Source organism: Polyergus mexicanus, unplaced genomic scaffold (assembly GCF_030449975.1).
Source record: "Polyergus mexicanus isolate NDT 795.1 unplaced genomic scaffold, iyPolMexi1.0 SCAF_14, whole genome shotgun sequence".
Taxonomy (NCBI): domain Eukaryota; kingdom Metazoa; phylum Arthropoda; class Insecta; order Hymenoptera; family Formicidae; genus Polyergus; species Polyergus mexicanus.
Window position 1 is genome coordinate 4,370,960 of NW_027223334.1, and position 72,089 is coordinate 4,443,048.

General features: G+C 41.4%; 4 protein-coding genes across 4 annotated transcripts; 3 read left to right on the forward strand and 1 right to left on the reverse strand.

The window, feature by feature from the left end:
• Positions 1–16,427: 16,427 nt before the first annotated feature.
• On the forward strand, positions 16,428–17,396 carry LOC138939566 (myosin heavy chain, clone 203-like). The gene has a single exon (XM_070307441.1). The coding sequence runs from the start codon at positions 16,428–16,430 to the stop codon at positions 17,394–17,396; it is 969 nt and encodes a 322-aa protein (XP_070163542.1).
• Positions 17,397–17,805: 409 nt separating this feature from the next.
• LOC138939567 (uncharacterized) lies at positions 17,806–18,306 on the forward strand. The gene has a single exon (XM_070307442.1). It carries the CDS (start codon positions 17,806–17,808, stop codon positions 18,304–18,306), a length of 501 nt encoding a protein of 166 aa, XP_070163543.1.
• A 1,329-nt stretch (positions 18,307–19,635) lies between these two features.
• LOC138939569 (uncharacterized) lies at positions 19,636–22,999 on the reverse strand. The gene is made up of 4 exons (XM_070307443.1): positions 22,278–22,999; positions 21,301–22,204; positions 20,590–20,892; positions 19,636–20,160 (listed from the first exon to the last, which is right to left on the reverse strand). The coding sequence occupies exons 1-4, from the start codon at positions 22,997–22,999 to the stop codon at positions 19,636–19,638; spliced, it is 2,454 nt and encodes an 817-aa protein (XP_070163544.1).
• A 1,843-nt stretch (positions 23,000–24,842) lies between these two features.
• Positions 24,843–26,042, forward strand: LOC138939570 (uncharacterized). The gene is made up of 2 exons (XM_070307444.1): positions 24,843–24,904; positions 25,439–26,042. The coding sequence occupies exons 1-2, from the start codon at positions 24,843–24,845 to the stop codon at positions 26,040–26,042; spliced, it is 666 nt and encodes a 221-aa protein (XP_070163545.1).
• The last annotated feature ends 46,047 nt before the right edge of the window (positions 26,043–72,089 follow it).

Here is a 72,089-nt window from a genome sequence, read left to right on the forward strand (position 1 = left end):
ATTTTAGCATACGATTGGCACAGATAGAAGCAATCGACGTTCGAGTGTCGACCCATAGCGAAATATTCCCTGATAGTATTTTGTTTGTCGCACGCTACATCGTCGAACACGAATATCGAATTCGGGAGAGCTTCGCTGGGTGAAATAACGTCAAAGTTATTAGAAAATGTGAAATAACCTATATCTTCCATCGGTGTTAATAAATTTTCTAAATATTGATATTTAGGCTGCTGTAACGACTTCGAGTAAACATAAACGTTCTCGAAGCGTACGCCATGCGGACTCTCCAACAAACTTATTAATGCGTTTGTTTTGCCGCAACTAGAAGGCCCGCAAATGACGCAGCGAATAGCGCTCGGTAATAGACGACCGTGTCTACGCGTTTTTTTCGATGGTCGCGTTTTATTATCGAGGTTCGTCACCTTTATCGCGATCGGTTGCCGCACGAAGCGCATTCCTCTTGCTGTGCGCGTGCGCGGTACACTCGCGTAAGGCAGGGCGAGACCTTTTTATTTATATACGAATAGATCGCCATCAATCGCGCAGTAGCAAATTGCGCGCGGTGAATCGAGATGTTTATTTTACTAATAGATGGCGACGATATTCTCGATTTCACCACCGATCAATTGCGGTATATTCCGAAAATAATTTTATTAAAGCATTTCGGTCGCTACGTAGAACGATTGTGGGAGAAACTGCCTGAGTATATAAAAGTGGATCCCGAGGTGCGGCGCTACCGTCGATGCCTAGAGCATTATAATCGCCCTTGGCAACGAACACACATCGACGGTCCGGCGCCGCTTGTTAAAGATTGCGGCGAATGCAATTCGCGAAACAGCAGTACGGTGTGAGTCATGGCGCTGGCTTGTTGAATAGAGCGATAAACGCGCTCCCTTTTGAACTACATATACCTGGATATCAATTTTGCGGGACGGTTACTCGTCTTGCGAAACGACTCGCGCGAGGCGATCGAGGTGTCAATCCTCTGGATGCAGCCTGCCGCGAGCACGATATTGCGTACTCGCGGAGCGGCGAGCTCGCTGATCGACACGTCGCTGACCACGCGCTCGCCAAAAGAGCGCGCGAACGCGTCGCGGCTAAAGATTCGACTCTCGGCGAGAAAGCCGCCGCGGCGGCTGTATGGATGGCTATGAAATCGAAGACAAAACTTGGAATGGGTACAACGAAAATCAAGAGAAAAAAGAACAAAAGGAGAATAATCGCTACGAGAAAAAGAACGCTTCCGATAGCAAAACGCGGCGGCTTTTACCCCTGCTACCGTTATTGGGAGCTCTAGTCTTTGGCCGGGGGAGCGGCAGGAATCGCGAAAGCGGTGAACGATCGCAAAGCAGCGCGACGACAACTGGAAGAGTTGCAGCGCCATGATCGCGCGATGGAAGGTCGCGGTTTATATCTCGCGCCGTACAAACGTGGGAGTGGCGTGTCCTTAACGAGAAGAAGAGCTAAAAAAAAACTTCGCGTAAACAGACACTAGAGATCCTCCCTTCCGTCGGAGCAACGACAAACGAACAATTAAATCGCGCGGCGATACTCTCGCGCGTACCTCACTTTAGAGGTGTGTTTATGCGCAACGCGCTTCCGTCGCAAGCGCGCCGCGATGAGAGCGGCATTGTGAATTTAGACAACGCATCCGGACCTGGTACTCATTGGGTGGCGTACGCAAAAAAGGGGGACGACGCAATTTACTACGACGGTTTCGGCGATATTCGTCCTCCGCGCGAACTCGCGCGTTATCTCGGGCGCGACGCGAACATTCGATACAATCGTCGCTCCGAGCAGACGCGCGATCAAAATATTTGCGGACAATTGAGTCTTCGATTTCTCCGAGAAGTCGATTGGAGGAAGCGTCGACTATAATATCAACCGTTATTCGTCAATCGAACGCAGTTTGATCGCTCTCGCCAATCATGTCGCTGACTCTCACTCTTTCCGGACGAAGCAGTATTCTCGCGGCGAGTTATTTTCCGCCTCTCGATTTAAACGACGACGATTACGAATTAGGTTTAACCAATTTTGAAACTTATAATACGATACCGAATATAAATTCCACGAATAATAAATTTTACTTCGATAATAATGACGAGATTATCGCGATTCCAGTAGGTTCTTACGAATTAAGCGCTATAAACGCGTATCTAAGAGCGGCGATTCGTCATAAACGACGAGCGAGAGAGGAGGAACGAGAACGCAAGAATGAAAAACCGGAAACGAACGATGACGATTACATATACGATGTTGATGACGATTATTTCGAAGACAATGAGAATGGCGATAAAAGTGAAAATTCTATAACGCTTCGCGGTAACGATAACACTATGAGAAGCGAAATTAAATGCGCATATCGAGTAAATTTCACAAAACCCGATAATATCGGTTCGCTCCTAGGTTTCTCGTCTCGTGTATTACAACCGAATAAATGGTATGCATCCGATAAACCAATAAATATTATGGCCATTAACCTTATTCGAATAGAGTGCAACGTTACAACAGGAGCGTATCATAACGACAAATCCGCGTATACTATACACGAATTCGCGCCTAACGTTCCACCCGGATATAAAGTGTCGGAGATTCCAACGCAGATCATTTACCTTCCGATCATCGCACGGACCATTACCGATATAAACGTGCGTGTTGTGGACCAAAACGGAAAATTGATCGATTTTCGCGGCGAAGAAATTACGATTCGTCTACACGTGCGACGAAAACGGTAGAGAAGCGCGCAATGCTCGTAGTGAACGGATCGAACACGAGAAACGCACCTATTATCACTGTCGCGTCACCTCTAAACGCGGAAAAGAGAAGAAAAAAGGGAGGAAGACTAACCGCCGCCAACGAGACTTTTCTGCGCTCTTTGGGTTTTGTCGTGCCGAGGACCGCTTCTTCGTAAAAAGCGGAATGTGCGACATTCTAAGTATCAGTGGGGAGCCGATCTTCGACGATCGCATCGTCAAGATCGAAACTCACACGTACAACCCTTACGCCAACACTACGTTCGGAAATAGTGATGAGATACGAATTCCTATACAACAGCAAGATTTGTATACGTTACCTTGCGACAGTTTTCTCTACGTTGAGGGCAGACTCGAGTCGGAGAAAGCATCGAGCGCGCAAGGGGAAATCGCATCGGTAACGAGATTAGTAAACAATTGCGCGGCGTTTATGTTCGAGGAAATTCGCTACGAGCTCGATGGCGTGGAGATCGATCGAAACAGAAACGTGGGAATAACGAGCACGATTAAGAATTACGCGTCGCTGACGGTCGAGAGAAACAAAATATTAAAAAACGCTGGATGGGACTTATTAGCGACAACTCATTCGTCGATCGGTGATTTTAATTTTTGCGTACCTCTTAACGTGCTATTAGGTTTTTGCGAAGATTACAAGCGCCTTGTGATCAACGCGCGACACGAGCTTATTTTAATACGAGCGCGCAACGATAACAATTGCGTTATATCGCGCGAAACGCAAGAACCTAAAATCGTTTTGTTAAAAATACAATGGCAAATGCCTCATATAGTATTGAATGATGTTAATAAATTAAGATTGCGCACGTTAGATAGTGGACGATACTTGAGCGTCGCTTTTCGCTCATGGGATCTCTACGAGTTTCCGCTTCTACAGAGCACGACCAAACACTCGTGGGCCGTCAAAGCGGCGACACAACTCGAGAAACCGCGATACGTTATCTTCGCGCTACAATCTGGAAAGAAGAACGTTCTGTCCGAGGAGCCTTCTTTATTCGACGATTGCAAACTAACTAATGTCAAACTGTATCTTAATTCCGATTTTTATCCTTACGATGACATGAATCTAGATTTCGATAAACATAAAGTCGCCGTGTTATATGATATGTATTCGAAATTTCGAAAAACGTACTACGGATGCGAAAACGACGAAACGTTCTTAAATCTAAATAAATTTTTAACTCACGGCCCGCTCGTAGTCATCGACTGTTCTCGACAGAACGTGTCGATTAAAAGCGCCACTGTGGACGTTCGCATAGAGTTCGACTGCAAGAAAAACATCCCTTCTAACACCACAGCTTACTGTCTTATTATTCACGATCGAGTGGTAGAATACAATCCGCTCACTAACGTCGTGCGCAGAATCGTGTAAGCGCAACGATACTCGAAAAAATATGGAGAAAAAATAAAACGCTTAGAAAAATCTAGAAAGAAACACTTCGAGTATCGCTAACAACGACGATGGACGCACCGATCTTTGTCGATCTTCAAGTTTCATAGTTAACGAAAAATTCGTCGCGAAAGAAGTAGCCGTGTTAAGAAATGGTGTAGAATTGACGCATCACATCTTTCGCTCGCCGATGTCATGGGATCTGCTCACGAGAGCGGAAAAATCGCGAGCGTGTTGGCTGATATCGAATCATCACCAGCTAAAGTGGAACGATGGACACACGAATTACGGGTCGATGAAAAAACTCGTTCGAGATGCCATATGTCGAGGATCTAGCCCCGATTCGGCGGTGCAGATCTATGTCAAAGGTCACGAGAAGAAGAAGTGGTTGATCGAGATCTTAGGAAACGTCGCCGACGATCGCGACATAGCCGTTTCCGTCGAGACTATCGACGCCGATTACGAAGACATCGAACGTCTGGAGACTCTGAACGCTTCGCTGGCCTTTCGTTGCGGATATCACGCGAAAAATTGCGCGTTAGAAAACGCGTGCAAACTGCACGATTGGTGGTTCGAGCGGCGCAATCGTTTGCGCAATATGCGCGATTGATTTTATATTATATAAATTTAAGTTATATATAATGTATCAAATTAATTATATATTTTAAATTTTATATATAATTATAATGTATTGAGTCAATTATATAATCTATAAGTTTAATCATGAATATATTATACTGTTGCAAAATACACGAACGAACCGCGTTTTTTCTTTATCGCGGTCGCATCCTTTATCGCGGTCGCGTAACAAACTTAATTATAGAGATATTAAATCTATTTAATACATAAGTGTTTCATTCCACATTTAAACTACATTTTTTATATATCAAATCTCAAAAATTAAATCTAACAAAACCTTAATTTATAATTGTCCATAGATATTACTTTATCGCGGTCGCGTAACAAACTTAATTATAGAGATTTTAAATCTATTTAAATATACTATTTAAATATACTATACTTAATACGGACACAGATGGTTATTATGAGAAGCGCGAGAACGAGAAGATGCGAAAGAAGGAAAGAAAAGCGTAAAAAATCAACATTTCGCTTAACGTATAGCATTTATTCATAAAATCATATCTTACAAATGCGTTTTATTAACGCGTAAAATTACTGCGTGTCGAACGGTTGTGATTCGGGCTCATAATTCGCCAATCGTACATTCGCCTGCGATTTACCCTCGTCGACCGTCGCCGGTTCGGCCTCGTCCTCCATCGATCGCAATTCGAGCTCGCCGATCGGTCGCGATTCGGGCTCCTCGTCGATTGGTGATGCGACGACTCGCCTAACCTCAGGAACGGCGAAATCGCGCTCGCCGCGTCGACGAGCGTCGCGCAATGCGCTATGAACGCTTTGCGCTTGTGCGAGCATAGTCCTCGTTCTAGTTATTAAATCATAGAGTGATTCTCGCGCTGTTCTTATACAGCTTTCTATTTCTTGTCTAAAATACAAAAGTAAAAATTAATAAAAGTAAAAATTAATAAAAGTAAAAATTAATAAAAGTGAAAATTAGTAAAAATTAGTAAAATTTATTATAATTTATTATAATTTCAATTAGATACTTACATTAAACGCGCGATATCTACGTCTTCGTTTAACTGAAAGGCGAGTCTAAACGAATCCGGACTATTTTCAATAACACCTTGCGCTTCCACACGCAAATCCGTCGCGAGATCTCCCAGAACATAGGACTTTATCGCGATTAAGTCCCCGTTTACATTAATATAATCGGCCACGTTAATTATCTGTTCGATTCGTTCCATATCGAACAGTTCACGACCGATTTTAATTCTCGTCACTTCACGTTCCGTCGTTTCGCGCTTCGTTATCTCGCGAGCGAGAATACTTTAACGCTTCTCAAAACGATCTCGCGTTTTATAAAGTACGACGCGCGGGATGTTGCGGTACAATTTATGGATCGCGCCGCATCTTCCTTCCGCGACCGTTCCGTTGCCGGAAGGGAGATATCTCTACTCGCTCATCGAGTGTCTTTTTTAGAGGACAAATGAATAATAAAAATAGAAATAACAAAAAACATCCGTTAGATAATGCGCATTCCGAATACTCTGCGAACAATGAGATCATCATCGCCGGAAAGAAGTATCTAGGGGGTATCTAAAAGGTATCTCTAATTTATCGTTACCGGAAGGAGATATCTCTAATTTATCATTACCGGAAGGAGATATCTCTAATAGCTCATCGAGTGTCCTTCTTAGGAGACAAACGAATAATAAAAATAACAGAAAACATCCGTTAGATAATGCGCATCGTTGAAAGGGATATCTTTAATCGCTCATCGAATGTCCTTCTTAGAGGACAAACGAATAATAAAATAGAAATAACAAAAAACATCCGTTAGATAACGCGTATCGTTCGAAGGGATATCTTTAATCGCTCATCGAATGTCCTTCTTAGAGGACAAATGAACAATAAAATAGAAAAAACAAAAGAGGAACTCGAGCGCGTCCGCTAAATAACGCGCATTCCAAACGCTCGACGTCGAAAGAAACGCATTTCCCTCTCCCTCTTCCCACCCACCCACATTATTCGTCGCCGATAAAAATAGGCGTCTCGCGGAACGCGCGAATCAATCGCGCTCGGCATCTCTCAACAGTTTACCGCGTCTTCCCCGTTTCGCGCGATGACTAATACGAGGACGGTTCTCACTCTAGCGACGATGCTCGTCGCTACGACGGTCGCCGCGCCCTTCGACTCGGAAAGAATCTAGGCGCTTCGTTTTCTGCGCGTATACGGTTTTCTAAAAGACGATGGAGAATCACTGTCGTCCGATAACGCGACATCTCTGCGTCGCGCACTATCGCTGTTTCAAGAATATTATCAATTATCGGGAAACGGCGCGTTAAACGCCGTTACGCTTCACCTTATGCGTAAACCGCGATGCGGTCTCGCAGATATTCCCGATCGCGCGTATAGCCCGATCGCGCGAAAATGGCCGAAGACGCGTCTCGCATGGAATTTTTAGATGGCTAGCGAGGAAATCTCGCGAACGGCCGAAACGGCGTTCGCGTTATGGGCGGCGAACTCATCGCTAACTTTCACACGCGACCCGTTACACCCCTAAATATTAATATCATATTGAACGGGCGCGCACACTTACGCGAATCGTCGAAACGTCGGTATTTGCCCGGCAGCCTTCGACGGTCCGGGAGGAGCCTTACTGCTACAAACGCTAACGCACGAGATCGGCCAAGCATTGGGTCTACAGCATAGTATGCGCAATGACTCTATAATGTTCCCATATATACCCGACATCGAGAATCAATTTCCAGTTAAGCTGAGCATAGAAAACATTCTCGCTATACAGAATCTGTACGGATCTCACGACGACGGAAACTATCCAACGGCGACTCCCGCGACCACCGCGGCGCTCGCGACGACGAGCGTCGCGCCGACCGACCCAGCGCGCGCGGATCTCTGCGCATTACGACGCGTGGACGCCGCGCTAATAATGAATCATCGATTATATATAGCTAATCGCCGCAACATATGGTCGGTCGACATAACCGAGAAACGTTACGGTAGACCCATGACGCTCACGGATTACGCGACGTTTCTACCGGCGAATTTTACGCGTCTATCCGCCGCGTATAGAAGACCCTCGGGCGATCTCGCGCTATTCGCGAACGATTCGATCTACCTCGCGGAATATCCCAGTCTTAAACTAAAATCGGGCTGGCCGAGATATCTCCACGATATCGGACCGTCGATTTTTTCCGAGTCGAAGGGCGCGGCGACCGTCGTAGCGACGAGTATTGTCGCTAGAGTGAGAACCGTCCTCGTATTAGTCATCGCGCGAAGCGGGGAAGACGCGATAAACTGTTGAGAGACACCGAGCGCGATTGATTCGCGCGTTCCGAGAGACGCCTATTTTTATCGGCGACGAATAATGCGGGTGGGTGGGGAGAGGGAGAGGGAAACGCGTTTCTTTCGACGTCGAACGTTTGGAATACGCGTTATCTAGCGGACGCGCTCGAGTTCCTCTTTTGTTTTTTCTATTTTATTGTTCATTTGTCCTCTAAGAAGGACATTCGATGAGCGATTAAAGATATCCCTTCCAACGATACGCGTTATCTAACGGATGTTTTCTGTTATTTCCATTTTATTATTCGTTTGTCCTCTAAGAAGGACATTCGATGAGCGATTAAAAATATCTCTTTCAACGATGCGCGTTATCTAACGGATGTTTTTTGCGTTTGTCTCCTAAAAAGGACACTCGATGAGCGATTAGAGATATCTCTTTCCGGTAATGATAAATTAGAGATATCTCTTTCCGGTAACGATAAATTAGAGATACCTTTTTAGATATCCCTAGATACTTTTTTCCGGCGATGATGATCTTATTGTTCGCAGAGTATTCGGAATGCGCATTATCTAACGGATGTTTTTTGTTATTTCTATTTTTATTATTCATTTGTCCTCTAAAAAGGACACTCGATGAGCGAGTAGAGATATCTCCTTTCCGGCAACGAAACGGTCGCGGAAGGAAGACGCGGCGCGATCGATAAATTGTACCGCAACATCCCGCGCGTCGATCTTTATAAAACGCGAGATCGTTTCGAGAAGCGTTAAAGTATTCTCGTTCGCGAGATAACGAAGCTCGAAACGACGGAACGTGAAGTGACGAGAATTAAAATCGGTCGTGATCTGTTCGATATGGAACGAATCGAACAGATCATTAACGCGGCTGATTATATTAACGTAAACGGGGACTTAATCGCGATAAAATCCTATGTTCTGGGAGATCTCGCTACGGATTTGCGTGTGGAAGCGCAAGGTGTTATCGATAATGGTCCAGATTCGTTTAGACTCGCTTTCCAGTTAAACGAAGACGTAGATATCGCACGTTTAATGTAAGTATCTAATTGAAATTATAATAAATTATAATAAATTATAATAAATTATAATAAATTATAAAAAGTATAATAAATTTTATTAATTTTTACTTTTATTAATTTTTACTTTTATTAATTTTTACTTTTATTAATTTTTACTTTTATTAATTTTTACTTTTGTATTTTAGACAAGAAATAGAGAGCTGTGTAAAAACAGCGCGAGAATCGCTCTATGATTTAATAAATAAAACGAGAACTATGCTCGCACAAGCGCAAAGCGTTCACAGCGCATTGCGCGACGCTCGTCGACGCGGCGAGAGCGATTTCGCCGTTCCCGAAATTAGGCGAGTCGTCGCATCACAGATCGATGAGGAGCCCGAATCGCGACCGATCGGCGAACTCGAATTACGATCAATGGAGAACGAGGCCGAACCGGCGACGGTTAACGAGAGTAAATCGCAGACGAATGTACGATGGGCGAACTATGAGCCCGAATCGCAACCGTTCGACGCGGAATAATTTTACGCGTTAATAAAGCGCATTTGTAAGATATAATTTTTATGAATAAATGTTATATATTAAGCGAAACATTGATTTTTTACGCTTTTCTTTTCTTCTTCCGTATCCTCTCGTAATCATCTGTGTCCGCATTAAGTATATTTAAATAGATTTAAATAGATTTAAATAGATTTAAAATCTCTTTACTTTAAGTTTATTATGCAACCGCGATAATCTATGGATAATTATAAATTAAGGTTTTATTAGATTTAATTTTTGAGATTTGATATATAAAAATGTAGTTTAAATATAGAATGAAATACTTAATAATTAATTCAATACATTATAATTATATATAAAATTTAAAATATTCTATAATTAAGTTTATTATACGATCGCGATAAAATAATATCTATGGACAGTTATAATTAAATTTGTTACGCGACCGCGATAAAGGATGCGACCGCGATAAAGAAAAAACGCGGTTCGTTCGTATAACGTATATTTTGCAACAATATATAACATATTCGTGATTAAATTTATAGATTATAATTTAAAATATATAATTAATTTGATACATTATAACTTAAATTTATATAACTTAAATTTATATAACTTAAATTTATATAATATAAAATCAATCGCTCATATTGCGCAAACGATCGCGTCGCTCAAACCACCAATCGTGCAATTTACACGCGTTTTCTAACGCGCAATTTTTCGCGTGGTATCCGCAATGAAAGGCCCGCGAAGCGTTCAGAGTCTCCAGACGTTCGATGTCTTCGTAATCGGCGTCGATAGTCTCGACAGAAACGGCTATATCGCGATCGTCAGCGACGTTTCCTAAGATCTCGATTAACCACTTCTTCTTCTCGTGACCTTTGACATAGATCTGCACCGTCGAATCAGGGTTAGATTCTCGACATATGGCATCTCGAACGAGTTTTTTCATCGACCCATAATTTGTGTGTCCATCATTCCACTTTAGCTGATGATGATTCGATATCAACCAACACGCTCGCGATTTTTCCGCTCTCGTGAGCAAATCCCACGACATCGGCGAGCGAAAGATGTGATGCGTCAATTCTACACCATTTCTTAATACGGCTACTTCTTTCACGACGAATTTTTCGTTAACTACGAAACCTTGAAGATCGACAAAAATCGGTGTGTCCATCGTCGTTGTTAGCGATACTCGAAGTGTTTCTTTCTAGATTTTTCTAAGCGTTTTATTCTGTCTCCATATTTTTTCGAGTATCGTTGCGCTTACACGATTCTGCGCACGACGTTAGTGAGCGGATTGTATTCTACCACTCGATCGTGAATAATAAGACAGTAAGCTGTGGTATTAGAGGGGATGTTTTCCTTGCAGTCGAACTCTATGCGAACGTCCACAGTGGCGCTTTTAATCGACACGTTCTGTCGAGAACAGTCGATGACTACGAGCGGGCCGTGAGTTAAAAATTTATTTAGATTTAAGAACGTTTCGTCGTTTTCGCATCCGTAGTACGTTTTTCGAAATTTCGAATACATATCATATAACACGGCGACTTTATGTTTATCGAAATCTAGATTCATGTCATCGTAAGGATAAAAATCGGAATTAAGATACAGTTTGACATTAGTTAGTTTACAATTATCGAATAAAGAAGGCTCCTCGGACAGAACGTTCTTCTTTCCAGATTGTAGCGCGAAGATAACGTATCGCGGTTTCTCGAGTTGTGTTGCCGCTTTGACGGCCCACGAGTGTTTGGTCGTGTTCTGTAGAAGCGGAAACTCGTAAAGATCCCATGAGCGAAAAGCGACGCTCAAATATCGTCCACTATCTAACGTGCGCAATAATCTTAATTTATTAACATCATTCAATACTATATGAGGCATTCGCCATTGTATTTTTAACAAAACGATTTTAGGTTCTTGCGTTTCGCGCGATATAACGCAATTGTTATCGTTGCGCGCTCGTATTAAAATAAGCTCGTGTCGCGCGTTGATCACAACGCGCTTGTAATCTTCGCAAAAACCTAATAGTACGTTAAGAGGTACGCAAAAATTAAAATCACCGATTGACGAATGGTTGTTGCTAATAAGTCCCATCCAGCGTTTTTTAATATTTTACTTCTTTCGACTGTCAGCGACGCGTAATTTTTAATCGTACTCGTTATTCCAACGTTTCTGTTTCGATCGATCTCTACGCCATCGAGCTCGTAGCGGATTTCCTCGAACATAAACGCCGCGCAATTGTTTACTAATCTCGTTATCGATGCGATTTCCTCTTGCGCGCTCGATGTTTCCTTCGACTCGAGTCTGCCCTCAATGTAGATAAAACTGTCGCAAGGTAACGTATACAAATCTTGCTGTTGTATAGGAATTCGTATCTCATCGCTATTTCCGAACGTAGTATTGGCGTAAGGGTTGTACGTGTGAGTTTCGATCTTGACGATGCGATCGTCGAAGATTGGCTCCCCACTGATACTTAGAATGTCGCACATTCCGCTTTTTACGAAGAAGCGGTTCTCGGCACGACAAAACCCAAAGAGCGCAGAAAAGTCTCGTTGGCAGCGGTTAGTCTTCCTCCCTTTTTTCTTCTCTTTTCTGCGTTTAGAGGTGACGCGACAGCGATAAAAGGTGCGTTTCTCGCATTCGATCCATTCACTACGAGCATCGCGCGCTTCTCTACCGTTTTCGTCGCACGTGTAGACGAATCGTAATTTCTTCGCCGCGAAAATCGATCAATTTTCCGTTTTGGTCCACAACACGCACGTTTATATCGGTAATGGTCCGTGCGATGATCGGAAGGTAAATGATCTGCGTTGGAATTTCCGACACTTTATATCCGGGTGGAACGTTAGGCGCGAATTCGTGTATAGTATGCGCGAATTTGTCGTTATGATACGCTCCTGTTGTAACGTTGCACTCTATTCGAATAAGGTTAATGGCCATAATATTTATTGGCTTATCGGATGCATACCATTTATTCGGTTGTAATACACGAGACGAGAAACCCAGGAGCGAACCGATATTATCGGGTTTTGTAAAATTTACTCGATATGCGCATTTAATTTCGCTTCTCATAGTGTTATCGTTACCGCGAAGCGTTATAGAATTTTCACTTTTATCGCCATTCTCATCGTCTTCGAAATAATCGTCATCAACATCATATATGTAATCATCATCGTTCGTTTCCGGTTTTTCATTTTCGCGTTCTCGTTCCTCCTCTCTCGCTCGTCGTTTATGACGAATCGCCGCTCTTAGATACGCGTTTATAGCGCTTAATGCGTAAGATCCTATTGGAATTGCGATAATCTCGTCATTATTATCGAAGTAAAATTTATTATTCGTAGAATTTATATTCGGTATCGTATTATAAGTTTCAAAATTGGTTAAACCTAATTCGTAATCGTCGTCGTTTAAATCGAGAAGCGGAAAATAACTCGCCGCGAGAATACTGCTTCGTCCGGAAAGAGTGAGAGTTAGCGACATGATCGGCGAGAGCGATCGAACTGCGTTCGATTGACGAATAACGGTTGATATTATAGTCGACGATTCCTCCAATCGACTTCTCGGAGAAATCGAAGACTCAATTGTCCGCAAATATTCTGATCGCGCGTCTGCTCGGAGCGACGATTGTATCGAATGTTCGCGTCGCGCCCGAGATAACGCGCGAGTTCGCGTGGAGGACGAAGATCGCCGAAACCGTCGTAGTAAATTGCGTCGTCCCCTTTTTTCGCGTACGCTACCCAATGAGTACCCGGTCCGGATGCGTCGTCTAAATTCACAATGCCGCTCTCATCGCGGCGCGCTTGCGACGGAAGCGCGTTGCGCATAAACACACCTCTAAAATGAGGTACGCGCGAGAGTATCGCCGCGCGATTTAATTGTTCGTTCGTTGTTGCTCCGACGGATGGGAGAATCTTTAGCGTCTGTTTACGCGAAGTTTTTTTTTAGCCCTTCTTCTTGTTGAGGACACGCCACTTCCACGTTTGTACGGCGCGAGATATAAACCGCGACCTTCCATCGCGCGATCATGACGCTGCAACTCTTCCAGTTGTCGTCGCGCTGCTTTGCGATTGTTCACCGCTTTCGCGATTCCCGCCGCTCCCCCGGCCAAAGAATCGAGAGCTTCTAATAACGGTAGCAGGGGTAAAAAGCCGCCGCGTTTCGCTATCGGAAGCGTTCTTTTTCTCGTAGCGATTATTTTTCTTTTGGTCTTTTTTCTCTTGATTTTCGTTGTACCCATTCCAAGTTTTGTCTTCGATTTCATAGCCATCCATACAGCCGCCGCGGCGGCTCTCTCGCCGAGAGTCGAGTCTTTAGCCGCGACACGTTCGCGCGCTCTTTTGGCAAGCGCGTGGTCAGCGACGTGTCGATCAGCGAGCTCGCCGCTCCGCGAGTACGCGATATCGTGCTCGCGGCAGGCCGCGTCCAGAGGATTGACACCTCGATAGCCTCGCGCGAGTCGTTTCGCAAGACGAGTACCCGGCCCGCAAAATTGATATCCAGGTATATGTAGTTCGAAAGGGAGTGCGTTTGTGGCTCTATTCAACAAGCCAGCGCCATGACTCACACCGTACTGCTGTTTCGCGAATTGCATTCGCCGCAATCTTTAACAAGCGGCGCCGGACCGTCGATGTGTGTTCGTTGCCAAGGGCGATTATAATGCTCTAGACATCGACGGTAGCGCCGCACCTCCGGATCCACTTTTATATATTCAGGCAGTTTCTCCCACAATCGTTCTACGTAGCGACCGAAATGCTTTAGTAAAATTATTTTCGGAATATACCGCAATTGATCGGTGGTGAAATCGAGAATATCGTCGCCATCTATTAGTAAGATAAACATTTCGATTCACCGCGCGCAATTCGCTACTGCGCGATTGATGGCAATCTATTCGTATATAAATTAAAAAGTCTCGCCCTGCCTTACGCGAGTGTACCGCGCACGCGCGCAGCAAGAGGAATGCGTTTCGTGCGGCAACCGATCGCGATAAAGGTGACGAACCTCGATAATAAAACGCGACCGTCGAAAGAAACGCGTAGACACGGTCGTCTATTACCGAGCGCTATTCGTTGCGTTATTTGCGGGCCTTCTAGTTGCGGCAAAACAAACGCATTAATAAGTTTGTTGGAGAGTCCGCATGGTGTACGCTTCGAGAACGTTTATGTTTACTCAAAGTCATTGCAGCAGCCTAAATATCAATATTTAGAAAATTTATTAACACCGATGGAAGATATAGGTTATTTCACATTTTCTAATAACTTTGACGTTATTTCACCCAGCGAAGCTCTCCCGAATTCGATATTCGTGTTCGACGATGTAGCGTGCGACAAACAAAATACTATCAGAGAATATTTCGCTATAGGTCAACACTCGAACGTCGATTGCTTCTATCTGTGCCAAACGTATGCTAAAATACCGAAGCATTTGATTCGAGATAACGCTAATTTGTTAATTCTTTTTAAACAAGATGGTACTAATTTACGTCACGCATACAACGATCACGTGAACACGGATATGTCGTATGAGAATTTTCACGCGCTATGTCGCGCGTGTTGGCGATATAAATATGGTTTCTTAGTAATCGACAAAGATAGCGCGCTCCGCGCTGGTAGATACAGACGAGGATTTAATGATTTCATTGTACCGTAGAACGATCAGTTGTCGCGAATACGTCGAACGCGTCAATCGCTCTCTCGCGAGTTAGAAGAAGTTGCAATGGCCTCGACAGATATCGGCGAACGCGAAAAAACAGCAAAAGAGATAGCTAAAACGCGCGCATCGATTCGTAAAAAACACAGAGCATTAAAAACTGGAAAAATGGAAAGCGAGATCGCGATAGAGAGTCGTTTCAAACCAATCGTCGAACCGCTGCGACGCATCGCTGATCGCGCTGAGCGAGACGAGATAGAGCGAAATGAAATTAAGCGCGAAATGATAAAACAAGACGCAACCGACATTTCACCCTCGACGAGCGTCGAGGAAAAATGGAAAGATGAAGCACTAACTCCCGTTTGGAAAAAACCTAAAGCGAAACGAATACGCGCTCGACGACGATTGAACGCCGTTTCTACTCCATTAAACGAATCTTTCGTCGAAAGAGACCCATTCGCGCGAAACGAAACCGAAGAATATGAAACGTTCGAATCCGAGAGTCTCGAATCGCCCTCGATATCCGAAATACCCGTTAAACAAATTTCGCGAATTGCTCAAGATCGCGAAATATCGCACGGTCGACTAGGACCGTTAGGGCGAAAATATATGATGACTCTTCTCGGCGGAGAAGCGCCGAACGAGATTGATCACGTTTACGGAGTTTACATCGGCGAGAAAGGTGCGATGCTCGGCGATAAGCGATTTGACGTAGACGCGAATGATTCCATATTTATAGATGAGATTAAATATGTCGGTACTCCCGGTTTGTATGAATTAATTTTTATGAAAATTCCTAATAGTCTCATATATACAGAAAAAGATAAATTAACATACAGAAGTATATTGTTAACAACAAACGCTCATAGACGTGATCATGACGCTAAAAAATCTGTCTTAGGAAATAAAGGATATAAATACAAATTTATTATCGCTCCGCTTATTCACAACAGCGGCGCGAAAAAAACAGGCGCGGGTCGCGTATCGTCGACTATGCGTGTCACGGACAATAAAATCGATTACGTCCATTGGGACGATCCAAACGAATTAGTGGATCGTCTGCGATTATTAGACGCTTCGCGTCGAGCCGGCAACAACGCTCACGAAAACGAGATTCTATCGATAATCGAGGAGCTTCGCGAAACAGGAGCGATCGTATAAATCGAACTGTCGCGTGGATGACTGTCGCAGTCGTACGCGGAATTCGCGATGTCCGTGAGCAAATTTGGCTCACCTTTAAAAAATCGAGGCTACGATGCGAGAACCGGAAGACTACGTCCGGCTATCGAGTCTCTGCGAAGTTACGTGTGCGATAACGCGCTGTGTCTAAGCTCTTCCATTGAATACGACGCGAGAGAGCGTAAAATAAAACGCTTGGCTCAACCTGAGGAGGACGCCGATGCGACAAGCAAAAGCTACGTCGAGGGAATCACATCGCAATTAAGAAAAGACGCGAACGCAGCGGGGCAGAGCGTCATTTTACTATTCACGAGACTCGCTCAGCTCGATAGCGCTTTAGGTAAACGAATAGACGTCGCGGAGAGTTTCGTTTCCGAGATAAAAACACGCGATGACGTTCTGAGTAAACGAATAGACGCTGTGGAAAATTCCATTTCGAGAATAGAAACGAGCGCTAACGCTCTAGATAAACGAATCGATGTTTTAGATAAACGAATCAAAGGTTTAAGCAATCAAATCGAAGTCGCGAAAAAAACTATATCGCTCAACGCGACGGAGTTCTCGACGAGAAACGCGAACGATCGTAAAATAATGTTCAATCAAGGTAAAACAATACAAGAACTAAGTCAAAAATCGCGTATCGCGGCGAATTCCGCGGTGAAATCCGAGACGAAGATACGAGAATTGGAAAATTCAACGTCACGATTGAAGAGAGACGCAGACGAGCTATCGGGAAGAGTGAGAGAACTGGCAAAGATTAGCGGGAGCGGCGAACCGCTCGAAAGAAAGATTAGCGAGAGCGGCGAACCGCTCGAAAGAAAGATTAGCGGGAGCGGCGAACCGCTCGAAAAAGAGATTAGCGGGAGCGGCGATCCGCTCGAAAAAGAGATTAGCGGTAACGACGATCCGCTCGAAAGAGAGATTAGCGGGAGCGGCGAACCGCTCGAAAAAGAGATCCAATTCAACGTTATTCTCGAGAGAAAGAAAAAAGAATTATGAGCGTTAAAAAACGAAGATTAGTCGAGGAATTGCACGCGCCCGCGAGAAGAAACTTCTCGCGTCGTCGCGTTGCGGTGCGCGGGTACGACGACCTATGGCAAGCGGATGTGGTCGAGATGCGTCCTTACGCGAGACTCAACAAAGGCCACAACTACATACTCACCGTTATCGACGTATTAAGCAAATACGCATGGGCTGTACCGCTTAAGAGCAAAAGCGCGAACGAGGTTACTCGAGCGTTATCTAAAATAATACGAGACTCCAAGAGGTGTCCGAAAAATCTACAGACCGATAAAGGAAAAGTATTTTACAATGCCGATATGCGAAATTTTACGAAGAAGCACGAAGTAAATCATTATTCGACATATTCGGTGATGAAAGCGTCGATAGTCGTACGCTCAAAAATTTTATGTGGAAGTATTTCACGCTAAACGGAACGTACAAGTGGATCGACGAGTTACCACGACTCGTCGAGGAATATAACACGCGAAAACATCGCACTATAAATATGAGACCTGTCGACGTAACTCCAAAAATTGTCGATAAACTTTTAAATACTGTATACAGCAATATAAAAATCGCGGCTCCGGCGAAATTTAAAGTAGCCGATCCGGTACGCATCAGTAAATTTAAAACGATTTTCGAAAAAGGCTTCACACCCAACTGGACTACAGAGATTTTTCGAATAACTAAGATACAACGGACTAATCCCGTAACGTATCTATTAAAGGATTCGCGCGGCGAGCCGATCGCAGGAGGATTCTACGAGCACGAATTGTTGCGCGTTGGCGATCCCGACGTGTATCTCGTAGAAAAGGTGCTGCGTCGAAAGGATGACAAGATTTACGTGAAATGGTTAGGAATGGACGAATCGCACAATTCTTGGATAAATAAAACAGCTGTATTATGATAAAAATGTATTTTTATTAAATAAAACTACATATTATACATATTATACATATTATATATTATACAAAATTGTAGACATGTTAAAACTAAAATAATCGTATAATTATAAAACAAGGAAAATCTTAGAAAAAATTGTAGACATGTTAAAACTAAAATAATCGTATAATTATAAAACAAAGAAAAAAATAATAACACAATACAATTAAAATTAAAACTTGTGAAAATCGATTAACCGTTTAAATAATCGATTATAGAATAATTATTATTAATCTTTAAATCGTATGATTATAAAACAATCGTAATTTGTACGAGTTCTCTCTTGCGCTCCATATAAACTCTTTCTCGCGCCGCTACGCGGCCGCCATATCCTGCGTTCTCTCTTTTGCGCTTTATGCGGACTCTTTTTTATATTCTATATATATATTCTTCATCGCATTGTTAAGCGAACATCGTATCTCGCGGTAACTTTATTCTCGCGGTAGCTTTATTCTCGCGTTACTCTATATATAACACTTTCAAGAATATAATAAAGAGTCATGGAAATCATCGATCTGTCCAATTCGCGGCTAATCTCGACTCGATTTATGGCAAATTCTCGCATTCTATCTCGTTTGCATGTAGCATGTAGCATAATATATGTTCGATGCTAATGAAGTAGAATGCGAATTTGCCAAATCGAGTCGAGATTTGCCAAGACTTGGACAGAATGGTGGTTTCCACGACTTTTATATCGCAAAAACACAAAAAGTTCATTTTTTCGCGTTCTATACGAGTTCTCTCTCGCACCGCTACGCGGCCGCCGTATCCTGCGTTCTCTCTTTCAAACTTTATACGTACTCTTTCTCGCGCTTTGTATACATTCTTTATTACGTCACTATGATAACACTAAAACTCGCATTAACATCTTTTTCACATTATTCTATATAAAACACTTCCGAGAGCATAATAGAAAGATCGTGAAAATGTACGATCAGTCTTATTTATAATAGATTTTATATCTAATACCTATTATATATAAGACTGATCGAACATTTTCACGATTTTTTATTAAAATCTAATAAATAAAACCGATTAATTTTTATTATTTTATTAAAAATCTATTATAATAAATTATATTCAAATTATATTCAAATTATATTCAAATTATATTATTCGCGCAAATTTGTTCTTCGAAACGATTCGTAGAACGTCCATCGATGTTTTTTCGACGCAATCGTGAATTATATCGAAAATACAATGGTAATATATTATTTATAAAATATGTTTATACTAAATAAACTACTAACTAAAGTTTAAATGTTTTAAGAAACGTATAGTATTTTTTCGCTCCCTACAACGGTATTTTATAATGTCCCCACGGTAACGTATCCGTAGTTCCCGATATCGTGTATCGTTTGTCATCGTGCGGACTGAGCGCGATTTTCAATTCCGATACTGTATACATCTCGTGTAACTCGGATCTTATACAAAACTGCTCGCGCTTCATCTCGATCCCCTGTCGAAGACAGCGCGCGTAATCGTCAAACGTTATCGTTCTCGCGACAACGCCGCTCTTAACACCCTTGATTCTTTTTGTATCGCTTTTACCGGCGACTCGCAGCGCGTACATTTTCGCTCTAAGTCCAATAAATTCGGTCATAATCGCGCCAGCGTTCTCATCCTTCATCGCACCGGGTATTTTTTTATTAGCGAGAGGCATTCCATACGCATTGTCCATTGCGTAATCGCTCGTATCGAACTTGTCGATATCGCGCTTCATATTCTCGTATATGTCCTCGCACTCGACGCGATAAATGAGACTATCCGTATCGGTGTACATTATTTTACACTTATCTCGATACAATGGTAGCATGTACTCGTAGTGAAATTCGTATAAACGAATTTTAGATATATCGAGAATACACATACCTACATAAATTGGTTTATTGAACTTAATCTCAAGTTTACGCAATTCTACAGCTACGAGATCCTCCGCGAAAACGCTTCTACTGTGAAAATTCGGCTTCGCGATCATCGCCTCCGCGCCGTATCGCCCGTCCCATCGAGTCACGAGTCGAACATTCGAATGATTGCGCACGTTTTCCATAGTTTTGCCAAACACGGCATTATTCATTAATTTGTATAGATTTTTCTCAAACTCGTTTTTCGCGTTAATTCGTAATCGTGTATTCAGTTCGATGTATTCGCGCAACCATGAAGATTGCGCGAATCGCAATATTCTGTGTATTTTCGTAATGCGTAATCCGTGTCGAACGCATTGCTGCAAATTGCGATAATATATTACGTAACGGTTCTTATCGTACAGCGTGGCGAGAAGCTTCTCGTCTCGTTTTCCGGGCGGCTTATCGCGCGTCGGGCAGAATGGCAAGTCAGCGTGAGAATCGTGAAGGTCGGACGGATATGCAAGGTCGACCTCTAGAATATAACCGATAGGCGAGTCCGATGTCACGGACATTAAGTCAACGCTCGTAACGTTATCGACCCATCGAAAATTTTCGTAAGGCAACGATTGACACATCGCCCATCCGTACAAATTATTTATATCGAAGTACATGAGATACGACGATGGTTCCGAAGAATCGTATGACTGTAAATATTTGTTATTAGCGCGTGCGTATCTGTTGGAACATTGACTTAGCCCGCCGCGTATTCCACGCTTCACGAACATTACCATATCAATGTCGGTTAATAATTCGAATCGCACACTCGTATACTTCAACATAGCGTCCCATGTGTATCCCGGTAACGTGTAATAATACGCGGGATCTAAATTATAACTTCTCATACACGCGTCACGAAAATTTTCGAAAACATCGACCAATAGAAGAACGTCGGTCTTTAAATACAAATCACTATAATCGCCTAACGTTTCGACGCGAAATCGCTCCCAGACTCTTATCGCGCGCGCGTAATCGTTCTCAGATATCGCGTCACCGGTTAGCGAACTGTGAAAAGCCTCGCGCGGCGGTAGACGAGTCTCTAACAATTTATCTACGTCGTCGACATACTCGTACGGAAATACACCCTTTCGCGCGAGAAGCTCGAAATCGGCGTCGCTAAGATCGGAAAATTCCGAACGCGCGATCCTCAACTCGCTTTTGTCTAGATACGACGCCAATTTCTCGAGACTCGCGCTTAAAAATTTGAAAGAATCCACGAAATGCAACTTCAAGCGTTTTCCGAACCATCCCTCGTCCCACGCATCTTCGACGTTCTTCGTGAAAGAGATATACGTTTCTTTCGTTATCGGCAATATTTCCACGCTACCGGGAAAAGCGTTAGCTACATCTTTAATGATAAAATGCGCGTCGTAACCCGATAAATTGTGAAAGAATACGGGAATTACGTAAGTATCCTTATAATTTAAATTACAATTAATCGGACCTCTGTACCGTCCAGTCAAATGACAGTGATCGCGCACGCGAGCGTCTCCCAATTCGAACGGTATCTCGCATATGCTGCAGCGCATCGCGTTTACGAATCTCTCCCATTTATCCGATGTAAGATTTGTCATAGGAGCATCGATATCGAGAACAATTTTCGCGCGAAGCGCTAGATCGTGCAGTTCTCTAACGAACCACATTACGCAATTTTCACCGCGATAAGCTCTGTAAGTAGAGCTAACGCCATCGAGCGCGCATCGCGCGTAATATCCGGCGCTATAAACTTCGTGATGCTGAACGATAGATGTATTCGACGTTCTCCTCTCCTCTTTCTTCTTCAGTACGCATTCGAGATCAGCGTACACCACGAATGGAAGTCGCTCCTTTCTACTATAGTTACGAAACTCTAACCATTTGTCGTCTTTGGTAGGAAGGACTATAGCGCACTCGTTCATCCTTCCGCATTCCACGCTGTGAGCCGATAACTTATCGCTCGTTCGAAAATAGTGCATGCATCTGCGACATAACGCACATTTTAAATCTCACGCATTATCAACATCGCGCGACGATTTTTTTAATTAGTACTCACCGATCGCATATATGCGATTTATGTCGTCTACCGCTGAGTTGCGAGCCGACGAGTCGCGACAAATTCTTAATCCACGCGAAATGCGTCGCGTCATCTCGTCGCGTCATATCGTCAAAATACAACAGATTAACGTGTCTGTTCTTTTTATCGTCAGTGAGACGCAAAGGAACAACGCGACAACCGTCTTTTCCCTCCTTTTTATCTCGAACGGTATACACATTAATAGATATGTCGTTAATACGCTCGAATCTAGTAATTTTGTTCAAACTCATAGGAAATTTAACGCCCTTCAGATTCACCACCGTCGTGTAATGCGGGTACGAAGATTCCCGACCCACATTTTTTTCAGCTGGATACAGAGCGGCGACCACCGCCCATGCGAAACACGCATTGTCATTAGATTGCACGTTTATCACCGCTTTCTTCAACGCGATCTCTCGCGGCAATTTAACGCGACATCCCGCGTGCATAGGATTGTATCTGTTCACGTTCACAGTTAAATTGAATATTCGCGATAACGCCCATCCACTATCGCGCTCCTGAAATTCTTCCAACGAGGTTAGAGTAGCGTCGACCACTCGCTTCTCGTACCACTCTCGCAAGTCGGAAAGAGGTAGAAGCGGATAATTCTTCGTGACAATAGTCTTAATATCGATCTTGTCGCCCGAAACGAACTCGCCAATAAATACGGTATTGACCTTAACACCGTTATATTCATTCATAACATCGCTTATTCGATCGAGCACGGTATCTCTAGCGTCCTCGAGAAATCGTCGAGGTTCGATATAATCGAAATTAATAACCGCGCCGGTTAAAACGCGTCTAGAGAAAGCCGTCTCGATCTCGGACCACGAGAATCCCTCGCGTTCCTCTACGCCGCCTCCCACGCGTTCGAAACGTCGACGCAGATCGTCTCTCGCGCCCGTTAATCGAACGATTCGAGCGATAAGATAATTGATCGCTCCGGTCGATCTCCCTCGGCGCTCTCCTCGACATCTCTCCCGCAGAGACTCGAGACACTCGTCGCACCGTCGCGCCCACGCGCGATACGCGTTCCCCGTCGCGACGTCCCGCGCGCTATCGAGAAGATCGCGCGCCTCCATCTTGTCACTCGTCGTCTAACGAACGCCAAGATTTTTTACAAATAAACCACGTCTCCTCCTCGTCGTAATTCTCGATGTAGAACAAAGCTCTCGTCTCGCAGCCGGCGCACCAATTATTCGACACGTCGAAAACCTCGTCGACGAGATCGCAAGCGGGCACCATCTCGCTATACACCGTTTTCGTCACGTGCGTCGATACGCTCTTCGCGAAACTCGAGCTACGCGCGCAATACGCGCAATATCTCTCGTTCTCCTCGAAATACTCTCCGTTCTCGAATCGGCAACCGAACTTAAAGAAACAATGCACGACGTGATTCACCTCCCACGAAAATTTCGGAATTCCGTATCGCTGTCTCCAATTGCGATAGAGCAAATAGCCATCGGCTCCGACATTCGCGAAAGGTTCGTCGAATCGCGTCTCGCTCGCCTCTCGCACGAACTCTTCCGCGAAATCGATCTCTTCTATACAGTACAAACGATCCTCTATATAACGTTCGCGTAGTTCTTTCTTCAAACAATTCGGTATCTCCAAATTCCATATATCCTCGATACTTCCGATTCGAACATTCACCGCTCTTCCGGCTAATCTCGTTAAAGCGCTCGGCGCGCGCTTCATCGCGCCGCGAAATATCCTCGAACGTACTAACACCTCGAGATCATCGCGGCGTCCTTTTATAACGAGGAAAATAGCGAGGACGCGCCCCCGATTAACCGAACCGGATACTCGCTCTCGGACGCGCGACGTCGCCGGAAAATGAAAAAAAACTCGCCCCGAAACGCGACGAGCGCGCTCGCGCTAACGCGCGCCTCGAGAGGAGGAGAGCGACGAGGGACGCCCCTCCGTCCGCTCGACCGCCCACCGACGATCCCCCGCCCCCTCGACGCCGGGCGCCCGCCGCCCGCTCGCGGATCGCGCGCTAGAAGCGCCCCCCTAAAGAATCGCGACGGCGGATCGCGCGCTAGAAGCGGCGCGCCCCCCTAAAGAATCGCGACGGCGGATCGCGCGCTAGAAGCGGCGCGCCCCCCTAAAGAATCGCGACGGCGGATCGCGCGCTAGAAGCGGCGGATCGCGCGCTAGAAGCGCCCCCCTAAAGAATCGCGACGGCGGACCGCGCGCTAGGGGCGCGAGTCGCGTCGAGGTCGCGAATCGGGAGGAACCGCCACCCCCGAACGCCATCTCTCGAGCGCTCTCGGCGACTCGTACCCACCGCTTCCCCCCGACCGCGCTTCCCCTCTCACCCTACTTACCCCCCCATGCACCCGCCCAGCCCGCTCTCCATCCCTCGGGCGCCCACAAACTGCTCCGAAACTATCTCTCTCTCTTATTCCCCAACGATACCCTCTCTCTCACACTCACGTAAAACTGAGCCAAAACCGGCCTTACTATCCTACTGACACGCTCCATTAAAAGATATATTTCCCGGAATTCCGTCCGCGATAACGTCGGCCTTCCGATACATCGATGGTAATCTATATTTCTTCGCCAAACGTCAGTTCTACGCCTTCAACGAATTTACAAATACCGTAATCTCGGCGGGTCCTTTCGATCTACGCGCGCTCGGCATCGAGTGTCCTACGGATGGACTGCTAAGGCAATTGCGCGATCTCCTTAGTCGCGTCTATCGTCTCAGCGACACGATCGAGAAAGAGAGAATCGACGATGAGAACGACTAGAGCGACTCTACCGTTATTTTTTAAAAATAGAATATATAAGAGAAAACGCGCGAAAGGGGAAGAAGCGATCTCTACGCGAGTATATAAAGACCGTCCATCCATTAAGCGCTTCATTATTGACGGAGAACACCGAAGCTAACGCGCAAAAAGGAACAAACGAGAAAGAACGAGAAAAAACGAGCGACGATGTACGCGACAATGGGGGGACAACCGCAGCAGCAACACTCATTCGACGATCGATCGAGACTAACCGAACGAGACCGCGAAGATAGCGCGGAATACGTTAAAAAAGCTAAAATGGACAATGGGTAAGACTATCGAACATTTATTCGAACTAATAATTCGCTAACACCGTTTCTCTCATCGCTCATATCTATTTTTTAGACGAGATCGCGATCGAACGCCAAGACACGACGCGGACGTCTCGGTCGCGCGACCGCTCAGAATCTTAGGAAGACGCTATCCATTGACCAAAACCGCATATAAACATCTGGAAATTAGCGTTAACGTCAGCCGACCCTCTTTCGTAGAAATCGTCCTCGGAGATTGTCACGGCAAAGAAATCTCGCTAACGCCGGATACGTGGAAGGAACTGCTCGATCTACGACCCGCGCTTCTGTCGCACTTTCGCTCCGACGAGCGCGACGAGGCGCGCCCGACGCCAATACAATTCGGACAGTTGACGCTACGATTCGGCAAACTCAACAATCTCCAAATACTTCGTCTCGAAACGCCTAAAATTCGCCTAGTCGTATCGAAGAGCACCGTCGTAAATATATTAAATCTGGAACTTTGCGTCAACCGCATCGTTGCATCTTTAAGCGGTTTAACCGCGCGCGTGGACAACAAGCTAACTCGTTTCCTCGACATCGCGGCAGGCGCTCGCGATAAGGCGCTTATTCCCGCGATGATACGCGAGAGCGATAACTTCGACCGCAACGATATAATCGATTGCGAACTGCAGGCTCTGCTCTTCGGAGAATCGTGATACGCTCACTCGCGTACTCGTATCATCGTATTATTAATATATTAAAAAATTTGTAAAAGAAAACAATAAAAACACCTCACCTCTTTCGCTAGAACGACGATATCTCTTTATTTCACGACCTTTCGAAGATTCGCCATCTCGCTAAAGCGACAAGCGCGCTCGCGCTAACGCGCGCCTCGAGAAGAGGAGAGCGACGAGGGACGCCCCTCCGTCCGCTCGACCGCCCACCGACGATCCCCCGCCCCCTCGACGCCGGGCGCCCGCCGCCCGCTCGCGGATCGCGCGCTAGAAGCGGCGCGCCCCCCTAAAGAATCGCGACGGCGGATCGCGCGCTAGAAGCGCGAGTCGCGTCAAGGTCGCGAATCGGGAGGAACCGCCACCCCCCGAGCGCCATCTCTTGAGCGCTCTCGGCGACTCGTACCCACCGCTTCCCCCCGGCCGCGCTTCCCCTCTCACTCTACTTACCCCCCCATGCACCCGCCCAGCCCGCTCTCCATCCCTCGGGCGCCTACAAACTGCTCCGAAACTATCTCTCTCTCTTCCTCCCCAACGATACCCTCTCTCTCACACTCACACAAAACTGAGCCAAAACCGGCCATACTATCCTACTCTAACTAATCTCTTAAAACGTGACTATATCAATTGAAATAATAGTAGTAGTGAGTCTGTGTTTAATCCAGAGTTTAAGTATTTAAAATCGGATAAAATGATTATTTCTTAAGATGTTTTGTTTCTTTTTCGGTCACCCTGCATTCACCGGGTCTACCGGGGACCAGAAGACTTATAACTTGTCGTTGTGAAATCGGTATTACCTTGACTCACCAGATTTTTGTATCTAAATACTGTATGATGTTCTCTAAACACACTGGATTTCCTCTTACGGATGGTCTTCCGAAGGCTCCAAAGAATTTACTGCGTCTGCTAGTCAGCAGCATAGTGGACGACGGCCGATCGAGGATGTAGGAATGGCCGGTCGTTAAATAATTACGAATCGTTGCAATATAAAAAGAATCACTTTATTTATACTTAACGTTGAATTTCTATTATTATTACAGTCGCTATGCTAGCGGCTGGTAAACTCCGTTTCAGAGTATATCTAAGAGTCTTAAAGACTTGTACAGAAGTTTGACGACGCGTAACGCCGGATTACTGACGCTTGACAAAGGTATTCGGAGCTCGAAAGTAGTAAATGTGTTAACAGTTTGCCGTCGCGAATAGTAATGCTGGGCGTCGGGCTCGCACTGAGCTCCTCCGGTCTTCAGGTGTTGGTGGGAGAGCTGCTGCAGTGGGATCGCCTCTTTGTAGATGGTGGGATATTCTTCCTATGCTTTTGCCTTAAGCTTCCTGATGCTGGTGGGAGACCCATGGGCGGGAGCAATGGCAAGTGGAATCGCCGCTGGTAGGGATCTCTGTGCAAGGACAGCTATATCGTAGCCTCGCAACATTCAAACTTGTTTGTCCTTAATCTTATTGAGCGGGCGAATAAGAATATTGATCGACGGCTAGTCCGCATACCATGCACAGTTTAAGACTCTTATAAAACTCTTATAATGCTACAGTGAATAAAATATTATTTCTTATATTCCTAGCTTCTTATTGCTAAACGCATTATTAATAATGAAGAACGCCACGTTGTATATGATTCGTATGCGCGTAGTATAGAGTATATAAATGCGTATAAAGATTCTTAATGCTACTAAATAAAGGATATAAAATAATATAAAGTTAAACACTACGGTGTGCATATATAAATGTATGTGTACTTAAAATTATTATATTAAAGCATGTACCAACGTCCCATTTTGCTATGTTCATACGGGACGCGCATTTGTTAGTTAATAACGTTTAATAATGTTACATTTGCATTGTTCACTGTTTCATTCCTTTTGCTTGTATCTCCTTATTGAATTTAATGCTTTTGAAGTTAGTTTCGTTTATTAAAAGTTATCGTTTATTAAAAGATCTTTCGTATATTTGTATATAGTACATATATATATGTTATAATTTTGAAGCGTTCGAATTGCCTAACTAGCTGTGCAATCTTAAGTGCAAATATAAATTATTAATTATTCTTATGGTCGACATAGGATGGTTATTTCTGCGTCATCCGCTGGCGCGCTTGAACGTTGGCTATATACGGGGTGATTCGCAAATACAAGTCTTACATTTAAAGTTGCACTCTCTACTGAACGAACAATTCTCTTTGAATTTTATTCTTTTCACCTCCTATGGATGCGTTAATAATAATTTAATGTTTATTTAAAAAATAGACATGCGATTAGGACGTCACATGAGATTTGTCGAAAATTGTTGTGCAACATCAAGGAAAGTGAGCAGAACCGCTTTTCGGCATACAGTGCTAAGATCGCTATGTACGCAAGTTTTGTTCATTCGGAACGTCTTAGTTACGTGTCAGTAAGTAAGATTAGTCGAAAATTCTTGCGCAACATCAAGGAAAGTGAGCAGAACCGCTTTTTGGCACACAGGGCTAAGATCGCTATGTACGCAAGTTTTGTGCGTTCGGAACGTCTTAGTTACGTGTCAGTAAGTGAGATTTGTCGAAAATTGTTGTGCAACATCAAGGAAAGTGAGCAAAACCGCTTTTCGGCATACGGTGCTAAGATCGCTATGTACGCAAGTTTTGTTCATTCGGAACGTCTTAGTTACGCGTCAGTAAGTAAGATTAGTTGAAAATTCTTGCGCAACATCAAGGAAAGTGAGCAGAACCGCTTTTTGGCACACAGGGCTAAGATCGCTATGTACGCAAGTTTTGTTCGTTCGGAACGTCTTAGTTGCGTGTCAGTAAGTGAGATTTGTCGAAAATTCTTGTGCAACATCATGGTAATAGAGCAGAACCTCTTTTCGGCACACAGGGTTAAGATCGCTATGTACGCAAGTTTTGTTCGTTCGGAACGTCTTAGTTGCGTGTCAGTAAGTGAGATTTGTCGAAAATTCTTGTGCAACATCAAGGAAAGTGAGCAGAACTGCTTTTCGGCACACGGTGCTAAGATCGCTATGTACGCAAGTTTTGTTCATTCGGAACGTCTTAGTTACGTGTCAGTAAGTAAGATTAGTCGAAAATTCTTGCGCAACATCAAGGAAAGTGAGCATAACCGCTTTTTGGCACACGGTGCTAAGATCGCTATGTACGCAAGTTTTGTTCATTCGGAACGTCTTAGTTACGTGTCAGTAAGTAAGATTAGTCGAAAATTCTTGCGCAACATCAAGGAAAGTGAGTATAACCGCTTTTTGGCACACAGGGCTAAGATCGCTATGTACGCAAGTTTTGTTCGTTCGGAACGTCTTAGTTAACGTGTCAGTAAGTATGATTAGTCGAAAATTCTTGCGCAACATCAAGGAAAGTGAGCAGATCCGCTTTTCGGCACACAAGGCTAAAAACGCTATGTACGCAAGTTGTGATCGTCCGCAACGTCTTAGTTACGTATCAGTAAGTGAGATTTGTCGAAAATTCTTGTTCAACATCAAGGAAAGTGAGATTCTCATATAATGAGAAAAACAAGAAATCTTTTATTTGCATTACTTTTTGAATCAGAAGCTTGAACATTTCGAGTGTAAAGTTACATCATCTCTTAATTATAGATTTTTTATTTTGTTTTGCATTGCATATTAAATTCCGGTCTATAATTTTTTTATAATAATCGTAATGGTAATTCCAATGATAAATGATATCAATTATGAAATATAGCTTTTATATTGTTGAGCAAGATATCTGCATTAGAAAAAACTGTAGATATATTTTTTCGTATACTTCATATATTTTGAAAGTTTATTATTGACTGTTTTCATAATAATTTTTTGCAAATGAAATAGAATCTTATAATTAATAAATATTTTCTATGCTTGAGTCTTAATTTTTCAATTTGGTATTTGATCGTGAATTAATTTGATGTAAACTGATTTTTATTCAATTAAAATATTTAAACATGATAGCATTAATTATTACAAGTCATTACATAATGAAGTTATAGGTCTTAAAAAATTGTAAATATTATGCGTGCAATATGCTTATATATTACTTTAATTTATAATTTATAGTTTATAATAACATGCAACGTAACAAAAAAAATTATTCGTGTTTAATTAATTATAAAACTAAAAGACATTACAAAAATATTTCCATTAAAAGACATTAAAAAATTATGTAGGTTGTTTCACCATAATTGTGAGAAATCAAATTTTTCATATATAAATGAAATACTATTTAAGAAATATAGATTGCATTTTTTCTGAAATTTCCTATTAGCGTCCTTAAAATATTACATAAATTATATTTTAATTATTGAATTAGTTTATTTCGATAAAAAACTGCAAATGTCTTAAAACATTTTTTATTTGTCAAAATATTTTTAATTCTCCATATAAGCTTCCTATATATTGTTTCAGTGAAAAAGGAGAATATAATATAAACAATAATATCAGGCAAACCCAAACCTATATTCGTATACATAATAGCAATTCATCTATTTCCTATTGCTTTATAAAATTATATATTATGTCCAAATCAAAATTAAGACTAGACATTAATTCTTTAACGCCAAGTCAGCGGCGACGTATTTTCTTAAAAAAATTTTGTAATATTTGCCAAATGACTATTAATTCAAATTTGGAAATTCAAAATAATATCGTAAGTTTATCGAATGAGCCAGGTAACATCGAACAATTACCTCAGCAGCAAAATGTACTAAAAGAAATTGATATCGATTATTCCAATGTAATGAACACTCATAACAGAAAATAATCATGATTTAGTTTCTGAACATTCGGAAATTAGTATTGATAAAAATAGTCTTCAGTTAAGTATTTCAAGTGATAAATTTTCTAAAACAGAATTTTGTAAAACAGAACTTATTAACGACATCCGATTATGGGCTATTGAAAATCGTGTCAGTCATTCTGCTATTAGTAGTTTACTGAAAATTCTAGTAAAATACGGCCATAATGTTCCTATTGATGCTCGAACTCTATTTCAAACTCCCAAACAAGTAGACATTATTGAAATGACACCAGGAAAATATTATCATGCAGGTTTAGATGATAGTTTGAAAAAATCTATTCGTAAGCATTATTGTCGAAATAATTTACCATCTCAGATAAATATTAATGTGAATATAGATGTTCTTCCTTCAACAAAATCTTCTGGGAGTCAATTTTGGCCTATTTTAGGTAGTATAGTTGCAGATGTTTACACCGAACCGTTTATAATTGGTGTTTATCATGGTTTTGAAAAGCCAAAATGTTGCAATACTTTTTTGAAATATTTTAAGGATGATTGTTTAGAAATTTTCCAAACTGGCATTGTAGAATACGGCAAAAAAATAACTGTGAAATTGAACGTATTTATCTGCGATGCTCCTGCAAAATCGTTTATCAAGGGAACTAAAGGACATAATGCGTATTTTGGATGCGGTAATTGTATTCAAGAGGGAGATTACATAGAAAATCGAGTAACGTACCCAGAAATTAATGCAATATTAAGATCAGATGAATCTTTTAAATTAAGAAAACAAGAACACCATAAAATCACTTCAAATCTTGAAGATTTAAACATTGGAATGGTTACTCAATTTCCTTTAGACTACATGCATCTCATACTATTAAGAGTAATGAAAAAATTGTTGCAATTTTGGATTAAAGGTAAACATAATGTTCGTATGGTTGCAACTCAGATAACTCTTGCTTCAACTTCTTTATTATCTATGTCATTATTCCTACCTAAGGAATTTGCTAGAAAGCCAAGGAAATTAGATGAGATTGATCGATTTAAAGCCACCGAATTAAGACTATTATTATATACTGGGCCAATAATCTTTTTTAAAAAATTATCACGTGATAAATATGTTCATTTTTTGAGTCTGAGCATAGCAATTCGAATTTTATGTAGCAAAGAATATTGCGTACAACTGCTTGATTATGCACACAGTTCATTATTGTATTTTGTTGAAAATTATTGCACATTATATGGTCATCAATATATATCATATAACGTTCATAATTTAATTCATTTGTGTTATTATGTAAAATTATGGGGAGTGTTAGATAAATTTAGTGCGTTTAAGTTCGAAAATTACATGCAAAAATTAAATCCAGAATTAGATCTTCGAGTCGGCCATTAGAACAATTAGTCAATCGTTGTAAAGAAGAGGATAATTTTAATATAACAAATGTAGAAAAGAATTATCCAATAGGTAAAAAGTACGTATTATAAATGGCAAAAAGATAATAAAATCAGTTCAATGTAAAGGTTTCTATCTAAGTACAAGAACTGCTGATAATTGTTGTCTTTTGTTAGATGGTACGACGATTTCACTTACGACAATTTATTTTAAAAATAAACAGATTTACATTATTGGCAAAAAGTATTTAAATATTAAATCATTTTTTCGCATTCCATGCAACTCTTTAAATATCGGAATTAAAAAAATTAACGAGTCACAGTATGAGTTAATTACTATTTCATTGTCTGATATTAAATTAAAATGTGTAAAACTGCCTTTATGTGACGAAGAAGCTGTGGTCTTGCCTTTACTGCACCAACAAGATATATGTTTATGGCGAGTACTCATATTGATAGAATATATAATTGAAAACAATATTAAATTATTTAACAAGTTTTACTTTTTTACAGATTATTAATAATGGTAAAAAATTTCGCTGTCGTAACTTTTCCAAGCGATGGGAATAATGAAGAAGAGATTGTATCAGAAGTTCTTTATGGCTTTCTTCCAATTTAACAGAATGCTGGTGGCCATCGGTAAAAAATATAAACATGTTTATTGTGAAACAAACTCCACCTGTTACTAATGATCCTAAATGGACACTTTATCCTATCAAATTTCATGGATATTATGGTAATTTATATTTTACTTCAGAATTTATGTAATTATTTTTTTAATATTTTTAAAAAATAATGTAATTTGTAAATTACGGTTTAGTCCTAATCAAGATTCATTAGATGAGGCTAGACAAAGAGCAACGAATTATTCTTCAAGCGATGTAAATAATACAAATCAAATAAAGAAGTCATGCACAAAACGGTCACTAAATACTGTTTATGATAATGAATCTGACAAGAATCTGATTCTGATGACTCACGTTCAATTATACCAAATCCACCATGAATCCACAATGTCTCACAATCAGCCAAAAATATTCAATCAATCTCAAATATTTTGGATTCAACAATTATTAATAATATTGATATAGAAATTCTTGATGGAACTATAGTACCTCACAAAAGTAATTTTTATTTTAATTCTTTTATTCCATTTTTATTATCTCTATAATAAAACGGTTTTTTTAAAATTATAGTTATTGTGTATTATGAGTAATCTAATACTTTTTTAATATTTCTAGATATGCAGGATGTATATACGTTAGTGTCAGAAATGTCAGATAAAATGGAAGGTTTTGTATTTACTTTTTATCTTATAATCTTATTAATATTTCTTTATGGCATTGTTTACTCAATATTATTAATTTTTTAGATAATTTTGAAAAAATATGTACAGCTATAACTACAATTTCATTAGACATACAAGCTATAGGTACTCGTTTAAAAAACATAGAAACACAACATAACCAATATAAGTCTAAAGCATCTGCCAGGGATACATCGAATATACAAAAATCTTTTCCGTTTAAGAGTATAAATGAAGTAATAGCTTTTGAAAAGAATTTATCAGAAAATGCAGATGAGTACAACAAATTTGTAAGTTTAATTAAGTTATTTAAATGCAAATTTTATTTAAATAGAATAATGTAAATTATATTATTGGTATGTTTTATTTCTAAAGATGCTGTATATATCTCGCATAGGCGGAGGGTCCGCTAAAGAAAATTTAATTCGTATATATCGAACTTTATTTTCTAATGAAGTTGCCAAGGTATCATCCTGGAAAGGACTACGTAATCATTTTAAAATAAATAGTTTAAAGTCTATATTGACAGGAATACAAGGTAAAATATATTTTTATATTTATAAATAAATTTATAAAATATGCAATTTAATTTAATGTAAAATTTCTTTAATAATTCAGCAACAATTTTGTCTCAACATCAATTCACAAACAAAGAGTTTGAAGACATCACGAAAGAATGGTTTCGCCAAGGTGGTCAAAGGCTTAGCAGACAACAAAAAAACTCTGAAGAAGCAAATCCGCAAGTTATTTAAATGTCTCAAAAGCTTATTATTTTTTCATTATAATCTTTTTTCTTATTAGTCTATGAGCTTTCGGCTTATGATCTTTTTTTTATTGGCCTAGAGTCTTAATTAACATAAGAAATATTTTTTTTAACTAATATGTTTTTTTTATATTGAATGATTTTAACACTAAACCTACCACGACTAGTTAAACAATCGGTCAAAACGTTATCAAAGTTTAAAAATTTCTGCATTTGGTATAAATAAGTTGTCGGTAGATTTAATGTTAAATACTTAAGTTTTTAGATTTTTATGTTCTAAAATCGAAAATCATAGTCTGCACTCTTTTCATTTTGAGTTCTCAACGTCATTATTTGAGTTAAATACTTCTTTTAGGAGAATTAGCAGAATTAAAGTATGCATTATGTTGAAACATTTAATAGTTTATTTAACAATTTTTTTAATTACAAAAAGTATAATTGCTTTATTGTTTTTCTTTCAAATGAAAATCGAATTGCGTTTCCATTTTTGTTTAAATTAGATTTATTCTAACGGTACACACTTATATATTATTAACAAATGTGTTATAATTAACGAATCATACATGAATCTCAAAGATTTTGACAAATATGTTTATGAAAAGTTTGTGGATGTAAAAATTATAGTTTTCATGTGGGGAAAAGCCTAAAAAACTCATTTCTTATTAATGTATAGCGTTAAAACAAAAAATAATATCGCGAATACTCGAATGTACCGAGAAGGTTAAATTTATCATATTAATTACTATTATAATAAATTTATAATTTATAATATTTCTAAATTTAATTAATTTATAATATTATTAATTGTTATTAGTGTAATACTATATTTTGCAACAAAATTAGGAAATTATTGTACTTCGGCGTAAAAAGGCGTAGAAAGGATGAAATTCAAATTGATATACTTTTTGAAAAAATTATCACAGAGTGATATTTAAAACAGATTTTAAAGCTAGAAAACATAACTTTCCAATGCTCTAACGGAAATTTTTCTAACGATTTTTCTTATATAGATTTTATTACAAGTGGTGCTACTTTAAAATGAGCTTTGGAATTGTAGAAAAAAACTTCAACTTTAATAGGCGAGTACGTAGAGAACAATTTTTTCATCCATTCTATTAATTGTAATAAAACTTAACATTTTCTCTTTAAAATGCTTTTTTTAAACAGTTCTACGACCATACGACATTTTTTTGCAAAAATACATGAATTTGACTCTTTTTAATTTTGTGATTCTAATTGTGTTGCAAAGTATATTAATTAATACAATATAAGTGCAATTTGTTATTTAAGTTTGAAATTATTATTAGCTATTAGTATATTTAAAGTTTTCTCTTAAAAAAAAATATCTAAAATTATGTAATATAATTTAAATTATCATTATAATTGTAATTTGAAACAAAAATTAGTTTTACAAATATTAATAATATTTGTTAAAAGATTTATTCATAAATTTGTTACAAAATTCATTTATTTAACAATTTAGCATATGTGGAAATAAAGAGTTGTTCAAGAAATCAAGTTTTTATTGTTATATATATCCATATCTTTATATATACACGATTTTCTAAACATAAATAATATAAGTTAATTCTCTTAATTTTAATAAAAAAACAACCAATAGTAATTTTATCCAATCAATAATTTTGCGCTGTATATTCAACTATAGCAGAATAGTTTCTTCATTTTAATCATTGATAAATATATATGTATTATTAATATATATATTTATCAATGATTAGATTGAAAAAAGACTATTCTATTATAGTTACTTAATTTCATGTCTAAATTTTAGATATTTGTTATTTGTTATTATCATTTTGTTACATATTATATACAGCATAGTGTTGCTGTATATAATACGTGACATTTTGACCTGAATGTTACTTGTAAATTACATAATGGTTACTAGAACAGATAATATGTGTTCTGTAAATAATATATAAATATTACAGAACAGTGTGTACTAAATTCTATTATAATTACGTAATTTTATATCTAAATTTTATGTATCTATTACGTATTATATACTGGCATAATGTTGCTGACATTTCCATCTAAACATCACTTAAAAGTTGACATAACCGTTATCATATCTGTTCTGTCAATGTTACAGAACAGTGTTTACTATGTTCTGTTACAGTTACGTAATTTATATATATAAATTTTATGTATCTATTACGTTCTAAAAGTTGACATAACGGTTACCATATCTGTTCTGTCAATGTTATGTAAATGTTACAGAACAGTGTTTACTATGTTCTGTTATAGTTACGTAATTTCATATATAAATTTTATGTATCTATTATATTTTAATTTCATGTATCTATTATGTTTTATGTACAAGAATAATGTTGCTGACATTTCCATCTAAACATTATTTAATCGTGGACATAACGGTTGCCACAACAGCGAACAGCTGTTTTGTAAATGTTCTGTAAAAGTTACAAAACAGTGTTTATTGGGATCTAACTCGTAAATGGCGGCGTAAACCAGCGGCGATTCCACTTGCCATTGCTCCCGCCCATGGGTCTCCCACCAGCATCAGGAAGCCTAAGGCAAAAGCATAGGAAGAATATCCCACCATTTACAAAGAGGCGATCCCACTGCAGCAGCTCTCCCACCAACACCTGAAGACCGGAGGAGCTCAGTGCGAGCTCGAAGCCCAGTATTACTATTCGCGATGGCAAACTATTAACACGTTTACTACTTTCGAGCTCCGCATACCTTTGTCAAGCGTCAGTAATCCGGCGTTACGCGTCGTCAAACTTCTGTACAAGTCTTTAAGACTCTTAGATCCACTCTGAAACGGAGTTTACCAGCCGCTAGCATAGCGACTGTAATAATAATAGAAATTTAACGTTGAGTATAAATAAAGTGATTCTTTTTATTTTGCAACGATTCGTAATTATTTAACGACCGGCTATTCCTATATCCTCGATCGGTCGTCGTCCACTGTAGTCAGCAGACGCAGTAAATTCTTTGGAGCCTTCGGAAGACCATCCGTAGGAGGAAATCCAGTGTGCTTAGAGAACATCATACAGCACGTATTTAGATACAAAAATCTGGTGAGTCAAGGTAACACCGATTTCATAGCGACAAGTTATAAGTCTTCTGGTCCCCGGTAGACCCGTTGAATGCAGGGTGACCGAAAAAGAAACAAAACATCTTAAGAAATAATCATTTTATTCGATTTTAAATACTTAAACTCTAGATTAAACACAGACTCACTACTACTATTATTTCAATTGATATAGTCACGTTTTAAGAGATTACTTAGCATTAGTAATTCAAATTAATATTTTTTTATTAACTTCGAACACTGAGACGTGACAATATTCCTCCGTTAATTACTATACTATTACATGAATATATACGTATTATTTTTACTATATTGCTACTATATTCTATATACACTGTCTTTGTTTTATTGTACTATACCATATTCTTGCAGGATTAAGAAACTATAGCATTACATGCTAGTTAACCGTATGTATTACAATAAATTTTCATATTATTAAAAAAAAAGAAAAAAAACTATTTTCACAATTGTTGTGCGAAGAACAATTCGAGCCGATAAACATTTCGAGATTACGTATACCGAGTTATGGCCCAATTTACAAGATCGCACGGCACAGTAAGCGTCGACCCGTAAATCGAAAAGAAACAAAAATACGTGGAAGACCGAGAAAAACAATCGCTTCCAAAATGTCGCTTAAGGAGCGGGACGAGACGACTAAACGCCCTAACGAATCGATCGACGCGAATTCATTATTTAACGTACTTTCGCAAATACAATCAGAGCAATCGCAGCTACGAAAATTACCGGAGCAAGTAAATAGCTTAGAGCAAAGGGTGAGCGAAGCATCTCGCGCCCCATCCGCGTACGACGAATGCATAGACCAGGTAATACATGAAGAGGCACCACCAGTAGCAATCCTAGCTCTAAAAATAAAAGACGTGGTAGCGAACATTTCTCCATTTAACGGGTATCGAATCTCCATTTTCCAATTTGCTCGCGCCTGCGAGCGCGCCCGAGATCTATTACCTCCCGTACAAGAACCACAACTTGTACAGTTCATAATGAATAAATTCGAAGGAGACGCATATCAAGTAGTTGAGGGAAATATATACATGCGCGTCGTAGACCTCTTTGATAAATTAAAAACTATTTTTGTCCCAAACAAATCGGTTGCGCAATATCGCGGAGAATTGGCTAACGCATATAAATCACCCAATGAGACGATTCTAAAATACGCAGGGAGGATTAAAGATTTGAGAACAGCAATATTAGACAGAAACAGGCGACAGGGAAAGAACCATCGCAGGTTCCATGACGAGGTCGAGGAGGAAGTCCTCGAAGCGTTAATAAACGGCTTACCCTCAAATGTTATCACGCGTATCGAATATCGGAATATTGCCACACTAGACGAGGCCATCGAATAGGCCGTTAAAATTTCAAAAAATCTGGAAGTCGAAAGACAACGCGAACGACAAAATCCGCCGCAACAATTCCCACTAATGCGCTCAGATTTAGGCAACCAAAGGCCTCCAGATGCAGAGCAGCCTAAATCTATATTAAAGAATCCCAACAATAATTACGTCCCGCGACCTTGGATTAGACCTTTAATACCCGGACAACCCGGACCAAATTCGCCAACCGTATGCAATTACTGCAAGGCCCCAGGGCATAGAGTTTCCGAATGTCGGAAACTAGCATTCAGAAACGCAGTTCAACCATCGGGAAACGCGGAAGGCCGCCCGACGGTAAGCGCGACCAGGAAACCAGCCCAAGCAACCGCGCGCTCCATCACAATACAACCAAAACCCTCGACGAGCCAGACCTGAACATAAGAAATGAGAATCAGGGCTCATTCTCTTTAAAAAATTTAGCAAAATTTTATAACGACCCGTCTATACGCCACGGGGGTGGAAATGACATCAGGGGGGGTATGACGTCAAGGGGATGGGTATGACGTCACGGGAGTATGACATCACGGGAGTCGGAATGACGTCATGGGGGTGGGAATGACGTCACGCGGGGGTGACCGCGGCGGAACGGTAGGCGCGAGGTCCGCGGAGAGGGGGAGGGGACCGCGGCGGAACGGTAGGCGCGGGGTCCGCGGAGAGGGGGAGGGGACCGTGGCGGAACGGTAGGCGCGGGGTCCGCGGAGAGGGGGAGGGGACCGCGGCGGAACGGTAGGCGCGGGGGCCGCGGGGAAGAGGGAACGCGAAGGTACGATGCCGCGAGTAGGTGTGACAGAGATAGCGCGAGGCGTCCGCAATGTGTAAGAGAAGGATAGCGCTAATGATATTCTATGGGCGTGGGAGAAGAATAGCGCGAGGCGGTGCGAGAGAGAGAGCATACGCGAGGCGGTGCGAGAGAGAGAGCGTCCGCATGCACTTGAAAAAGAGATAGCGTCCGCAAGTTAAATTTTGCAAACTGTGCATATCTATTACACCGTTTTTATTCATGCATAAAGAATGGGATAAATAATTAAATTCACAGATAATTAGTAAAATAACTTATTTATTACAAGCCTCGTGAAGAATATCATTTACAGCACATGTCAATAACTCGCAATCTATGAGCGATTCGCTGTTAAACATATCACTTTCATGTATAGTTTTTGTAGCGTCACATACATTAGTGATATTATTCTGTTGTAAAACAGTTACAAATTGTTTGAATTTTTCATTTACAATATGCGTATTTTCGCATAACCAGTAATACATATGATCTATAGATTTTTCAAAAACGAATAAATAGAATAGAGTTGGCGGCTTCATATATAAAGAATTATTTGATAATCCAATTTTTATAATATTCGAATCAGATATTTTAACCACTTCGAATGTCAAATCTCGAATCCGCAATGGGATTTCAGCCGATTGTAGAAGTCGTTCAATGTCCGCACGTTTCTGCATTAGCGATTTCCACGTTTCAAAGGGCAATATTATTTGATTGCCCCGATTATCGCCGAGAACCAATTCCACGCAAGATACAGCTCCAACGTTTATTCCAATGTCCAAATATTTGTACGACGTCGGAGTTAAGACGTATCGTCTTCCGAGTATACGAACCGCGCGACGAGACTCGGATGAAATGCTAGGGAGTAAAAACAATATTATTTATATAAATATTTAAAAAGTATAAAAAATATTTAAAAAGTATAAAAAATATTCAAGTTAATTAAAACTTACTTGTTACATTTCTTCTTACACGGTGAAGTTTCATCAGCATCTTGAATCGGAACGTAATAATTCATGCGGCTTCCTTCAGTGGGATACATTTTTATATGAACCTTTCACACAAATGGTCGATGCAATACTGAACGTATTGAACATATTTAAAATATGTATTAGCGTTTCAAAATTGCAATGTGGTGGGGGATTATTGATGATGCGATATTTTTTTCAATTTTTCCATTCAAGCGCCGATATACGGCTGCTTCGCGATGACATCATCACCAGGTGTGAGATTTAGCAGAATGCACAAAAATGCAACGTAATATAAAATTTTCAAGCGCCGATATACGGCTGCTTCGCGATGACATCACCCATAGATATCAGATTTCAAACACGCGTGTCAAAACATGACAAAATCCTAAAATATAAGGATAATCCTCTTGATTAAATTGCACTAACATTGGACAGCTGCATGTAATTTGAAACTTTCGCGATACATCTGGGATTTGACATCATCTCTAGACGACAAAATGCAATAATCGACATTAGCCAAAATGTACGTGACAAATCGCGAAATAAAGATTTAGATACACATGATGGAAAGAGACATCAAGATAGAATATAAAATCATGGTAAAGAGGCACACCCTGTCAGTATTTTCGCCAAGAGTTCCGAGACAAGAGCTGTTAATAAGCACATCTTGTTAGCAAAAAATTTTTTGTATAAATTTGGAAATATGGCGGAAAACAATGCCGAACGAAATCTACGCGAGCAATCTGCAAGGATGAATTCGATAGAGGAGTACGTTGCGTGGGAGCAACGATGCGACGAATATATCGAATCATTAGAAGGGCAAAGTCGAATCAAACGTCCACGATTATCGATTGGGATTCGACAATCGCTGATTGCCCGAATTGCACGACTCGAGGGATTGAAGAACTCGTTACGCACACGTTTTGTACACGCGGGTGCAGGATGCAGCACGCGGCAACACGGATTGATTTGGCGAGAGATCGATACGGCGTTCGAGAGCCGCATATTGACTGGTGCGGTTATAAATCATAATCACATCGAGCCTCGTCAATTTTTCGAGGATGCTAAAGACATTGTGCTCGAACACGTGCAAACCGTGCTGAAAAAACACTTTAATGTGAAAATTAATACAGTGTTCAATGGTGAATTTGTGACGGGTGATAAACGCGCAAATAAAAGTATCAATACGAGAAACTATGAACTCTTTCGCACATCCGATTTACGCGAATGGTACGAGCGGCGCGTTGTCGAGCCCACTCTAGCATCGCTCGAAGAATTTCAAGAACGCGATAGTGGGTGGGCATTATCACGAATACTCGATTTAAATGTAAATATAAATAAATATAATCCATTGCGCGCGGGATGCCACATAAAATTACCGCGAGAAATAACGATGAAGAGAGCGGTAATCAACATGCAATCTAATGACAATGCGTGTTTCGCGTGGTCTGTGGTCGCCGCTCTATATCCAACTGAAGATCATGTTTATCGGGAATCTTCGTACCCGCATTACACGACAGTGCTGAATCTCCAGGACATTGAGTTTCCAGTGACTGTGAATCAAATTAAAAAATTCGAACATGCCAACAATATCTCAATCAATGTATATAGTATCGAGGAAAAGAACATTGTCCCGATACGTCTGAGTGAGCTGAAAAAAGACAAACACGTCAACCTGTTGTACGTGGAAGACAACAACGTTGGACATTTCGCGTGGATCAAGAATCTATCCCGCCTCGTGAGCTCGCAATTGAGCAAAAAAGAACACAAGAAATACATCTGCGATCGATACGTATATATATTTAATAAATTATATTACAGAAATCTTTGAACAAAAATTAAAAAATATTTCTTTTACAGATGTTTGCACTACTTTGGCTCGAACGACAAGTTACAATCACATACGGTGGACTGTCGCGAGATGAACGAGTGCGCTATCCGATTACCGAGCGATAAGGACAAGTGGCTCACGTTCAACAACTATAATCGGAAGGAGCGGCTTCCTTTCGTCGTGTACGCCGATCTGGAGTGCGTTTTAGAGAAGACGGAGGAAGAGAGAAACTACCAACATCACAAAGTATTTAGCTTAGCATATTATGTACATTGTTCGTACGATGATTCGTTATCCGCGTATCATTCTCTTCGCGATATCGATTGCATATCATGGTTCGTCGAAGAACTTAAAAATTTAGCACTGCGTGTAAAAAGTATTTTATCAGCTAATGTCCCCATGGTAAATTTAACATCTGATGAATGGGAAAATTTTCATAGCGCGACACAATGTCACATTTGCGAGAAACCATTCGTACAAGACGATACACGCGTACGCGATCATTGCTATCTGACCGGGCGGTACAGAGGTCCCGCGCATTCAAATTGTAATCTAAATTATAAAGATTCTTTTTGCATTCCAATAGTTTTTCATAATTTATCCGGTTACGACGTGCACTTCATTATCAAGGAAATAGCTACAGCGTTCGAGGGGGGAATCAAGTTACTTCCAATAACAAAGGAAAAATATATATCATTTACGAAAAATGTTAATCTTACCGAAGAGAAATCAAAACATCATATTAAATTGCGTTTTATCGATTCGTATAAATTTCTCACAGCTAGTCTCGATAAATTGGCATCATTCTTGAATAAAGACAAACTCAAAATTTTAAAATCTGAATTTCAAAATTTATCGAATGACAATTTCAATTTATTAACACGAAAGGGCGTCTTTCCGTACGAATATATTGACTGCGTCGACAGGTTGCAAGATACGTGTTTACCGCCGCGCGAATCATTTTACAGTTCCTTGACCGGTGACACGATATCCGAGAGCGATTACGCGCACGCCGAGAACGTGTGGGAGCGGTTCTCCATTCGAACGCTGGGCGAATATAGCGACTTGTATCTCAAAATTGATGTTTTGTTATTAGCAGACATTTTTGAAAATTTCCGCGAGAGTTGTATTAAAAGTTATGGGCTCGACCCCGCGTATTACTACACTCTTCCCGGATATACGTGGGACGCCATGTTGAAGCATACAAATATTACATTCGAATTGCTTACGGATATCGACATGGTTTTATTTATCGAACGCGGAATACGCGGTGGTTTGAGTCAATGTTCCAACAGATACGCACATGCTAATAACAAGTATATGCAGTCGTACGACCCATCGAAACCTTCAACGTATCTTACGTACTTTGATGTAAATAATTTGTACGGATGGGCAATGTGCCCATGTGGCAACCCTTGCCCTATGCAGATTTTCGATGGGTCGACGATGTATCCGATTTTGATACATCATCGATCGCGCTCGATTCGCCTATAGGCTACATCCTTGAAGTCGATCTCGAGTATCCGCAACGTGTTCACGATGCGCACACTGATCTACCGTTTTGCCCGACACGCGACAAACCACCTGGTAAGCGGCAGGATAAGCTGCTCGCAACCTTATACGATAAGAAACGTTACGTAATACATTACCGCAACCTGCAGCAATGCACGCGACACGGACTTCGCGTTACAAAAATACATCGAATATTACAGTTTTCGCAATCTCCATGGCTTCGCAGTTATATCGAACTCAATACACAATTCCGAACACTCGCGAAAAATGATTTTGAAAAAAATTTATATAAATTAATGAATAATGCGGTATTTGGCAAAACGATGGAAAATGTGCGCAATCACATTAATATTAAGCTCGTGACACGTTGGGATGGAAGATATGGCGCAGAGGCGATGATCGCAAAACCAAATTTTCATAGTAGAAGCGTGTTTTCGGAGAATCTGATCGCCGTTGAATTGCGCAATCTCGAGGTGAAATTTAATAAACTGTTGTGCCTCCGGAGAGGCACGGTAGTTGGGATCGTTTGCCGGAAGGAATTTGGGAATTCGGACTCCGCCTGAGAACTTTATTTAAATAATTCGGACACTTTCCACATTAAATAAATAGATTAATATCAGATTTATTTGTGGTTTGGTTTATTTACAATGTTCCCGCACTTTTGCTCACGTCGCGTATCACGATAACGGTTATCTTAACGTGCGCGTGTCTAGAGTCGAGTTTCGGTCTCGAGACTCGCCTCTCGCTTCTTCGTGTATATTTCTGCCGACTGCGTGGCTATTTAATATTATAATAATTATTGATATTCGTTTTGACACTCGCGGTTGTTAGAGATATTACTCGCGTAAAGGAATAAAGATTGCCCGCGTAATATTAATTAATGATCAAGACTGCCCGCGTACTATTAATGGTAAAGACTGCCCGCCGTTCGTTAGCGGTGGGCCTTTTTATTAACTCCCCTTGGCTTCCCGGGAGGGGGTCGTTTAGCGACAAGGCTGTGTGTCATGTCATTTGATTTTGGCAATCTCCGGATGCAAGCTAAGAAGTTCTAAGTAGGACTTCTTTGCTTGCACTTTCGCAATTTCTTTATTCCTTTTTATTTCGCTTTTAAGTAGGACTTCTACGTTGCATTTTCGCAATGTCCTTCTTCCGCTTGCCCTGATTTCCGCGTTTTCGCAATGAAATGATTGCACTGTCGCTCGGGCTTAGCGCGGTCAGCGCTTTGTTCGGTCAACGCTCGTAACGTGATCTGTGTTCGCGTTACACGTTGAGCAATCATATAAAATAATATGTATTTAGAATAGTATATTTAATAATTCGTGTATAGCCTGTTTGGGCTATAACATCCCTCCCCCGTAAAAAAAAGAAAAACGGAGGTGTAAAAGTGACGTTTTTCGCAAAACAAAATTTCTTCTTATTCTAATATACAATATTTTTCCCGTATATAATATGAATATAATCGTTTCTTATTTTAATTTTCTATAAATTGTTTCAATTTATTTGTATGCATGCGAACCGCTTTTCTTCCTTTCTTAATTGTATAATTCACGTCTGAATTTTTTTCGATTATTACGTACGGTCCGGTCCATAGGGATTCAAGTTTCTTAGATCGTCCGCGTCGGAGCGTCTCGTCGTAAACTAATACTTTGTCGCCGACTTTAAATTTGATTTCTCTAGTACCTTTGTCGTACTGTTTTTTGGCTTTAATTTTTTCTTCTTTAATATGCTCTTTTGAGAGCTGACTCGTTGCCCTTAATCTTTCTTTCAATTCTTGCGCGTAATCGTCGTAATTGTATGTCGGTTTAGGCGGTCTCGTCAGTGACGTAGGTAGATCCGCTTGGTGCCCGTACACTAATTCGAAGGGTGTATACCCCGTAGCTGTATGCGGCGTCGTGTTATACGTAAACATTGCGAACGGTATCCATTCGTCCCAGTCTGTCTGGTCTTCGTTTATGTAGTGTCTTAAATATTCCGCTAATGTTCGATGCGATCGTTCTAACGCGCCATTACTTTCCGGATGATAGGCAGTTGTCTGTATTTTATTTATTTTTAGTAATTTACATGTATTTTTAAATATTTCGCTGAGGAAATTTGTGCCTTGATCCGTTAAAATTTTTTCCGGTATTCCGTGTTCAAGTACAATTTTTGTAACAAATTCCTTGCTAACCGTGTTCGCTTCTTGATTTGGAATCGGTATCGCTTTGCTGAATTTCGTTAAATTGTCTTGGAATGTTAAGAGATATTTATTTCCGTTTGTTGTAACTGTTAACGGTCCTACAATATCTAACGCGCATTTTTCGAAAGGTTTAGTAGGCGTATCCGTAATTATTAACGGTATTTTATTTTTTCGCAATAATTTATTTTTCTGGCACAATTCGCATTTTGCGATGTATTTTTCTACATCTTTCGTTATTCCTGGCCAATTATAATTTAGGCGGATTCTTTTTATCGTGCGTTCAACTCCTTGATGTCCTCCTATAGGTGCATCATGATATTCATATAATATCTGTTTCTTGTCTTCCTCTGTGTATATTTTTTCTTCGTCGGAGTTTGTTTCTTCTTCTATTGCGAGGATTTCTCGTTCTTCCTCTTCTGTTTTATGCGCTTCTCTTGTTACATTGCGGCTCAGTGCATCGGCGTTCGCGTTCGCTCGTCCGGCCTTATGAATGATTTCATAATCATATTCTTCGAGTTTTAATCTCCATCGGATTAATCTTGATCCGGGATCATTCACATTAAATAACCAGATTAATGGTTTGTGGTCGGTTACGATTTTAAATTTCGTACCGTATATGTATGGCCTAAAATGTTTTACAGCCCATACAATTGCTAGTAATTCCTTCTCTGTTGTATTGTAATTCTGCTCCGCTCGCGATAAAACTCTGCTGGCGTAAGCAATTGGTCGGTCATTACCTACTTTTCCTTGTGACAATACAGCTCCGATTGCATAGTCCTAAGCATCGGTGGTCACTATGAATTCTTGATTGAATTCTGGATACGTTAGCACTGGCGCTGTCATTAATTTTTCTTTTAATATTTCAAAAGCATTTTGCTGTTCCATTGTCCACTCGAATTTTTCCGTTTTCTTTGTTAATTTCGTTAGTGGCTTGGCTATTTTTGAAAAATCTTCTATGAATTTTCTGTAGTATCCGGCTAGTCCTATGAAAGATTGTATATCTTTTACTTTCTTCGGCGTCGGAAATTCTTTTATTGCGGTTAGCTTTGACGGATCCGGAGATATTCCATTCTCCGAAATAATGTGACCTAGATAAATTACTTCTTTGCGCAAAAACTCACATTTATCTGGTTCCAATTTTAGATTATTTTCTCGGAGTCTCTGTAGTACTTCCTTGAGTCTTCTATTGTGGTCCTCTAGGCTCGATCCGTATATGACGATGTCGTCTAAATAAACTAGACATTTAAGTCCTTGCATTCCTGTTAGAATTGAATTCATCAATCTCTGGAATGTTGCTGGCGCATTTTTCAATCCAAACGGCATTCTATTAAATTCATAGTGTCCGTAGGGCGTTGAAAAAGCTGTCTTTGGTTTATCTTGCTCAGCCATCGGTATCTGGTGATATCCTGACGCTAAGTCTAGTGTAGTAAAATATTTAGCGTTTCCTAGCTGGTCCAGTATATCGGTGATATTGGGCAGTGGAAATGAATCGCCTATTGTTAAATCGTTTAGCTTCCGAAAATCTACTACTACTCGGAGCTTAGGTTTTCCGGATGCGTCGGCCTTTTTTGGTACCACCAATAAGGGTGCGTTCCATTGACTCGCGCTTGTTCGGATTATGCCATTTTTTAGCATTTCTTGCACTTGTTTATTTACTTCCGTTTTGTGCTTTTCGGGAAGACGATACGGTCTCGTGTTCACCGGCGAAGTGTCGGCGCGCGTGTTTATCTCGTGCTCTACCGTCGCGGTGCACGTCAATGGTTCTCCGTCCAACTGAAATGTATCGTAATATTCTTCGCATATCCGTAGGAGTGCCTGTTTTTCTTCCGTATTTAAATGTTGCGTGCGTAGTAGTTGTCATATTTGTCCGTGTCTCGAGTTAGTATACTTAAAATTTTTTCTTGTTTCCACCGTATGTATTTTAGATTCGATCTCGCGTTCTATGTCTTCGAGAGTGACGTTTGGCGTCTGTATCTCGACTTCCATATCGGTTGTATTTATAATACTAACGGGACACGTGTAATTTTTTGGTTCTACTAAACAGTTTCCAAGGTAGATTCCTGGAGCTGTTTCTTCTGCTCGTACTATTCCTATTCGATTTTGATTTGTTGTCGCTTTTACGATGGTCTCGCTGCGCGGTTTTAGAATCGTTTTGTTAAGCGAATGGAATTTTAGTACGCCGTTTCCTATTTTTAATTGACTTTTATTATAATCGCAAGATACCGAATGTTGTCGAAGGAAATCAATTCCTAGTATTCCTTCATATTCGATCGGAATGTCGTCCTTTACCACGTAAAATGCATGTTTTACCTTATGGTTTCCTATCTTGATTGTGGCGTACATTTTTCCGATGGTATGTATTTTATGTCCGGTTATACCAGTGAGCGCGATTTTATCTTCGTGTATCAATGCGTTGTCCTTTAAATGTTTCAATTTTATTAGTGAGATGGTCGATCCTGAATCGTACAACATCTGTATTTTTTCGTTTTTCACTTGTCGCATTGGTAATGTTATTAGCAATAAGTCCGTCTTTTTCTTCGCACATGGCATATCTTTAATATGCGTAACGCGATACTCAGATGCAGGTCGCGGTTGTCTCTTTCTCGCTTCCTCCTGCTCGTCTTCGCTGCTGCTACTTGCGCTATCGGCGTTTCTGTTTTTTGTCGCGGTTTCTTTCGATCGCGTATATTTTCGTCGCGCGTTTTTTGCTGATTTCCGACTTTTAGTTTATTTGTATTGTTTTTCGGTTTCCCTTTTAGACTCCAGCATTCGTCGCGGCTGTGTCCTGTTCTTTTGCAATGCGAGCAGTATTTATTTATCGCGTTTATTCGCGAGGGTTTTTCCGGCTTCGGGAGCGCGTATCGGCTGCTACGGCAATCGCGTCCGAAATGTCCGTTTTTTCCGCATTTAAAGCATTGCGGTGTCGGATTTCGACTATTTCGCGAGTAACTAAATTCGGTTTTATTTTTATTAGCAAAACCACTCGTTCTCGCTGTTCCCGGTCTGAGTTTTTCTTCGGCGCTCGCACCCGTTATCGCTTCTTGGAGCGTCGTATATCGCTGCGCGCGTACGAGCACTTATAATTCGTCGTGTAACCCGATTTGGAAATTTATTAACGCCTGCTCTTGGATTGTTTGTTGAATCGTGCGTTTTGAGGTTGCGGAATGCTCCTTTCCTTCGATCATCGAATCATATAATTTCATCGCTAGTAAATCAACACCTTGTCCGAAAGCGTGCGCAGTTTCATTCGGCTTTTGTTTTAAGGAATTGAACTCGATTTGTAAGTGCGTAGTACTTTGTTTAGACTGGTAACAAGTCTCGAGTTGTTGTTTTAATTCGGCGAACGTCTGAATATTTCGTGTCTCGAAATCCTGCATGGCTTTTCCTTTCAGTTTTGTAAATAATATTGCTCGGATTAATGATTCTTCATCCGCAGGATGTATGTCCTGAACGGCGTACGTGCATGCATTTAAAAATTCTAATAACTTATGTTACGATGTTCCGTCAAATTCGGGAATCATTGCTCTTGCTTCGTTTAACGGTAAGTAATTCGGAGCGGTGCTTCGTCGACTTCTGATGTCGCGTGCGGTTCGTCCGTATGTTCCATTAAACGCGTCGTTACCGTCTTCTGAGCGGTTATATCCGTGACGTGGTAATTCCATAATCGCGTCTTCTACTCGCGTTACTCGCCTGTTTAATGATTTTACTTCCGTGCGTATTTCATTTAATATTTCGAGAAAGTGCGCGTCGCCTCTTTCTTCGCGGTTTCTCTCGTGGGGCGGTGTGTGATCCGCCTCCACTATATTTCGGTCCATTTGGTGAATGGATCGTCGCATTCTTTCTATTTCCTCGTCTACCGCGCTTTGTGGCGGGTTCGCGGGAGTGTTTTCTTGCGGATTTCGCGATTCGGCCATATTACTTTCTTGTTGGCTATAAATTTCTTCCGGATCGAATAGGTCGCTTTCGTAGGAAGTTAATGAAAATTCGCGCCGTAGGGATACTCTACTTGGAGTTCTACTAATATACGGTCGCGTATGTCTAGTCTCGCATTGAGTGTCGTCAGTGGGGTCAGTCGTATTATGCGGGAGTAGGCTTTCGTCAAAATTGTTAAACGGAAATTCGCGTTCTATGACGACGTTTTCCGGTAACTCGGGCTCGCTTTCGCTCGAGTATTGTGTTTCTAAGTTTTTTCGCACGTTATAAGTATTTTCTCGCGGTGCTAAACTTAATTTAATCGCTCGTCGGGCTGGTTCACTCAGTAACCACGATCGGTTCGCTATCGGTTTCGGTATATTAGAACCTTCCGACATTCACGCTATTATATTTATTAAATTTTTTCGGACTTACAATAGTATAACGGCTCGCATGATCGCTCGCTGTGTCAGTAGGTTGCTGACGCTGCAGTCCTTCGCTCGGCGGCTGATACGGCTGACGATGCTCGTCGTACGGCGGTCGTTGTCCGGCGTCGGTGCGTTGTCTGTAGAGTTATCGTAGGTCGCGATGCTTGGCGGCTCACGTTTCTGCTACAGCTGTTGTGGCGATGCTCGTTCTGTTGTCCGTGCGGTGACTTTCGTTGATTGTAGTTTCCGTCAGCTTACGTTTTACGTGTGCTGGCGTGCCTGTCCTGTTTACACTCTGGGTGCCTTGCAGGTCTTGGGGAAGGCTTAGCTGCTGCTTCCGTCCGTCAACTTCAATTGAATTGATTGTTGGCGTGCCCGCTTTTTAACACAACCGTGTCTTTTGCAGGTCTTGCTTAGTTCTGGCGATGCCCCGGCAGATCCCACCGCTGCCACCAAATTATGTTGTGCCTCCGGAGAGGCACGGTAGTTGGGATCGTTTGCCGGAAGGAATTTGGGAATTCGGGCTCCGCCTGAGAACTTTATTTAAATAATTCGGATACTTTCCACATTAAATAAATAGATTAATATCAGATTTATTTGTGGTTTGGTTTATTTACAATGTTCCCGCACTTTTGCTTACGTCGCGTATCACGATAACGGTTATCTTAACGTGCGCGTGTCTAGAGTCGAGTTTCGGTCTCGAGACTCGCCTCTCACTTCTTCGTGTATATTTCTGCCGACTGCGTGGCTATTTAATATTATAATAATTATTGATATTCGTTTTGACACTCGCGGTTGTTAGAGATATTACTCGCGTAAAGGAATAAAGATTGCCCGCGTAATATTAATTAATGATCAAGACTGCCCGCATACTATTAATGGTAAAGACTGCCCGCCGTTCGTTAGCGGTGGGCCTTTTTATTAACTCCCCTTGGCTTCCCGGGAGGGGGTCGTTTAGCGACAAGGCTGTGTGTCATGTCGCTTGATTTTGGCAATCTCCGGATGCAAGCTAAGAAGTTCTAAGTAGGACTTCTTTGCTTGCACTTTCGCAATTTCTTTATTCCTTTTTATTTCGCTTTTAAGTAGGACTTCTACGTTGCATTTTCGCAATGTCCTTCTTCCGCTTGCCCTGATTTCCGCGTTTTCGCAATGAAATGATTGCACTGTCGCTCGGGCTTAGCGCGTGGCTCGCGTTGTCAGCGCTTTGTTCGGTCAACGCTCGTAACGTGATCTGTGTTCGCGTTACACGTTGAGCAATCATATAAAATAATATGTATTTAGAATAGTATATTTAATAATTCGTGTATAGCCTGTTTGGGCTATAACAAAACCAATCTACGTGGGTATGTGTATACTCGACATATCCAAGATATGTTTGTACGAGTTTCACCACGATTATATGATACCTATGTATCGAGAGAAATGTAAAGTCATGTACACCGACACCGACAGTCTCATATATCACATCGAGTGTGAAGATGTATATGAGAATATAAAGCGGAACGTCGACAGATTCGATACCAGCGATTATGCGGTGGACAATGTGTACGGGATACCGCTCGCGAATAAAAAGATACCGGGTTTAATGAAGGATGAAAATAAAGGCGCCATCATGACCGAATTCGTCGGGCTTACGGCAAAAATGTACGCGTTGCGAGTAGATTTGATCGTCCGGAACATCTTAGTTACGTGCCAGTAAGTGAGATTTGACGAAAATACTTGTGCAACATCAAGGAAGTTGAGCAGAACCGCTTTTCGGCACACAGGGCTAAGATCGCTATGTACGCAAGTTTTGATCGTCCGAAACGACTTAGTTACGTGTCAGTAAGTGAGATTTGTCGAAAATTCTTGTGCAACATCATTGAAATTGAGCAGATCCGCTTTTCGGCACACAAGGCTAAAAACGCTATGCACGCAAGTTTTGATCGTCCGCAACGTCTTAGTTACGTATCAGTAAGAGAGATTTGACGAAAATTCTTGTGCAACATCAAGGAAATTGAGCAGATCCGCTTTTCGGCACACTGCATTAAGATCGCTATGTACGCAAGTTTTGATCGTTCAAAACGTCTTAGTTACGTATCAGTAAGTGAGATTTGGCGAAAATTTTTGTGCAACATCACGGAAAGTGAGCAGAACCGCTTTTCGGCACACAGGGCTGAGATCGCTATGTACGCAAGTTTTGATCGTCCGGAACGTCTTAGTTACGTGTCAGTAAGTGAGATTTGATGAAAATTCTTGTGCAACATCAAGGAAATTGAGCAGAACCGCTTCTCGGCACACAGGGTTAAGATCGCTATGTATGCAAGTTTTGATCGTCCGGAACGTCTTAGTTACGTGTCAGTAAGTGAGGTTTGACGAAATATTTTGTGCAACATCGCGGAAAGTAGCAGAACCGCTTTTCGGCACACAGGGCTAAAAACGCTATGTACGCAAGTTTTGTTCTTACGCAACATCTCAGTTACGTGTCAGTAAGTAAGATTTGTTGAAAATTCTTGTGCAACATCGAAGAAATTGAGCAGAACCGCTTTTCGGCACACAGGGCTAAAAACGCTATGTACACAAGTTTTGATCGTTCGGAACGTCTTAGTTACGTGTCAGTAAGTGCGATTTGACGAAAATTCTTGTGCAACATCAAGGAAATTGAGGAGAACCGCTTTTCGGCACACTGCATTAAGATCGCTATGTACGCAAGTTTTGATCGTTCAAAACGTCTTAGTTACGTATCAGTAAGTGAGATTTGACGAAAATTCTTGTGCAACAACAAGGAAATTGAGCAGATCCGCTTTTCGGCACACTGCATTAAGATCGCTATGTACGCAAGTTTTGATCGTCCGGAACGTCTTAGTTACGTGTCAGTAAGTGCGATTTGACGAAAATTCTTGTGCAACATCAAGGAAATTGAGGAGAACCGCTTTTCGGCACACTGCATTAAGATCGCTATGTACGCAAGTTTTGATCGTTCAAAACGTCTTAGTTACGTATCAGTAAGTGAGATTTGACGAAAATTTTTGTGCAACAACAAGGAAATTGAGCAGAACCGCTTTTCGGCACACAGGGCTAAGATCGCAGTGTACGCAAGTTTTGATCGTCCGGAACGTCTTAGTTACGTGTCAGTAAGTGAGATTTGACGAAAATTCTTGTGCAACACCGTAGAAATTAAGTAGCTCCCCTTTTCGGCACACAGGGGTAAGATAGCTATGTACGTAAGTTTTGATTGTCCGGAACGTCTTAGTTACGTGCCAGTAAGTGAGATTTGACGAAAATTCTTGTGCAACATCATGGAAAGTGAACAGAATCGCTTTTCGGCACACAAGGCTGAAAACGTTATGTACGCAAGTTTTGATCGTCCGGAACGTCTTAGTTACGTGCCAGTAAGTGAGATTTGACGAAAATTATTGTGCAACATCATGGAAAGTGAACAGAATTGCTTTTCGGCACACAAGGCTGAAAACGTTATGTACGCAAGTTTTGATCGTTCGAAACGTCTTAGTTACGTATCAGTATGTGAGATTTGTCTAAAATTCTTGTGCAACATCACGGAAAATAGCAGAACCGCTTTTCGGCACACAGGGCTAAAAACGATATGTACGCAAGTTTTGATCGTCCGGAACGTCTTAGTTACGTGTCAGTAAGTGCGATTTGACGAAAATTCTTGTGCAACATCGAAGAAATTGAGCAGAACCGCTTTTCGGCACACAGGGCTAACATCGCTATGTACGCAAGTTTTGATCGTCCGGAACGTCTTAGTTACATGCCAGTAATGAGATTTGATGAAAATTCTTGTGCAACATGAAGGAAATTGAACAGAACCGCTTTTCGGCACACAGGGCTAAAAACGCTATGTACGCAAGTTTTGATCGTCCGGAACATATTAGTTACGTGTCAGTCAGTAAGATTTGTCGAAAATTCTTGTGCAACACCGTAGAAATTAAGTAGCACCGCTTTTCGGCACACAGGGCTAAGATCGCTATGAACGCAAGTTTTGATCGTCCGAAACGACTTAGTTACGTGACAGTAAGTGCGATTTGACGAAAATTCTTGTGCAACATCGAAGAAATTGAGCAGATCCGCTTTTCGGCACACAGGGCTAATATCGCTATGAACGCAAGTTTTGATCGTCCGGAACGTCTTAGTTACGTGCCAGTAAGTGAGATTTGACGAAAATTTTTGTGCAACATCAAGGAAATTGAACAGAATCGCTTTTCGGCACACAAGGCTGAAAACGTTATGTACGCAAGTTTTGATCGTTCGAAACGTCTTAGTTACGTATCAGTAAGTGAGATTAGACTCAATTCTTGTGCAACACCGTAGAAATTAAGTAGCTCCCCTTTTCGGCACACAGGGCTAAGATCGCTATGTACGCAAGTATTGATCGTCCGGAACGTCTTTGTTACGTGTCAGTAAGTGAGGTTTGACGAAAATTCTTGTGCAACATCAAGGAAATTGAGCAGATCCGCTTTTCGGCACACTGCATTAAGATCGCTGTGTACGCAGGTTTTGATCGTTCAAAACGTCTTAGTTACGTATCAGTAAATGAGATTTGACGAAAATTCTTGTGCAACATCAAGGAAAGTGAACAGAACCGCTTTTCGACACACAAGGCTGAAAACGTTATGTACGCAAGTTTTGATCGTCCGGAACGTCTTAGTTACGTGCCAGTAAGTGAGATTTGACGAAAATTTTTGTGCAACATCAAGGAAATTGAACAGAATCGCTTTTCGGCACACAAGGCTGAAAACGTTATGTACGCAAGTTTTGATCGTTCGAAACGTCTTAGTTACGTATCAGTAAGTGAGATTAGACTCAATTCTTGTGCAACATCACGGAAAGTAGCAGAACCGCTTTTCGGCACACAGGGCTAAAAACGCTATGTACGCAAGTTTTGATCGTCCGGAACGTCTTAGTTACGTGTCAGTAAGTGCGATTTGACGAAAATTCTTGTGCAACATCAAGGAAATTGAGCAGAACCGCTTTTCGGCACACAGGGCTAAGATCGCTATGTACGCAAGTTTTGATCGTCCGGAACATCTTAGTTACGTGCCAGTAAGTGAGATTTGACGAAAATACTTGTGCAACATCAAGGAAGTTGAGCAGAACCGCTTTTCAGCACACAGGGCTAAGATCGCTATGTACGCAAGTTTTGATCGTCCGAAACGACTTAGTTACGTGTCAGTAAGTGAGATTTGTCGAAAATTCTTGTGCAACATCATTGAAATTGAGCAGATCCGCTTTTCGGCACACAAGGCTAAAAACGCTATGCACGTAAGTTTTGATCGTCCGCAACGTCTTAGTTACGTGCCAGTAAGTGAGATTTGACGAAAATACTTGTGCAACATCAAGGAAGTTGAGCAGAACCGCTTTTCGGCACACAGGGTTAAAATCGCTATGTACGCAAGTTTTGATCGTTCAAAACGTCTTAGTTACGTATCAGTAAGTAAGATTTGACGAAAATTCTTGTGCAACATCAAGGAAATTGAGCAGATCCGCTTTTCGGCACACTGCATTAAGATCGTTATGTACGCAAGTTTTGATCGTTCAAAACGTCTTAGTTACGTATCAGTAAGTGACATTTGACGAAAATTTTTGTGCAACATCACGGAAAGTGAGCAGAACCGCTTTTCGGCACACAGGGCTAAGATCGCTATGTACGCAAGTATTGATCGTCCGGAACGTCTTTGTTACGTGTCAGTAAGTGAGGTTTGACGAAAATTCTTGTGCAACATCAAGGAAATTGAGCAGATCCGCTTTTCGGCACACTGCATTAAGATCGCTGTGTACGCAGGTTTTGATCGTTCAAAACGTCTTAGTTACGTATCAGTAAATGAGATTTGACGAAAATTCTTGTGCAACATCAAGGAAAGTGAACAGAACCGCTTTTCGACACACAAGGCTGAAAACGTTATGTACGCAAGTTTTGATCGTCCGGAACGTCTTAGTTACGTGCCAGTAAGTGAGATTTGACGAAAATTCTTGTGCAACATCAAGGAAATTGAACAGAATCGCTTTTCGGCACACAAGGCTGAAAACGTTATGTACGCAAGTTTTGATCGTTCGAAACGTCTTAGTTACGTATCAGTAAGTGAGATTAGACTCAATTCTTGTGCAACATCACGGAAAGTAGCAGAACCGCTTTTCGGCACACAGGGCTAAAAACGCTATGTACGCAAGTTTTGATCGTCCGGAACGTCTTAGTTACGTGTCAGTAAGTGCGATTTGTCGAAAATTCTTGTGCAACATCAAGGAAATTGAGCAGAACCGCTTTTCGGCACACAGGGCTAAGATCGCTATGTACGCAAGTTTTGATCGTCCGGAACATCTTAGTTACGTGCCAGTAAGTGAGATTTGACGAAAATACTTGTGCAACATCAAGGAAGTTGAGCAGAACCGCTTTTCGGTACACAGGGCTAAGATCGCTATGTACGCAAGTTTTGATCGTCCGAAACGACTTAGTTACGTGTCAGTAAGTGAGATTTGTCGAAAATTCTTGTGCAACATCATTGAAATTGAGCAGATCCGCTTTTCGGCACACAAGGCTAAAAACGCTATGCACGTAAGTTTTGATCGTCCGCAACGTCTTAGTTACGTATCAGTAAGAGAGATTTGACGAAAATTCTTGTGCAACATCAAGGAAATTGAGCAGATACGCTTTTCGGCACACTGCATTAAGATCGCTATGTACGCAAGTTTTGATCGTTCAAAACGTCTTAGTTACGTATCAGTAAGTGAGATTTGACGAAAATTTTTGTGCAACATCACGGAAAGTGAGCAGAACCGCTTTTCGGCACACAGGTCTAAGATCGCTATGTACGCAAGTTTTGATCGTCCGGAACGTCTTAGTTACGTGTCAGTAAGTGAGATTTGATGAAAATTCTTGTGCAACATCAAGGAAATTGAGCAGAACCGCTTCTCGGCACACAGGGTTAAGATCGCTATGTATGCAAGTTTTGATCGTCCGGAACGTCTTAGTTACGTGTCAGTAAGTGAGGTTTGACGAAAATTTTTGTGCAACATCGCGGAAAGTAGCAGAACCGCTTTTCGGCACACAGGGCTAAAAACGCTATGTACGCAAGTTTTGTTCTTACGCAACATCTCAGTTACGTGTCAGTAAGTAAGATTTGTTGAAAATTCTTGTGCAACATCGAAGAAATTGAGCAGAACCGCTTTTCGGCACACAGGGCTAACATCGCTATGTACGCAAGATTTGATCGTCCGGAACGTCTTAGTTACATGCCAGTAAGTAAGATTTGATGAAAATTCTTGTGCATCATGAAGGAAATTGAACAGAATCGCTTTTCGGCACACAGGGCTGAAAACGCTATGTACGCAAGTTTTGATCGGCCGGAACATATTAGTTACGTGTCAGTCAGTAAGATTTGTCGAAAATTCTTGTGCAACACCGTAGAAATTAAGTAGCACCGCTTTTCGGCACACAGGGCTAAGATAGCTATGTACGTAAGTTTTGATTGTCCGGAACGTCTTAGTTACGTGCCAGTAAGTGAGATTTGACGAAAATTCTTGTGCAACATAATGGAAAGTGAACAGAATCGCTTTTCGGCACACAAGGCTGAAAACGTTATGTACGCAAGTTTTGATCGTCCGGAACGTCTTAGTTACGTGCCAGTAAGTGAGATTTGACGAAAATTATTGTGCAACATCATGGAAAGTGAACAGAATTGCTTTTCGGCACACAAGGCTGAAAACGTTATGTACGCAAGTTTTGATCGTTCGAAACGTCTTAGTTACGTATCAGTATGTGAGATTTGTCTAAAATTCTTGTGCAACATCACGGAAAATAGCAGAACCGCTTTTCGGCACACAGGGCTAAAAACGCTATGTACGCAAGTTTTGATCGTCCGGAACGTCTTAGTTACGTGTCAGTAAGTGCGATTTGACGAAAATTCTTGTGCAACATCGAAGAAATTGAGCAGAACCGCTTTTCGGCACACAGGGCTAACATCGCTATGTACGCAAGTTTTGATCGTCCGGAACGTCTTAGTTACATGCCAGTAATGAGATTTGATGAAAATTCTTGTGCAACATGAAGGAAATTGAACAGAACCGCTTTTCGGCACACAGGGCTAAAAACGCTATGTACGCAAGTTTTGATCGTCCGGAACATATTAGTTACGTGTCAGTCAGTAAGATTTGTCGAAAATTCTTGTGCAACACCGTAGAAATTAAGTAGCACCGCTTTTCGGCACACAGGGCTAAGATAGCTATGTACGTAAGTTTTGATCGTCCGGAACGTCTTAGTTACGTGTCAGTAAGTGCGATTTGACGAAAATTCTTGTGCAACATCAAGGAAATGGAGCAGAACCGCTTTTCGGCACACAGGGCTAACATCGCTATGTACGCAAGTTTTGATCGTCCGGAACGTCTTAGTTACATGCCAGTAATGAGATTTGATGAAAATTCTTGTGCAACATGAAGGAAATTGAACAGAACCGCTTTTCGGCACACAGGGCTAAAAACGCTATGTACGCAAGTTTTGATCGTCCGGAACATATTAGTTACGTGTCAGTCAGTAAGATTTGTCGAAAATTCTTGTGCAACACCGTAGAAATTAAGTAGCACCGCTTTTCGGCACACAGGGCTAAGATCGCTATGAACGCAAGTTTTGATCGTCCGAAACGACTTAGTTACGTGACAGTAAGTGCGATTTGACGAAAATTCTTGTGCAACATCGAAGAAATTGAGCAGATCCGCTTTTCGGCACACAGGGCTAATATCGCTATGAACGCAAGTTTTGATCGTCCGAAACGACTTAGTTACGTGACAGTAAGTGCGATTTGACGAAAATTCTTGTGCAACATCAAGGAAATTGAGCAGAACCGCTTTTCGGCACACAGGGCTAAGATCGCTATGTACGCAAGTTTTGATCGTCCAGAACGTCTTAGTTACGTGTCAGTAAGTGAGGTTTGTCGAAAATTCTTGTGCAACGTCGAAGAAATTAAGTAGCACCGCTTTTCGGCACACAGGGCTAAGATAGCTATGTACGAATGTTTTGATAGTCCGTTACGTCTTAGTTACGTGCCTGTAGATAGATCTGACGAAAATTCTTGTGCAACATCAAGGAAAGTGAACAGAATCGCTTTTCGGCAAACAAGGCTGAAAACGTTATGTACGCAAGTTTTGATCGTTCGAAACGTCTTAGTTACGTATCAGTAAGTGAGATTTGACGAAAATTCTTGTGCAACATCACGGAAAATAGTAGAACCGCTTTTCGGCACACAGGGCTAAAAACGCTATGTACACAAGTTTTGATCGTTCGGAACGTCTTAGTTACGTGTCAGTAAGTGCGATTTGACGAAAATTCTTGTGCAACATCAAGGAAATTGAGCAGAACCGCTTTTCGGCACACAGGGCTAAAAACGTTATGTACGCAAGATTTGATCGTCCGTAACGCCTTAGTTACGTGTCAGTAAGTGCGATTTTACGAAAATTCTTGTGCAACATCAAGGAAATTGAGGAGAACCGCTTTTCGGCACACTGCATTAAGATCGCTATGTACGCAAGTTTTGATCGTTCAAAACGTCTTAGTTACGTATCAGTAAGTGAGATTTGACGAAAATTCTTGTGCAACAACAAGGAAATTGAGCAGAACCGCTTCTCGGCACACAGGGCTAAGATCGCAATGTACGCAAGTTGTGATCGTCCGGAACGTCTTAGTTACGTGTCAGTAAGTGAGATTTGACGAAAATTCTTGTGCAACATCAAGGAAATTGAGCAGATCCGCTTTTCGGCACACAAGGCTAAAAACGCTATGCACGCAAGTTTTGATCGTCCGCAACGTCTTAGTTACGTATCAGTAAGAGAGATTTGACGAAAATTCTTGTGCAACATCAAGGAAATTGAGCAGAACCGCTTCTCGGCACACAGGGTTAAGATCGCTATGTATGCAAGTTTTGATCGTCCGGAACGTCTTAGTTACGTGTCAGTAAGTGAGGTTTGACGAAAGTTTTTGTGCAACATCGCGGAAAGTAGCAGAACCGCTTTTCGGCACACAGGGCTAAAAACGCTATGTACGCAAGTTTTGTTCTTACGCAACATCTCAGTTACGTGTCAGTAAGTAAGATTTGTTGAAAATTCTTGTGCAACATCGAAGAAATTGAGCAGAACCGCTTTTCGGCACACAGGGCTAAAAACGCTATGTACACAAGTTTTGATCGTTCGGAACGTCTTAGTTACGTGTCAGTAAGTGCGATTTGACGAAAATTCTTGTGCAACATCAAGGAAATTGAGGAGAACCGCTTTTCGGCACACTGCATTAAGATCGCTATGTACGCAAGTTTTGATCGTCCGGAACATATTAGTTACGTGTCAGTCAGTAAGATTTGTCGAAAATTCTTGTGCAACACCGTAGAAATTAAGTAGCACCGCTTCTCGGCACACAGGGTTAAGATCGCTATGTATGCAAGTTTTGATCGTTCAAAACGTCTTAGTTACGTATCAGTAAGTGAGATTTGACGAAAATTCTTGTGCAACAACAAGGAAATTGAGCAGAACCGCTTTTCGGCACACAGGGCTAAGATCGCAGTGTACGCAAGTTTTGATCGTCCGGAACGTCTTAGTTACGTGTCAGTAAGTGAGATTTGACGAAAATTTTTGTGCAACACCGTAGAAATTAAGTAGCACCCCTTTTCGGCACACAGGGCTAAGATAGCTATGTACGTAAGTTTTGATCGTCCGGCACGTCTTAGTTACGTGCCAGTAAGTGAGATTTGACGAAAATTATTGTGCAACATCATGGAAAGTGAACAGAATCGCTTTTCGGCACACAAGGCTGAAAACGTTATGTACGCAAGTTTTGATCGTTCGAAACATCTTAGTTACGTATCAGTATGTGAGATTTGTCTAAAATTCTTGTGCAACATCACGGAAAATAGCAGAACCGCTTTTCGGCACACAGGGCTAAAAACGCTACGTACGCAAGTTTTGATCGTCCGGAACGTCTTAGTTACGTGTCAGTAATTGCGATTTGACGAAAATTCTTGTGCAACATCGAGGAAATTGAGCAGATCCGCTTTTCGGCACACAGGGCTGAAAACGTTATGTACGCAAGTTTTGATCGTTCGAAACGTCTTAGTTACATATCAGTAAGTGAGATTAGACTCAATTCTTGTGCAACATCACGGAAAGTAGCAGAACCGCTTTTCGGCACACAGGGCCAAAAACGCTATGTACGCAAGTTTTGATCGTCCGGAACGTCTTAGTTACGTGTCAGTAAGTGCGATTTGACGAAAATTCTTGTGCAACATCAAGGAAATTGAGCAGAACCGCTTTTCGGCACACAGGGCTAAGATCGCTATGTACGCAAGTTTTGATCGTCCGGAACATCTTAGTTACGTGCCAGTAAGTGAGATTTGACGAAAATACTTGTGCAACATCAAGGAAGTTGAGCAGAACCGCTTTTCGGCACACAGGGCTAAGATCGCTATGTACGCAAGTTTTGATCGTCCGAAACGACTTAGTTACGTGTCAGTAAGTGAGATTTGTCGAAAATTCTTGTGCAACATCATTGAAATTGAGCAGATCCGCTTTTCGGCACACAAGGCTAAAAACGCTATGCACGCAAGTTTTGATCGTCCGCAACGTCTTAGTTACGTATCAGTAAGAGAGATTTGACGAAAATTCTTGTGCAACATCAAGGAAATTGAGCAGAACCGCTTCTCGGCACACAGGGTTAAGATCGCTATGTATGCAAGTTTTGATCGTCCGGAACGTCTTAGTTACGTGTCAGTAAGTGAGGTTTGACGAAAATTTTTGTGCAACATCGCGGAAAGTAGCAGAACCGCTTTTCGGCACACAGGGCTAAAAACGCTATGTACGCAAGTTTTGTTCTTACGCAACATCTCAGTTACGTGTCAGTAAGTAAGATTTGTTGAAAATTCTTGTGCAACATCGAAGAAATTGAGCAGAACCGCTTTTCGGCACACAAGGCTAAAAACGCTATGTACACAAGTTTTGATCGTTCGGAACGTCTTAGTTACGTGTCAGTAAGTGCGATTTGACGAAAATTCTTGTGCAACATCAAGGAAATTGAGGAGAACCGCTTTTCGGCACACTGCATTAAGATCGCTATGTACGCAAGTTTTGATCGTCCGGAACATATTAGTTACGTGTCAGTCAGTAAGATTTGTCGAAAATTCTTGTGCAACACCGTAGAAATTAAGTAGCACCGCTTTTCGGCACACAGGGCTAAGATAGCTATGTACGTAAGTTTTAATCGTCCGGAACGTCTTAGTTACGTGTCAGTAAGTGCGATTTGACGAAAATTCTTGTGCAACATCAAGGAAATTGAGCAGAACCGCTTTTCGGCACACAGGGCTAAGATCGCTATGTACACAAGTTTTGATCGTCCGGAACATCTTAGTTACGTGCCAGTAAGTGAGATTTGACGAAAATACTTGTGCAACATCAAGGAAGTTGAGCAGAACCGCTTTTCGGCACACAGGGCTAAGATCGCTATGTACGCAAGTTTTGATCGTCCGAAACGACTTAGTTACGTGTCAGTAAGTGAGATTTGTCGAAAATTCTTGTGCAACATCATTGAAATTGAGCAGATCCGCTTTTCGGCACACAAGGCTAAAAACGCTATGCACGCAAGTTTTGATCGTCCGCAACGTCTTAGTTACGTATCAGTAAGAGAGATTTGACGAAAATTCTTGTGCAACATCAAGGAAATTGAGCAGATCCGCTTTTCGGCACACTGCATTAAGAACGCTATGTACGCAAGTTTTGATCGTTCAAAACGCCTTAGTTACGTATCAGTAAGTGAGATTTGACGAAAATTTTTGTGCAACATCACGGAAAGTGAGCAGAACCGCTTTTCGGCACACAGGGCTAAGATCGCTATGTACGCAAGTTTTGATCGTCCGGAACGTCTTAGTTACGTGTCAGTAAGTGAGATTTGATGAAAATTCTTGTGCAACATCAAGGAAATTGAGCAGAACCGCTTCTCGGCACACAGGGTTAAGATCGCTATGTATGCAAGTTTTGATCGTCCGGAACGTCTTAGTTACGTGTCAGTAAGTGAGGTTTGACGAAAATTTTTGTGCAACATCGCGGAAAGTAGCAGAACCGCTTTTCGGCACACAGGGCTAAAAACGCTATGTACGCAAGTTTTGTTCTTACGCAACATCTCAGTTACGTGTCAGTAAGTAAGATTTGTTGAAAATTCTTGTGCAACATCGAAGAAATTGAGCAGAACCGCTTTTCGGCACACAAGGCTAAAAACGCTATGTACGCAAGTTTTGATCGTCCGAAACGACTTAGTTACGTGTCAGTAAGTGAGATTTGTCGAAAATTCTTGTGCAACATCATTGAAATTGAGCAGATCCGCTTTTCGGCACACAAGGCTAAAAACGCTATGCACGCAAGTTTTGATCGTCCGCAACGTCTTAGTTACGTATCAGTAAGAGAGATTTGACGAAAATTCTTGTGCAACATCAAGGAAATTGAGCAGATCCGCTTTTCGGCACACTGCATTAAGATCGCTATGTACGCAAGTTTTGATCGTTCAAAACGTCTTAGTTACGTATCAGTAAGTGAGATTTGACGAAAATTTTTGTGCAACATCACGGAAAGTGAGCAGAACCGCTTTTCGGCACACAGGGCTAAAAACGCTATGTACGCAAGTTTTGTTCTTACGCAACATCTCAGTTACGTGTCAGTAAGTAAGATTTGTTGAAAATTCTTGTGCAACATCGAAGAAATTGAGCAGAACCGCTTTTCGGCACACAGGGCTAACATCGCTATGTACGCAAGATTTGATCGTCCGGAACGTCTTAGTTACGTGCCAGTAAGTGAGATTTGATGAAAATTCTTGTGCAACATGAAGGAAATTGAACAGAATCGCTTTTCGGCACACAAGGCTGAAAACGCTATGTACGCAAGTTTTGATCGTCCGGAACATATTAGTTACGTGTCAGTCAGTAAGATTTGTCGAAAATTCTTGTGCAATACCGTAGAAATTAAGTAGCACCGCTTTTCGGCACACAGGGCTAAGATAGCTATGTACGTAAGTTTTGATTGTCCGGAACGTCTTAGTTACGTGCCAGTAAGTGAGATTTGACGAAAATTCTTGTGCAACATCATGGAAAGTGAACAGAATCGCTTTTCGGCACACAAGGCTGAAAACGTTATGTACGCAAGTTTTGATCGTTCGAAACGTCTTAGTTACGTATCAGTATGTGAGATTTGTCGAAAATTCATGTGCAACTTCACGGAAAATAGCAGAACCGCTTTTCGGCACACAGGGCTAAAAACGCTGTGTTCGCAAGTTTTGATCGTCCGGAACGTCTTAGTTACGTGTCAGTAAGTGCGATTTGACGAAAATTCTTGTGCAACGTCGAAGAAATTAAGTAGCACCGCTTTTCGGCACACAGGGCTAAGATAGCTATGTACGAATGTTTTGATAGTCCGGAACGTCTTAGTTACGTGCCTGTAGATAGATCTGACGAAAATTCTTGTGCAACATCAAGGAAAGTGAACAGAATCGCTTTTCGGCACACAAGGCTGAAAACGTTATGTACGCAAGTTTTGATCGTTCGAAACGTCTTAGTTACGTATCAGTAAGTGAGATTTGACGAAAATTCTTGTGCAACATCACGGAAAATAGTAGAACCGCTTTTCGGCACACAGGGCTAAAAACGCTATGTACACAAGTTTTGATCGTTCGGAACGTCTTAGTTACGTGTCAGTAAGTGCGATTTGACGAAAATTCTTGTGCAACATCAAGGAAATTGAGCAGAACCGCTTTTCGGCACACAGGGCTAAAAACGTTATGTACGCAAGATTTGATCGTCCGGAACGCCTTAGTTACGTGTCAGTAAGTGCGATTTGACGAAAATTCTTGTGCAACATCAAGGAAATTGAGGAGAACCGCTTTTCGGCACACTGCATTAAGATCGCTATGTACGCAAGTTTTGATCGTTCAAAACGTCTTAGTTACGTATCAGTAAGTGAGATTTGACGAAAATTCTTGTGCAACAACAAGGAAATTGAGCAGAACCGCTTTTCGGCACACAGGGCTAAGATCGCAATGTACGCAAGTTGTGATCGTCCGGAACGTCTTCGTTACGTGTCAGTAAGTGAGATTTGACGAAAATTCTTGTGCAACATCAAGGAAATTGAGCAGATCCGCTTTTCGGCACACTGCATTAAGATCGCTATGTACGCAAGTTTTGATCGTCCGGAACGTCTTAGTTACGTGTCAGTAAGTGCGATTTGACGAAAATTCTTGTGCAACATCAAGGAAATTGAGGAGAACCGCTTTTCGGCACACTGCATTAAGATCGCTATGTACGCAAGTTTTGATCGTTCAAAACGTCTTAGTTACGTATCAGTAAGTGAGATTTGACGAAAATTCTTGTGCAACAACAAGGAAATTGAGCAGAACCGCTTTTCGGCACACAGGGCTAAGATCGCAGTGTACGCAAGTTTTGATCGTCCGGAACGTCTTAGTTACGTGTCAGTAAGTGAGATTTGACGAAAATTCTTGTGCAACACCGTAGAAATTAAGTAGCACCCCTTTTCGGCACACAGGGCTAAGATAGCTATGTACGTAAGTTTTGATCGTCCGGCACGTCTTAGTTACGTGCCAGTAAGTGAGATTTGACGAAAATTATTGTGCAACATCATGGAAAGTGAACAGAATCGCTTTTCGGCACACAAGGCTGAAAACGTTATGTACGCAAGTTTTGATCGTTCGAAACATCTTAGTTACGTATCAGTATGTGAGATTTGTCTAAAATTCTTGTGCAACATCACGGAAAATAGCAGAACCGCTTTTCGGCACACAGGGCTAAAAACGCTACGTACGCAAGTTTTGATCGTCCGGAACGTCTTAGTTACGTGTCAGTAATTGCGATTTGACGAAAATTCTTGTGCAACATCGAGGAAATTGAGCAGATCCGCTTTTCGGCACACAGGGCTGAAAACGTTATGTACGCAAGTTTTGATCGTTCGAAACGTCTTAGTTACATATCAGTAAGTGAGATTAGACTCAATTCTTGTGCAACATCACGGAAAGTAGCAGAACCGCTTTTCGGCACACAGGGCCAAAAACGCTATGTACGCAAGTTTTGATCGTCCGGAACGTCTTAGTTACGTGTCAGTAAGTGCGATTTGACGAAAATTCTTGTGCAACATCAAGGAAATTGAGCAGAACCGCTTTTCGGCACACAGGGCTAAGATCGCTATGTACGCAAGTTTTGATCGTCCGGAACATCTTAGTTACGTGCCAGTAAGTGAGATTTGACGAAAATACTTGTGCAACATCAAGGAAGTTGAGCAGAACTGCTTTTCGGCACACAGGGCTAAGATCGCTATGTACGCAAGTTTTGATCGTCCGAAACGACTTAGTTACGTGTCAGTAAGTGAGATTTGTCGAAAATTCTTGTGCAACATCATTGAAATTGAGCAGATCCGCTTTTCGGCACACAAGGCTAAAAACGCTATGCACGCAAGTTTTGATCGTCCGCAACGTCTTAGTTACGTATCAGTAAGAGAGATTTGACGAAAATTCTTGTGCAACATCAAGGAAATTGAGCAGAACCGCTTCTCGGCACACAGGGTTAAGATCGCTATGTATGCAAGTTTTGATCGTCCGGAACGTCTTAGTTACGTGTCAGTAAGTGAGGTTTGACGAAAATTTTTGTGCAACATCGCGGAAAGTAGCAGAACCGCTTTTCGGCACACAGGGCTAAAAACGCTATGTACGCAAGTTTTGTTCTTACGCAACATCTCAGTTACGTGTCAGTAAGTAAGATTTGTTGAAAATTCTTGTGCAACATCGAAGAAATTGAGCAGAACCGCTTTTCGGCACACAGGGCTAAAAACGCTATGTACACAAGTTTTGATCGTTCGGAACGTCTTAGTTACGTGTCAGTAAGTGCGATTTGACGAAAATTCTTGTGCAACATCAAGGAAATTGAGGAGAACCGCTTTTCGGCACACTGCATTAAGATCGCTATGTACGCAAGTTTTGATCGTTCAAAACGTCTTAGTTACGTATCAGTAAGTGAGATTTGACGAAAATTCTTGTGCAACAACAAGGAAATTGAGCAGATCCGCTTTTCGGCACACTGCATTAAGATCGCTATGTACGCAAGTTTTGATCGTCCGGAACGTCTTAGTTACGTGTCAGTAAGTGCGATTTGACGAAAATTCTTGTGCAACATCAAGGAAATTGAGGAGAACCGCTTTTCGGCACACTGCATTAAGATCGCTATGTACGCAAGTTTTGATCGTTCAAAACGTCTTAGTTACGTATCAGTAAGTGAGATTTGACGAAAATTCTTGTGCAACAACAAGGAAATTGAGCAGAACCGCTTTTCGGCACACAGGGCTAAGATCGCAGTGTACGCAAGTTTTGATCGTCCGGAACGTCTTAGTTACGTGTCAGTAAGTGAGATTTGACGAAAATTCTTGTGCAACACCGTAGAAATTAAGTAGCTCCCCTTTTCGGCACACAGGGGTAAGATAGCTATGTACGTAAGTTTTGATTGTCCGGAACGTCTTAGTTACGTGCCAGTAAGTGAGATTTGACGAAAATTCTTGTGCAACATCATGGAAAGTGAACAGAATCGCTTTTCGGCACACAAGGCTGAAAACGTTATGTACGCAAGTTTTGATCGTCCGGAACGTCTTAGTTACGTGCCAGTAAGTGAGATTTGACGAAAATTATTGTGCAACATCATGGAAAGTGAACAGAATTGCTTTTCGGCACACAAGGCTGAAAACGTTATGTACGCAAGTTTTGATCGTTCGAAACGTCTTAGTTACGTATCAGTATGTGAGATTTGTCTAAAATTCTTGTGCAACATCACGGAAAATAGCAGAACCGCTTTTCGGCACACAGGGCTAAAAACGATATGTACGCAAGTTTTGATCGTCTGGAACGTCTTAGTTACGTGTCAGTAAGTGCGATTTGACGAAAATTCTTGTGCAACATCGAAGAAATTGAGCAGAACCGCTTTTCGGCACACAGGGCTAACATCGCTATGTACGCAAGTTTTGATCGTCCGGAACGTCTTAGTTACATGCCAGTAATGAGATTTGATGAAAATTCTTGTGCAACATGAAGGAAATTGAACAGAACCGCTTTTCGGCACACAGGGCTAAAAACGCTATGTACGCAAGTTTTGATCGTCCGGAACATATTAGTTACGTGTCAGTAAGTGCGATTTGACGAAAATTCTTGTGCAACATCAAGGAAATTGAGCAGAACCGCTTTTCGGCACACAGGGCTAAGATCGCTATGTACGCAAGTTTTGATCGTCCGGAACATCTTAGTTACGTGCCAGTAAGTGAGATTTGACGAAAATACTTGTGCAACATCAAGGAAGTTGAGCAGAACCGCTTTTCGGCACACAGGGCTAAGATCGCTATGTACGCAAGTTTTGATCGTCCGAAACGACTTAGTTACGTGTCAGTAAGTGAGATTTGTCGAAAATTCTTGTGCAACATCATTGAAATTGAGCAGATCCGCTTTTCGGCACACAAGGCTAAAAACGCTATGCACGCAAGTTTTGATCGTCCGCAACGTCTTAGTTACGTATCAGTAAGAGAGATTTGACGAAAATTCTTGTGCAACATCAAGGAAATTGAGCAGAACCGCTTCTCGGCACACAGGGTTAAGATCGCTATGTATGCAAGTTTTGATCGTCCGGAACGTCTTAGTTACGTGTCAGTAAGTGAGGTTTGACGAAAATTTTTGTGCAACATCGCGGAAAGTAGCAGAACCGCTTTTCGGCACACAGGGCTAAAAACGCTATGTACGCAAGTTTTGTTCTTACGCAACATCTCAGTTACGTGTCAGTAAGTAAGATTTGTTGAAAATTCTTGTGCAACATCGAAGAAATTGAGCAGAACCGCTTTTCGGCACACAGGGCTAAAAACGCTATGTACACAAGTTTTGATCGTTCGGAACGTCTTAGTTACGTGTCAGTAAGTGCGATTTGACGAAAATTCTTGTGCAACATCAAGGAAATTGAGGAGAACCGCTTTTCGGCACACTGCATTAAGATCGCTATGTACGCAAGTTTTGATCGTTCAAAACGTCTTAGTTACGTATCAGTAAGTGAGATTTGACGAAAATTCTTGTGCAACAACAAGGAAATTGAGCAGATCCGCTTTTCGGCACACTGCATTAAGATCGCTATGTACGCAAGTTTTGATCGTCCGGAACGTCTTAGTTACGTGTCAGTAAGTGCGATTTGACGAAAATTCTTGTGCAACATCAAGGAAATTGAGGAGAACCGCTTTTCGGCACACTGCATTAAGATCGCTATGTACGCAAGTTTTGATCGTTCAAAACGTCTTAGTTACGTATCAGTAAGTGAGATTTGACGAAAATTCTTGTGCAACAACAAGGAAATTGAGCAGAACCGCTTTTCGGCACACAGGGCTAAGATCGCAGTGTACGCAAGTTTTGATCGTCCGGAACGTCTTAGTTACGTGTCAGTAAGTGAGATTTGACGAAAATTCTTGTGCAACACCGTAGAAATTAAGTAGCTCCCCTTTTCGGCACACAGGGGTAAGATAGCTATGTACGTAAGTTTTGATTGTCCGGAACGTCTTAGTTACGTGCCAGTAAGTGAGATTTGACGAAAATTCTTGTGCAACATCATGGAAAGTGAACAGAATCGCTTTTCGGCACACAAGGCTGAAAACGTTATGTACGCAAGTTTTGATCGTCCGGAACGTCTTAGTTACGTGCCAGTAAGTGAGATTTGACGAAAATTATTGTGCAACATCATGGAAAGTGAACAGAATTGCTTTTCGGCACACAAGGCTGAAAACGTTATGTACGCAAGTTTTGATCGTTCGAAACGTCTTAGTTACGTATCAGTATGTGAGATTTGTCTAAAATTCTTGTGCAACATCACGGAAAATAGCAGAACCGCTTTTCGGCACACAGGGCTAAAAACGATATGTACGCAAGTTTTGATCGTCTGGAACGTCTTAGTTACGTGTCAGTAAGTGCGATTTGACGAAAATTCTTGTGCAACATCGAAGAAATTGAGCAGAACCGCTTTTCGGCACACAGGGCTAACATCGCTATGTACGCAAGTTTTGATCGTCCGGAACGTCTTAGTTACATGCCAGTAATGAGATTTGATGAAAATTCTTGTGCAACATGAAGGAAATTGAACAGAACCGCTTTTCGGCACACAGGGCTAAAAACGCTATGTACGCAAGTTTTGATCGTCCGGAACATATTAGTTACGTGTCAGTCAGTAAGATTTGTCGAAAATTCTTGTGCAACACCGTAGAAATTAAGTAGCACCGCTTTTCGGCACACAGGGCTAAGATAGCTATGTACGTAAGTTTTGATCGTCCGGAACGTCTTAGTTACGTGTCAGTAAGTGCGATTTGACGAAAATTCTTGTGCAACATCAAGGAAATTGAGCAGAACCGCTTTTCGGCACACAGGGCTAAGATCGCTATGTACGCAAGTTTTGATCGTCCGGAACATCTTAGTTACGTGCCAGTAAGTGAGATTTGACGAAAATACTTGTGCAACATCAAGGAAGTTGAGCAGAACCGCTTTTCGGCACACAGGGCTAAGATCGCTATGTACGCAAGTTTTGATCGTCCGAAACGACTTAGTTACATGTCAGTAAGTGAGATTTGTCGAAAATTCTTGTGCAACATCATTGAAATTGAGCAGATCCGCTTTTCGGCACACAAGGCTAAAAACGCTATGCACGTAAGTTTTGATCGTCCGCAACGTCTTAGTTACGTATCAGTAAGAGAGATTTGACGAAAATTCTTGTGCAACATCAAGGAAATTGAGCAGATACGCTTTTCGGCACACTGCATTAAGATCGCTATGTACGCAAGTTTTGATCGTTCAAAACGTCTTAGTTACGTATCAGTAAGTGAGATTTGACGAAAATTTTTGTGCAACATCACGGAAAGTGAGCAGAACCGCTTTTCGGCACACAGGGCTAAGATCGCTATGTACGCAAGTTTTGATCGTCCGGAACGTCATAGTTACGTGTCAGTAAGTGAGATTTGATGAAAATTCTTGTGCAACATCAAGGAAATTGAGCAGAACCGCTTCTCGGCACACAGGGTTAAGATCGCTATGTATGCAAGTTTTGATCGTCCGGAACGTCTTAGTTACGTGTCAGTAAGTGAGGTTTGACGAAAATTTTTGTGCAACATCGCGGAAAGTAGCAGAACCGCTTTTCGGCACACAGGGCTAAAAACGCTATGTACGCAAGTTTTGTTCTTACGCAACATCTCAGTTACGTGTCAGTAAGTAAGATTTGTTGAAAATTCTTGTGCAACATCGAAGAAATTGAGCAGAACCGCTTTTCGGCACACAGGGCTAAAAACGCTATGTACACAAGTTTTGATCGTTCGGAACGTCTTAGTTACGTGTCAGTAAGTGCGATTTGACGAAAATTCTTGTGCAACATCAAGGAAATTGAGGAGAACCGCTTTTCGGCACACTGCATTAAGATCGCTATGTACGCAAGTTTTGATCGTCCGGAACATATTAGTTACGTGTCAGTCAGTAAGATTTGTCGAAAATTCTTGTGCAACACCGTAGAAATTAAGTAGCACCGCTTTTCGGCACACAGGGCTAAGATAGCTATGTACGTAAGTTTTGATCGTCCGGAACGTCTTAGTTACGTGTCAGTAAGTGCGATTTGACGAAAATTCTTGTGCAAATTCAAGGAAATTGAGCAGAACCGCTTTTCGGCACACAGGGCTAAGATCGCTATGTACACAAGTTTTGATCGTCCGGA

Coding starts and splice junctions, on each gene's coding strand:
- LOC138939567 (XM_070307442.1), top strand. CDS start 17,806: ATGTGGAAGTATTTCACGCTAAACGGAACGTACAAGTGGATCGACGAG.
- LOC138939566 (XM_070307441.1), top strand. CDS start 16,428: ATGTCCGTGAGCAAATTTGGCTCACCTTTAAAAAATCGAGGCTACGAT.
- LOC138939570 (XM_070307444.1), top strand. CDS start 24,843: ATGGTAATCTATATTTCTTCGCCAAACGTCAGTTCTACGCCTTCAACG. Junction 24,905..25,438: donor TCAACGAATTTACAAATACC/GTAATCTCGGCG, acceptor TCTATTTTTTAG/ACGAGATCGCGATCGAACGC.
- LOC138939569 (XM_070307443.1), bottom strand. CDS start 22,999: ATGAATGAATATAACGGTGTTAAGGTCAATACCGTATTTATTGGCGAG. Junction 22,205..22,277: donor AAATCGCATATATGCGATCG/GTGAGTACTAAT, acceptor GTTATGTCGCAG/ATGCATGCACTATTTTCGAA. Junction 20,893..21,300: donor CGTACGAGTATGTCGACGAC/GTAGATAAATTG, acceptor AAATATTTACAG/TCATACGATTCTTCGGAACC.